Raw genomic sequence first — 72,089 nt, 5'->3', positions numbered from 1 at the left:
TCTGAACGCCTTTGCCGGCCAATAGGGGATAATTGCTGGGGGAAAAAAGGAAAAAAAAAAAATCAAAGGAGGTGTTTAAGGAGACTATATTTCTCAGTCTTCGTGTTTCCCCACCAGATAGGAAGACCAGTGAAAGAAGGAGGTATCAAGAAGATATTAGCTATGAAATGGAGCCATCCATAGAATCCCCACAGGTTGCTAAATTTCAGAAAGACAGAATGCGGGCGCCTGGGTGGCTCAGTTGGTTAAGCGACTGCCTTCGGCTCAGGTCATGATCCTGGAGTCCCTGGATCGAGTCCCGCATCGGGCTCCTTGCTCGGCAGGGAGTCTGCTTCTCCCTCTGACCCTCCCCCTCTCATGTGCTCTCTCTCATTCTCTCTCAAATAAATAAATAAAATCTTTAAAAAAAAAAAAAAAGAAAGACAGAATGCTATCCCTTCTCTTCTTCAATCTCCCTGAGTTTTATTTTATTTCATTTTTTAAAAGATTTTATTTAATTATTTGACAGGGGAAGAGAGACAGCGAGAGAGGGAACAGAAGCAGGGGGAGTGGCAGGCAGAGGGAGAAGCAGGCTCCCCGCTGAGCAGGGAGCCTGATGCGGGGCTCGATCCCAGAACCCTGGGATCATGGCCTGAGTGGAAGGCAGATGCTTAACGACTGAGCCACTCAGGCGGTGCGCTCCCTGAATTTTAAAGGCATAGTGAAAAAATGTTGATGGTATTAAACAGAGCAGTGGTCGAATTCTGGTTTTATCACTTAGCAGCCATTAGAAAGTAGAGTGCTCCTTACCCTTCCTCATTAAGAAAAGTACAGTGATGTTTCTTATTAATGCTAGGTTGTTTTTGGGCAGATTGTCTATAAAACTCCTTGCAGAGGGGCACCTGGGTGGCTCAGTCGGTTGAGCATCTGACTCTTGGTTTCACCTCAGGTCCTGATCTCTGGGTGGTGGGATTGAGCCCCATGACTGGCTCATGCTCAGTGGGGAGTCTGCTTAGGATTCTCCCTCTCCTCCTGCCCATCCCCCACCTCCCCCAGCCCTCACACTCTCTCTGAATAAATAAATCTTAAAAAAAATCTCCTTGCAGAAACACATCCTTAATAAATCGTAGTTATTGTTACTCTTAGTAGGCAGAAGAAAGTATGGAAAAGGAAAGAGAACATATACCAGTCTCAGGCAGGAACCTTGGGAAGTTATGGAAGGCTTAGAGCAGGAAATGAGATAGCACTTTGTCTAGTACCTCCAATAGCAATTTCCTCCAAAACGTCCTGACCATCAAATAAATAATCTTCAGCTTTTCCCCTCATTTAACACTCCTGCTTGAAATCATTTTATCTGCCTCAGTCAGTGTCTTAATAGGAAATTCATGTCTGTTCATAAGCTTTTATTTTATTTTTTTCAAACTTTGCAGTACAAAATCTTTACTCCTGCTGACTGGCTTATAGAAACTCTTTATTGGGGCGCCCGGCTAGCTCAGTCGGTGGAGCCTGCGACTCTTGATCTCGGGATTGTGAGTTTGAGCCCCACGTTGGGTGTAGAGTTTACTTAAAAATAAAATCTTAAAAAAAAAAAAAAAACCCCAAAAACTCTTTTTCTTATCTACTTCTAGGCTTTTGTTCCAGCTGTCCTCCCATCTTCCCCTGTGACCTTCACTCACCTTTCCCTGCCTCCATCCCCTCCAGTAAAAAGACCAAACAGCAATGCCCTCCACACATAAGAGTTGAGAACTGTTTCTTGTTTTCTTTTTTTATTAATTGATTAATTTTTTTTTATTTTGTTAGTTAACATACAGTGCAATATTGGTTTCTGGAGTAGAATTTGTCTCTTGTTTTCTGAATTTTTATTGACATCCTGCCTTTTGTTGTAATTTAACTTTGCATTAGGAGTATCACTTGTCTTTTCAATAAGTTTTCCTCAAGGCAGTGATTGTATTGTTATACTTCTTGGTGTCCAACCAAGATGCTAATATCTGTAATTTATGTTCCTTAAAGAATTCTACAAAAGGAGTCTGCAGGTCCAATTACCCCTTCACTGATAATTTTGATAAGGCATCTAAAGAATTAGGACTTTCTTATCTAAAAACCACATGAGTATATGGTTCCATCAGCTATTTCTGCCAACAGTACTGTATTCCCCAAGTGATTATTCCACTGTAAATCATTCTATTTTAGGAGCGACCCCTATTGGGTAAGCGGCTATTAGGTTGCATGTGCTTCCTGAAATTTAGGGATAGCCTAACTTCTCTATGCCAGAGTTCCAGTCTACAAGCAAATGCAGGGTGCTTAAAGCAATGATGCAGCCCCAACATAAGTTATAGGGCTTTGTTTCCCCCTCCTAACCCCACTATGCCCCCGTGGCTCTTGATGACTTTTTTTTTTAAAAGACTTTATTTATTTATTTGACAGAGATACACAGCAAGAGAGGGAACACAAGCAGGGGGAGTGGGAGAGGGAGAAGCAGGTTTCCTGCCGAGCAGGGAGCCCGATACGGGGCTCTATCCCAGGACCCTGGGATCATGACCCGAGCTGAAGGCAGACGCTTAACGACTGAGCCACCCAGGCACCCCTCTTGATGACTTTTTAAAAAGAACCCTATTCAAATGTCTTTGAAACACATGGATTCCTATCTTGTTTAATTTTCTTGGCTTCAAAAGTTGACTCAAGTAAAGCCAGAATTCCATTCTTACATTGCACTTTTAGTCCCCTAGGACTAGGTAGTCAATTAAGCTATCGTTTCAAGAATGCTAAACACTCATTAACATTATTAATCATTTTTAAAGTACCAGTGGTCTGATTTCCTCTGGGAAATACTGTGTACTGCTTTCAAGTTATTCTCTTGTCAGGTCTACTAAGAAACCTTAACTGACCGAGCCACCGAGGTGCCCCAATATGGTTCTTTTTTAAACAAAACTGGTTTAATCATAACTGAGCAAAAAAATGTTCACTAACTAGAACTAGATTAAATCGGAAAATAAGATACACCATTACTAATAACAACAATCATGTAGTCCTTCACATCCCCCCATTTTACTGATAAGGAAGAAACTGAAACTCAGAGAAGTTAAGTAATTTACCCTAGGTCACTCAACTATAAATGTCAGAGCCACAAATCAAACCCCAAGGTGGGCCCTTGGCTGGCTTAATTGGTAGAGCATGTGACTCTTAATCTTGGGGTTGTGAGTTCAAACCCCACATTGGGCATAGAGATTATTTAAAAAAAAAAGAACACAACAAAAGAAAAAAAAAAAACACTGAGGCAATGTGGATCCAGAGTTATTTCTCTTGGAAATGGTGCTGGAAAAGGGCATATCTGTGAGATAAGTGACCGAAATTTAGATACCTCTGCAATTTCGTGTGTACTAGATACAAAGGTAATATTGATGCCACCATCTTTTTTTTTTTTGCATTTTTAAAAATTTTATTATGTTATGTTAATCACCATGCATTACATCATTAGTTTTTGATGTAGTGTTCCATGATTCATTGTTTGTGAATAACACCCAGTGCTCCATGCAGTACGTACCCTCCTTAATACCCATCACCAGGCTAACCCATCCCCCCCCCAGAACCCTCAGTTTCTTAGAGTCCATAGTCTCTCATGGTTCGTCTCCCCCTCCAATTACCCCCCTTCATTTTTCCCTTCCTACTATCTTCTTCTTTTTTTTTAAATGTAATTTTGATTTTTTATTGTTATGTTAATCACCATACATTACATCATCAGTTTCTTAACCGACTGAGCCACCCAGGCACCCTCGAATTTGTTTTTTCACACATCTAATTTCTGTATTTGTTTATTTTATTAGTTTAAGAGATTAGGGTAACTATAGTAACTTTTTGTTATTTGTTGTCCCCTCTGTAAGGAGAATGTTTAAAAAATTATATTACACACTGTGAAATGCAAATACCATGCTGCCATTAAAAAAGAGTAAGGGAAACAAATATACACCGTGCTGCCACTAGTATTACCGACTACCCACCTGATTGCCATGCCACCTCCACTACTATTACTGTTACCATTAGCAAAAACTTACACGGCATTTGGTGAATTAGGCAATGTTCTGAGCACTTCACGTGTGTTAACTCATTTACTCTATAGGCTAGCTCTCAAAGAATATGTAAGAAACTGGGAATTGTGGTTCCTGTAGCAAGGGAGTTTAGCGTAACTAGAATCTGGCCTAGGGACTTAGTTTTCACTTTGTCCCTTTATATTGGCTTGAGATTACATACACATATGAATTTAATATCAAAATAATTTTAACATAATAATATTTTCATTAATATTAAATAAGATGGAAATACAGGATAGAAAATAGTTAAGTGAGGGGCTCCTGGGTGGCTCAGTCAGTTAAACGTCTGCCTTCGGCTCAGGTCATGATCCCAGGGTCCTGGGATTGAGTCCCGCATTGGGCTCCCTGCTCCACGGGGAGCCTCCGTCTCCCTCTCTCTCTGCCCCTCCCCCCCACTTGTGCACGTGTTCTCTCTCTCTGACAAATAAATAAATAAAATCCTTAAAAAAAGACAATAGTTAAGTGGGAAAATGACAGCAAGCAGTTCCTGTGTGGTGTGGCTGCAACTGTGTTTTATAAAGAAATAGATGGCCAACACTGAGAGGTCCAGCTCAAGTCTCTTTCAAGAAAGGACGCACTGTCCAGCTATAAGGAGAGAGGTTAGCTGACCGCCTCTGCTAGGTGTCCAAGCTGAAGTCGTTCCCTTTTCCAGTGCCCCCATTAATGACAAGGCGGTGGAACAGGGCCAGGCCATGTCCCCCAGTGTCGGACTCCTCTTGATCCTTGCTCCAGAGCCCCCGCACTTGGCTGAGGGGAGATTTGTCAGGTCTGTGTGGCAGGTTCCCTCTGCCCAATCCTGTGTTCTCCACTCTTTTCACAGGTTTCCTCCCGATAACCATTTGTGCTCCTAACTCAGTCTCAGTTTCTGTGTCCCAAACAACTGAACCAGCACATATATCCGTGAGGATGTGGAGGAGGAAAAATTCTCCTCTTAGGGTCTCTGGCTGGGCCTAATAATTAGGCTGACATAAGACAGATTAACAGGAGAAAAGCATATATTTTATTACATTTTTACATGTCCGTGGGGGTCTTTGTAAGGGAATGAAGACCTGAAGGAAGCTTCCATACCTTTTAGACAAAGAGAGGATACATTTGTGAGGAAATGCCAAGACAAGGGAGTTTGGGCTGGGGACAGTAAACTGGGAGAAGTGATTATGAGATATATGGGAGAGGCAAACCTAGTGGAAGATGAGGGTTATTTTAGTAAGTTTGTTTGTAAGACCCATTAGTTCCCAGGCTCTGGTGGTAAGAACCTGCCGGTACAGGGAGGACACCTTTCCTGTAGGAAATTTTATGGCCTGTTTTTAGATAGAAAAGGGTAGGTCATGAGCCCTTTCTGCATCTGTGGTTTCTCAAATGCCTTCAGCTCGAAATAATCAATATGCCAAAGTGGCATATTTTGAGGTAGCATGTCCTAAACTCCTTCAAGGAAAAGGACAGAACAGAAGTGGAAGAAAATGTAGAGGATTCCTCTCTTTCCTTAAAATGTGTTATTTCGGGGTGCCTTGGTGGTTCAGTTGGTTAAGCGTCTGCCTTCAGCTTGGGTCATGATCTCGGGGTCCTGGGATCAAGCCCTGCATCAGGTTCTCCGCTCAGACTCAAGTCTGCTTCTCCCTCTCCCGCTGTGATCTCTCTTGCTTTCTTTCTCTCTCAAATAAATAAATAAAATCTTAAATAAAATGTGGGGATGCCTGGGTGGCTCAGTTGTTGGACGTCTGCCTTCAGCTCAGGTCATGATCCCAGGGTCCTGGGATCGAGCCCCGCATCAGGCTCCCTGCTCAGCGGGGAGCCTGCTTCTCCCTCTGCCTCCCTCTCCCCCTGCTTGTGTTCTCTCTCTCTCTGACAAATAAAATATTTTTTTAAAAAATGTGTTACTTCCTGTTTTTTTCTTCTGCAATTTTAATTTTACATCTATATAGGTTTTTTTTAAGATTTAATTATTTATTTGAGGGGGGCAGAGGGAGAGGGAGAGTCTTTTTAAGCAGACTACATGCTGAGCATGGAGCCCTTCTCAGGGCTTGATCCCCCAGCCCTGATGAGATCATGACCTGAGCCGAACCCAGGAGATGGACACCCAACCGCCTGTGCCATCCTGGTGCCACCATTTATATAGTTTAAATGTACACACATAGTTTAATTTCATAGAGTAAAGAATCAATCAGTTCCAAAAAACTTGCTGAGATAAACTGATGTCTCTAGTCCTTTTACTCCATTTTCCTTTTCCTAGAGGCCAACACTTTCAAATGCTTTGACTCTTGGATTTTAGCCTCCATATTGCTAATTAATATGCTTGTATTGTTCACATTAGACTTTTCTTGGCTTTCTACTATGAAAGATAAAGTTTTAGCTCCCCTCCCTTTCTCCCTGTTTCCACTAGGCATGAGCACCTCCTAAATCTCCCAATATTTTAAATATCACTATCATAACATTGATTAGATTAATATTTAATATTCATATTATTATGACTATAAAAATGCCATTCACAGCACAATCACATAGAAAAATATAATCATTTTTCCATCCTTATGCTGTTTTCGATTTTTCCTGAAGTTGATTTTCCCTGTTTTTCTTAATTGGTGGCATTTCTGTGCCCTTAGGAAGTCAGTATGAATTAGGCTAAAGAAGTCTCTAGAATCAGATTGCCTGGGTTTCAGTCCCAGTGCTGCTTCTTACTAGCTGTGTGACCTTGAGCTAGCTAGTTAATCAGTTTTGCATCTTTCTTATCTGTGAAAGAGGGGCAATAGATACATCTGTTGCATAAAGTTCATGTACAAAGTATTAGAGGAGTGTCTGCCTACAAAGTAAACACACCATAAGTGTTACCTATTATTAATCATTAACCCCAACCACTGTCAATCTGCTGGAGTCTCTCCCTCTCTTTTTTTTTTAATTTTTATTTTTTATTTGTCAGAGAGAAAGAGCACAAGCAGGGGGAGTGGCAGGCAGAGGGAGAGGGAAAAGCAGACTCCCCACGGAGCAGGGAGCCCGATGAGGGACTCAATCCCAGGACCCTGGGATCATGACCTGAGCCAAAAGCAGACGCTTAACTGACTGAGCCACCCAGGCGTCCCTCTTTTTTCTTTTTAAGATTTTATTTATTTATTTATTTTTTGAGAGAGAGTGACTGAGAGCACAAGCCAAAGGAGAGGCAGAGGGTGAGAGAGAAGCAGGCTCCCCCTGAGCAGAGAGCCTGATGCGGGGTTTGATCCCAGGACTCTGGGATCATGACTGGAGTCAAAGGCAGATACTTAACCGACTGAGCCACCCAGGCAGCCCTCTGCTAGTGTCTTTTAATCTGATCTCTCACATCAGGATGGTTGTCAATCTGATCTTTGTGGAAGTGTCTCCCAGACTCTTTCCGCCTGCCCCGCACAAGAGTGTTCTCCCTCTCCACCTAGGATGGACAGGGAAAACTCTTATTCAGAGTTTCCTTTTATCCTCATCTTTCCTTGCTCCTAGTTTTGATCTTTGTCTTCTGGACTCCATATCTTCTTCTTTTTTTGGTTTATGCCTTTATTAATTAAGCTTACCTATAGCTTCCTGAGAAAGAGCTTTTTGGGAAGTATCTTTCTTTTCAATTTCATGTCTGAAAATGTCTGTATTTTATCCTTAGGCTAATTAATAGTTAGGTTGGATAGAGAATTCTAAAATAAAAATAATGTGTCTTCAGAATGGGGAAGTCCTTTCTTCATTGTCTTCTTGCTTCCAGTGTTGCTGTTGAGAGATCTAAAACTACTTTAATTCCCGATCCTTAAATATGTGTTTTCCCATTCTCTAAAATATTGTAGGTCCTTTTCTTTGACTTCAGTATTGGGAAATTTCATGGTGATGTGTTTAAATTGGAAAAAAAATTGTGGGTTTCTTTCTTCTATAAAATCTAACTCATGTACTCTTCTCCTTGTGTTTTTTGTGTGTGTGTTTTGTTTTGTTTTACTGAGTATATCCTCAGATCTCATCATATCAGCTGTTCTTGCTGGAGGGCCTATCTCACAAAGCATGGTATGCAGAGATGAAAATGTACTCTTAGGGCGCCTGGGTGGCTCAGTTGGTTAAGCGACTGCCTTCGGCTCAGGTCATGATCCTGGAGTCCCGGGATCGAGTCCTGCATCGGGCTCCCTGCTCAGCAGGGAGTCTGCTTCTCCCTCTCCTGCTCCCCCCTCTTGTGCTCTCTCTCTCTCAAGTAAATAAATAAAAAATCTTTAAACAAACAAAAAAAAAAGAAAATGTACTCTTAGGGAAAGCTCATCATGAGTGATAGTGGAGTTTTGGGGGAAACTTTTATTTTTTTTAATTTATTTTAAAAAAGATTTTATTTATTTATTTGACACAGAGAGAGAGCACTAGCAGGGGGAGCAGCAGACAGAGGGAGAGGGAAAAGCAGACTCCCTGCTAAGCAGGGAACCTGATGCGGGGCTCCATCCCAGAACCCTGAGATCATGACCTGAACCGAAGGCAGATGCTTAACCGACTGAGCCACCCAGGCACCCCGGGGGATCTCTAAATAATAAAAATTATTTTAAAATATATTTAGTAAAGAAGAATGGTAAATAAATTGCACATACCAAATATGTGCAGTTCTTTGTATATTAATTATACCTCAATAAAGCTGTTAAAAAGTTTAAGGATTTTGGGGTGCCTGGGTGGCTCAGTTGTTAAGCGTCTGCCTTCAGCTCAGGTCATGATCCCAGGGTCCTGGGATCGACCCCTGCATCAGGCTCCCTGCTCTGCCAGAAGCCTCCTTCTCCCTCTCCCACTCCCGCTGCTTGTGTTCCCTCTCTCGCTGTGTCTCTCTCTGTCAAATAAATAAATAAAATCTTTAAAAAAAAAAAAGTTTAAGGATTTTGAGCTGACTTCAGGTCAAACTTGATTTTATTGTCACTGTTTTTGTCTTGAGTGTGGTTGACAAAGAGCCTGCAGCACTCTACTCTGCTGTTTTCGTCATTGCTTTCCTTGTATTTGGATTATCTTCAATCTGCATTTCTCTTAAAGGAATCTTTTAAAGTTCTTTGGCCATTTAGTTACAGTCACTTAGCAAGGCACACACAAACTGCAGCTTTCAATAAGCTAACAGTACTGCTTCTATCTCATGTATTATTTGGCATGCAGACTGAGTGTAGGTACTGGTGTCAACCTGAATTTTTTTTTTTTTTTTAAGATTTTATTTATTTATTTGACAGAGACAGAGACAGCGAGAGAGGGAACACAAGCAGGGGGAGTGGGAGAGGGAGAAGCAGGCTTCCCACTGAGCAGGGAGCCCAATGCGGGACTGGATCCCAGGACTCTGGGATCATGACCTAAGCTGAAGGCAGACGCTTAATGACTGAGCCACCCAGGTGCCCTCAACCTGAATATTAAATATTAATATAGCTCCTTTAAAAAATGTGAACAGAAGTTCTAATATACTCTCCCTATATGCCATAGGACTATTTTGCAAACATCTAGGGGGCAAACACGTCATTTTGAAGACAGGTATGCTAGAATATCCCATTTTGGGGGCATTTAATTATGGTGGGTTCACAGAAAAGTACAGCATTCTTGATATGTGCACGCTATTATAGTGCCTGCCTGTCATCGTTCTCTCTGGAACTGTTAAATGTTTTGTCTCTCAGACCTACACACCTGATAGAGTTACAGTTTATCAAGTCTTTGTGTTTGAGGTTAACACAGGTATTGAATCTTATTGTGCATATGGCACTATGCTAGTGCTATAGAGCATTGTTTCTTAAACTTTAATGCACCTTGAAAGCACTTGAAAGTTTGTTTAAATGTAGATTCTGATTCAGTATGTCTAGGACGGAGCCTGTGATTCTGTATTTTTTTCTTTGAGAGAGAGCGCATGCGCATAGGCAGGGGGATGGGCAGTGGGAGAGGGAGAAACAGACTCCCCCCTGAGCGCAGAGCCTGAGGGGGTGCTCAGGTGGGTCTTGATCCTGGGACCCTGAGATAATGACCTAAGCCGAACCACCCAAGTGTTCCAAATTCTGCATTTCTAATATATTCCCAGGTGATGGCGATGGTGTTGGTTTCTGAAGCACACGTTTTGAGTTCTATGGCTGGGATGCAAAGATGTGTACAATCTGGTCTCCACCCTTAAGGGACTTATGCTATAGTCAAGAATGAATACAAACATGAATAATTAAACACCCCAGATTTTTGTAATTGCGATATAACTCTCTGTTTTTAGTCTCCTTAGAGTTCCACGCTCCTCAAGGCCACCAAATTTTCCCCACCCTCCTGGACAATAGCAGTTATGTGCCGCGTGTTTCAGAACTCATCTGCACACCCTGCCTATATGTTTCCTGAGGTTTTTGCCCTTTGAGAATGAATATATGAATCTCTTGCTTTAAAATATGTGAACGTCTATTAACGTCTAACCTCCTTTGGGTTTTATATTGAAATTTGTATCACATGAATAAAAGTTGGCTAATTGCTCATAGTGAATTTTTTAAAGGGTTATGTATTATCAGATGACACAAGCCAAAGAATGTCTCCAGTAGGAGAAATTATAAGGACCAGGCACACACTGGAAAATAGGTTGTGAGACAGTGCTGGGAGCTGGGACAAATCTCCCATGGAGTCCCCTGATTAAATACTTAGGACCCGCATGCGTAGCGTAGTCCCAGAAAATAAACATTTCCCGAATGAGCAGGGCTGTGGGCCTGATACACAAAGAACAAAGAATGCAAGAAAAGAACTCCGTTAACCTCCTGAAAGGATTAATCATCAGTGATAAATGTTCATGGTCCCCAAAGAGCTGAATGTGTTGTGCTATTCTGAGCAAATTCCATCCATCACTGTTGACCCATAATAGCTATCCATCTATTACGCGGACTAGTAAGGATCTGCACCCAGCAGAGTCAGCTTTATGACTTGTTTGCCTTCAAATTACCACAGTGGCTGTCACAGTGTCGCTACCACCAAGCATCCCTTTCTTCACCATAATTGCCAACACACAAACACACACATTCACCACTTCTTCATTCTGAAGCAGAAAAGAGACATAGAGTTGCATGGTTCTCTCTGAGTCTGCCTGTCAAACGTAACTGAGCAAGTAAAAGAAAGGCTTTCAAGTCTAATCAATTATTGAACATCGATTACTGACTTTGTAAAACGAAAAGCACTCTGTTAGGCTCCTTGGGGAATATAAAGATGCATAATACGTGGTTCACATCTTCACTGAGCTTATGTTCCAGTTGTTCTGATAATGCATTATCTTTTGAAAATTCACTGTGAGCAACTGACCAAGTTTTGTTCACCTTTGTGTTTTCTCCCTACCTGGGAAAAGTGCCTGGCAAATAGCAGGTGACCGGGGTGTGTGCTGAGGAATGGTAATTAAATGATGAAATTAAGCAACAGCTTTAGGCAATAATGAAGAGCTCTCACAGGTCATGATACAACTAATTTCAAAATGAGCAGTGCGGACAATGCTATAGGAACAATGTTTCTCAAATTGGGTACACAGGTTTGTTTCAAGAATATTTTTTATTTTTTATTTATTTATTTATTTTTATTTTCTATTTTTTAAAAATTTTTTTAATTTTTATTTATTTGACAGAGAGAGACACAGCGAGAGAGGGAACACAAGCAGGGGGAGCGGGAGAAGGAGAAGCAGGCTTCCCGCGGAGCAGGGAGCCCAGTGTGGGGCTCGATCCCAGGACCCTGGGATCATGACCTGAGCCGAAGGCAGACGCTTAACGACTGAGCCACCCAGGCGCCCCAAGAATATTTTTTATTTTATAGATAGATGAGAGTCATACACTTGAAGAATTTGTATCTGCTTTCATGTTTGTATGTATTTAACCAAGAGTATAATTAAAATGATTTAAAGTAATATTAGGGATCCTCAGAAATATTATCTTTTAATAGAAAATTATTCAGTGCAAGCTATGAATCTTATTTGAATTTTCTTTCAAACAAACAAAAAATCATGACAGAATAAGGGAAATCTAATTACTGGATACTTGATGATGTTAAGAGATTATTGCTATTTTTAGGTGTGATTGTTTTTTGAAGAATTCTCATGTTTTAAAAATATGTACTGAGGGGTGCTTGGCTGGCTCTGTCAGAAGAACGTGTGGCTCTTGATCTCCGGGTCATGAGTTCAAGCCTCACATTGGGTGTAGAGAATACTTAAATAAATAAGCTAAAAAAAATTTTAAAAATACTGAAATAGCTGTGAGTGAGATGATGTGATGATGTGTGGGATTTCTCTGAAATAATCCAGGGGTGGGTTGATAGTCTGTGGAGGTATAGATTGTGGTAGGCAGAATAATGGCTCCCCAAAGATGTCCATGTCCTAATGCTCAGGAATTAAGGTAGCAGGTAGAATTAAGGTTGCTCATCAGTTGACCTTAAATTAAGGAGATTATCCTGGATTAACCATGTGAGCCCAGTGTAATCACAGGGGTTCCTTATATGTGGAAGAGAGAGGCAGAGTCAGAGTGTTGCAAAATGAGAAAGACTTGACCAGTCATTGCTGGTTGAGGACGGAAGAGAGCCACAAACCAAGGAATGGAGGCAGCCTCTAGAATCTGGAAAAGGCAAATAAAAGGATTCCCCTCTAGAGCTTTAAGGAAGGAACTCAGTCCTTCTGACACTATGGTTTTAGTCCAGTGGGACTCGTTTTGGACTTCCGACTTCCAAAACTGTGAGATAATAAATTGGGGTTGTTGATACCAAATTTAGAGTGTTTCCTTCTATTATCACTTTGCTTAGAGGTTTTTGGTTTATTTATTTATTTATTTGACACAGAGAGAGAGACAGCGAGAGAGGGAACACAAGCAGGGGGAGTGGGAGAGGGAGAAGCAGGCTTCCCACTGAGTAGGGAGCCCGATGTGGGGCTCGATCCCAGGACCATGGGGCTCAATACCAGGACCCTGGGATCATGACCCGAGCCGAAGGCAGCCGCTTAATGACTGAACCACCCAGGCGCCCCATTGCTCATAAAATATGAGCAAGGCACTAAATAATTGTCTGATGACCTAAGAATATAAATTCTTCAAGTGTATGACTCTCATCTATCTATAAAATAAAAAATATTCTTGGGGCGCCTGGGTGGCTCAGTCGTTAAGCGTCTGCCTTCGCTTAACGCTTAACTAATCATTTGTATTTTTTTTTTTTTTTAAGATTTTATTTATTTATTTCACAGAGAGAGACACAGCGAGAGAGGGAACACAAGCAGGGGGAGCGGGAGAGGGAGAAGCAGGCCTCCCACTGAGCAGGGAGCCTGATATGGGGCTCAATCCCAGGACCCTGGGATCATGACCTGAGCCGAAGGCAGACGCTTAACGACTGAGCCACCCAGGCGCCCCGTGAGTGTTGAATTTTGTCAACTATTTTTTCTACATCTATTGAGGTAATAATTTTATCCTTTTTTTGTTGTTTTGATTTTTAAGTGTTAAATCTTCCTTGTGTTCTTGAGATAACTCCAGTTTGGTCATGATATATTATCCTTTTTATATATTGCTGATTTGAATTTGCTTATAATTTATACAGGATTTTTTGTGTCTATGTTTATGGGAGCATTATTTTGGCCTCATAAAATGATTTGGGACAGGTTCCATCTTCCTCTATTTTTCTGAGTTTGTGTAAGATTAGTATATTTCTTACTATATAGCTGTTTAAATTCATGTTTCTGGGAGGAGACAAGCACTAGAAATTCCTATATTGCCAATTTGCTAACATCACCCTCTTTTTTCTATTGACTGTCTAAATACTTATTTCTATTTTATATTTTAATAGTTGTGTAGGGTTTACATTATGTATCTATAACTTGTGATAGTCTACCTTGAATGAATACATAACTTCTACTAAGTTACGTAAAAGAACCATGTAACTATATTTCCACTTACCCCGCTAAACTTTGAGGTATTACTGTCATATATTTCAAATCTATATGTTATAATCCCCCATATATAGTAGTATAATATTTGCATTAAACAATGTGTTGTCTTTTTAAAAAGAGTATTTCCAGTGTTCTTCATTGTATCTTGTAGTACTAAGTTTCGATCTGGTGTCATTGCTGTTCAGTCTGAAAATTTTTCCTTAGCATTTCTTGTAGGATAGTTCTGTTTGTAATGAACTCTCCCAGTTTGTTTTGTTGTTTGCTATTGTCAATTCTCCAAATATATGCTGAGCACAAAATATGAGCAAGGCACTAAATAATTGTCTGATGTATTCTTCATAAGGGAAGTGATTGTTTTGATACTGTTTTGAAATTCTATTTTAAATACTGCTTTTAGTATAGACTGAAAAATAAGGACCAGCAGCAAGTCAGGATCAATTAAAACTATTTAAAAGCCATCTAAGAAACTGAAATTCAAGCAATTTCATGGAAAGGAAAGGTGATTCATCTAAAGAAATGTGAATAACAACAATAATAAAACTAGTTCATTAACATTATCACTATCTGTACACTTAAACTTTATCATTTAGAATTATAACAGTTGTTTTAACAAAGTTCTTTTCTTTCTTTTTTTTTTAAACAAAGTTATTTTCAAAAGGAAGCTACTGATTTAAGGCCACAATGGCAGATGATTTGTTCAATAATTTTACAATTATTGACATTTCCATGTAAATAAGAGATAAGCAGAAATTTCAAAGTGTGTGTGTGTGTGCAAGAGAGAGAGAGAGAGAGAGAAGGGGTGGTTAGAGGGCAAGAGAGACAGAGAGAGACTGCTCCTCAAATACGGAAAGGGCAAAAAATATACCTATAGCACCTTATTTTTAGGTTAGGAATGTGTGTTGTTGTTTTTAATGAATAGATTTTTACAAATGTTTGGGTTTGTCCCCTCCCACTCACTGTAGAAAATGGACGAGCATACAGAGTCATAGCAATCACTACCGATCTTTTTGGCCTAATCAGTTCTTTCTTAAGGCATAAAGCCAAATCTGACACTATCTGCTATTTTATCTTGTCAGGTATATTTTAGTTTGAAGTAAAACATGACAGGTTTACGATGCAGAATTTTTATGGTACATCATCCCAAGAATGCTGGCTGCTTGCCACTACAGAGAGTTTTAGGGATTAGAAGTGACTGGCCTAGACACATGTTTATTCATTCATTCATTCATTCATTCATTCATTTACAATCAATTCTGTAGTTTTAGAAGTATCTTTGTAATTTCTTTTCTCCTCGTTTTTGATCATCCAATTATCCATTACATTTTTTTTTTTTTTTTTTTGGAGCATGTGTGTTGAAATTCTGATTTTAATGTATGTATAAGGACTGATCCTTAGTATTGAAATGGATGTGCCCTCTGACATGGGGATAAATTATGCCACATAGTAACTGAAAATAGAACTAACCCAGAAAGTGATTTTGACATCTCATTTTTTCTAGAGGTTTCTTTAGTTTTGGGCTTTGGAGATGAGTCAGAACAATTCAGGGCAGATGGGGGTTGGGGTGTGTGTGGTAATTTTATATTGAGTAAGTAAATTCTGTAGTATCCAAGCCGATCAGTTGTTCGCAGGAACTTCTGAAAAACCACATCATGTTCATCTATCAACAGATACTTAATAAGCTTCTCCTTTTTTGCCTGACACTATTGCAAATACTGTGGGAAATATAAAAATCTGTAAGACAAATAGAGGACCCACATCCTGCTGGAAAAACAATGCAATTGTTAAGAACAATCAAATGCTAAATTTTGTAGTAATATACTAATCATAGGTTCAGTAAAGAGACACTCTGTGGATTGGGATAATTAATGAGGTTTCACCAAAGGAAATAGGGAATCACCTGAAAGCTTATTAACCTTGGTTCTATTCTGGATGGGATGACTGTGAAGCAAAAACAACCAACCAACCAGATTTGTTTGTAGAAATGACTTAGAAAATCTAAGGAATGATCTAAGTGGAGTCAGATGTTCAGCAGATTAAATTCTGGTCTGTGCTGAGCTATTGCATTAGTTTTCTATTGCTGCATAAACAAATTACTACAACTTCACCAGCTTAAAACAGCACATATTTGTTAGCCTATAGTTTCTCTAGGTCAGGAGTCTGGGCACGGCTTAGCTCAGGGTCTTCTGTTCAGAGTTTCAAAGGGCTGCAATCAAGATGTTGATTAGGCTGCATTCTTCCCTGGGGGCTCAAATAGGGAAGAATCTGCTTCCAAACTCATTTAGGCTGTTGGCAGAATTCTAATCCTTGTGGCTCTGTGACTGAGGACCTGGCTTGTTATTGGTTGTTAGGTCCAAGAGGACACCCCAAATTTCCTGCTATTCCACAAGCTGTCACAATAGGACTGTTTGCTTCTTTAAGGCCAGCAGGTCTTAGTCTTGGTCTGCAAAGAGATCATATGATCTTAGTGATTTATCTATATACCCACCTATCTGTATGCCATAGGTCTCCTAAGATATAGATAGATAATAGATAGATGAGGAACCTAGTCATGGGATAATATCCTAACACCTTTGGCATGTAGTTTTTGCTTAAAACCAAGTCACAGTCCTTCCTGCATTCCAAGAGAGCAGAGGAAAACTCATTAGTTGTCACTTTAGGGTGTGTCCGCCTAGCAATTAAATAGGAAATAATATATTTCTCCCATATTTTATTGCACTCATTAAGAACTCAGCACTTCAGTTGGTGATCTTAAATAATCTCTTCCTCCTCCCTAAAGTGTTGAAGGACAGTTCAACATGTGTCTCCTCATGTTTCTGCACATCTTCTGAGTAAGAGGCATCTGTTCTGTTTGCACAGATGTTTGTAGAGCTAATGTCTCCCTCCAGGGCAGATGACAGATTTGCTTCCTGATAGGGGTGATAAGATAGTTTTTCCTTCATGGAAAATACTAGGCAGGTTTGCTAGCATCCTCCCTATAAGATTGAGGGTTTCCTAAACTCAAGGTTCCTTAGCTATGACACAAATCCACTGCACGTGCAGCATCCACCAGAGTTCATCACCCTGATGGGACTTGGGAAGCAATGGGAATGAATTTGGACATGAAGCTCATATGGCCTGCTGTGCCTGGATACTGAAGTCCTTTGTCTCAGACCCAGGGGTCTTGTATCTTTTGCCAGCATCTATGAAACTGTGGGCAGGCTAATGCATTCACTTGTAAGCAGGGCAAAATCTCATACCCTTCAAAATTCTTGACACTCACTTTTCCTCTATGTAATTTAAGAGATTAGGGTGAGGTTATTTCTAAGATTCTTTTCTTTCTTTCTTTTTTTAAAATAACTTCATATTTCTTTTTTTAAGTTTATTTATTTATTTTTTAGTAATCTCTACACCCAACATGGGGCTCAAACTCTTGATCCCGAGATCAAGAGTCACATGCTCTACCGACTGAGCCCACCAGGTGCCCCTAAGATTCTTTTCCTGTTTAATCTTTGATATACAGATACTCTAATTGGCTCTGTCATTTTCATCATTGTCATAGAAGAACTCAACCATTTTTGTATTTGATGTCCTTAATGGGGTGTTTAAGTAAACACTCCACAATAGTCTGGAGATAGTCAAGATTATTTAAAATCACCTTTTGTGAATAAGGAAATTAAATTTATTTTAATTTATTGGTACTGCTGATGTGGTGCATTGACCATTTGGGAAACAAATCTGTTAGGATTCTGTTTGACTGGGACTCAGGTGCTTATCGCTTAGCTCATGTCTTTGTTTTAGTTTTTTTGTTTATGGCAATGTTCCCATATTGCCAGAACAAAATTCCATCCTTTGTGCTTTTTTTTAAGTCATGTTTAAATAGAAGTCACTGAAATATCCTACATCCTGTATTTTGTTCAAAATATTCTTCTCTCACATTTTCAAACATTAAATTGTCTGTTGTTGTTAATTAGCATTTCTTAATTGATCTTTTTTGTTTATTATGAAAAAATGAAGTGCTGTGGCAGGAGATAGAATTGCAGTAAACCATAGAACAGGGTTGGGAGCCTGAGAAAGCATCCTGAAATAAACTCATCCAGGCAGGCAAAGTACATAGATATGGCAAGTAAGCGTTCTACAAAGTCAGCAAAGGATCCACAACTGCAGGAGAGACCAGCTTGGTTTTGCTATTTTCTTCAGCTATAATTGAAAATAATAAACTCAAAAGTTAATTTTTATTGCAAATGCAAAATGTATATAGATTTCAAAAATAGCTAATAAATTTTTTTATAGAAAATTATATTTGGCTTCGCCATTTAAAATGAAAACCCCAGTGTAAACAAAAAAAAGTAACATTCTAAAAAAGAGTAACATTTTAACATCAGTTTGTGCCACACATAAGCATCCTGTGTGTGCGTGTGTATGTGCATGTATTTACATGGTAGGTCAAATTAATGTGACAATGTGACCCCACCTCCACCTAAGGGGCCAGGTTTTAGGCAAAATCGCATTTATTTGGAGCTATTCTTTCTCCTGTCCTTTCAGCCTCAAATGATGATGATGACAAAGTTGAAGATAAAGGTGATAATGAAAACAATAACCACACATTTATCGAGTCTTTAATGTGTATCAACATTATTTGTTGTGCTTTACTAGTGTTTTATTTAATCCTTAAAACGTTTTGTGGAGTGGCTATTACTATTAAACCCATTTTCATGAAGCTGTAGCAAAAAGAGCTTATGTAAGTTGCCCAAGTTCAAACAATTTTTAAGTGGCATCAAAACTTTATCCTAAAGATAAATAACTTCTCAGTGGATTGGGAATTTTTTTCCAGTTCAGAGCCACACAAGAGACAGAAAAAAACAAAAATGAAATCTTGTGTTGAATTTGAAAAATGACCTTAGATTTTGAGAAATCTATTACATGTTACACTCATCATTAATTTGGAACAATGAGAAAAATAAGAAAATAAATCATCAAAGAAAGGTAAGTTTGACCAGAGAGGGACAGAGACCATGAGCTAGAAGATTCCTTGGAGACAACCCTCTTTCCTGCATCTCAGCCTCTCCCACTCTGTCAGGTCAGTTCCAGCAGCATTCAGCATACCGTCGTTTCTTTAATGATGGAAAGCCCTCTCGACTACACATTCCCCACGACATACCGCCCCATCTCTCTGCTTCCCTTGCCAGAAAAAAGTCTCCAAAGAGCCACCTATGCCTATACTTCTTGATCTCTTCTTTCATCTCATTTCAGTCAGGTTTCCTGCCCTGTACCCACAGAAACTGCCTTTGCCCAAATCATCAGGGATGCCCGTGTTGTCTTCTTCAACACATATTTCCGGTTCTTATCTTACTCTACCTCTTCACCTCATTTCCTTCATAAAACACTTCTCTTCTCTCTCTGTAACATCATCCTCAACTGACTGGCCTACTTTGTCATTGGCCTCTGTTTCTCAGTCTCTTTCCCTGGCCTCTCCTGGATGAAGCTAGGGAGGAATGTCTTATTCCCAAAGGAGAAAATGAGCTGAGGAAGAGAAAAAGGTGAGATTCAGGAGATCCAACACAAGTGAGAGGGAAGGGAAATCCCCTGGAAGATGGGTAAGGGAGATGTTATAATGATGGCTGGGCAGCAGGCCCAGAGATAAGCAGTCCAGATTGGATCAGGAGCGCAGAGCACAGCAAGAAGATGAATGTGGTAGAATGCACTTCTGCCAAGCAGTTGAGTCTGAGAGGCACATAGAAATCCAGGTTAATTAAAAAGAGGTGGTTATTAAATATAGGTAAAATGAAAGTTACATAAAAAGAAAAAGAGCATCATAGCTAAGGTGTGGAGAGTGTTTATACTCATAGTAATGCAAATACTGAATATTTATTTGAATGAAATTGTGTTTTATGTCTGTAGGAAGGATGAAAGAAAGGGAAAAGTCTATGCTTGGTAGAAGTATAAGCATGAAAGGGAACTAAATTCTCATGTTCTACAGAGGATATTCATTAAAGTGGCTCAAGCTGAAAAATTACCAAGTAGCATTAAAAATATATTATTTAGAGATAGGAGTTAAGCGCTAAAAGAAAAAGCCAAAATAGTTGGAAGTTGTTGCCTCTGTGGAAGAAAATGGTGGGGTCAAGTGAGTACTGCTTCTTGTAATAAACCACATAGAAGTATTTGGCATTAAACATATATGTTAAAAAAGAACGAAATTAGGCAGAAAAGAAGTTAGGCAATGTCATTAAAATGAACAATCCAGTCTTCAACACTGGTCTCAGTGTTGATGCCAAAACCCTCACTTCAACGTGGGCAAGTTTTAAAAAGAATCAGTGGAAAGGTTGAGGGCTTTGTATTTAATTAATCTTTATAAAAATAATTCTGCCAATTGATACAATCGTAGAAGGTGATGATGTGACCATAGGCAGACCAAACTGGAAGCATAGGGTGCCTGGGTCATGGTAAATGATGGTGAGTATCATAGCTTTCAGGGCTATTTGCAATTGTCTCTTGGTGGTAAACTCAGGGTCCACATTCTTAGTCTAATCTGGTTTATAATAAACATGTATTGTGGGTTATAGCCAAGCTTGTAAGAAAGTGTTTTATTTTACTAAATGCCTTGGAGGAAAATCATTCTTTTTCTGAAGAACTCTGTATTCATAGTTCTTATGTTACAGAATTCATTTTTAATGAGGAAAAAGTCACCAAACAGAGGTGACCTATTAAATAAAGTTAAAACACACCTAGAAAACTGTGTCTGGTGTTATTATAGAAATGTTACAGGAGGCGCCCAGGTGGCTCAGTCAGTTAAGCGCCTGACTTCGGTTCGGGTCGTGATCTCAGGGTCCTGGGATTGAGCCCTGAGTTGCATTGGGCTCCCTGCTCAGCAAGGAGTCTGCTTCTCCTTCTCCCTCTGCCCCTCCCCCTACTCAGGCGCGTGCTCTCTCTCTCTCAAATAAATAAATAAAATCTTAAAAAAAAATGTTGTTACAGGATGATAGTAAGACAAACCCAAGGCTATAAGTCCACAGACTTAGATTGGAACAAAATTCCTCTGTTAAAATTCCAAAATTTAAAGAAAATTCCTTGTTAAAAAATGAAAGAATGGCATCAGATGGTTTGTGCTTGGGCAGAAGATTATTTTCCTATAGCCTGTACATGTCTGTGGGGTTTAGCTATGGGGGTAAAATGAATTTAGGTAGAGAAAACTATTCTATGGAAAGAATCTTGCCTGGTTGAGTTTCTGCAGGGATGAGATCTGATAGGGGCTAGGCACCCATTTCCAAAATGGTTCTATTCCTTTGTTGTATCCTAGGAACCTTCTAACTGCTCCCTTAAGAGACTTAAAACATGATTAATTGAGGAAATACCCTTGTTTTCCAGCCAGTTTTGTCAATCCTTTCTTGGGGGGAAGGAGGACAGCAACAGAACTTGGTAGTGGGTTGAATGGTGTCCCTCCAAAAGACATGTTGACTTGGACCTTGTGAATGTGATTTTATTTGGAGAAAGGGTCTTCAGATTTGTAGCTAAGTTAAGGATCTCCAGAAGAGATCATCCTGGATTCGAGTGGGCCTAAATCCAATGAAAAGTATTCTTACAGGAGGAGAGAAAAGAGGAGACACACAGGGGAGAAGGTCATGTGGAGACAGAGGCAGAGGATGGAGTAAAGCACATACAAGACAAGAACACCAAGGGTTGCCAACAGCCCTCAGAAGCTAGAAGAGAGGCATGGAACAGATGTTCCCAAAGTGCCCCCAGAAGGAACTTACCCTGCTGAGACCTTGATTTCAGACCTCTGCCCTCCAGAACTGTGAAAGAATATGTTTTCGTTGTTTAAAGGCACCCAGTCTGTGGTAATTTTTAATGGTAGCTGAGGAAACCAACGCACAGCTGCTCCAGTTTGACCATTCCCAGCAGACTAACCTCCTCCGTGCCCCAGCTAGGTCTGCTTCTCCCTGCTACCCATCCAGCTCTCTTTAGGAGAGAGTACAGTTGGCCAATATGTGGTAGTTTTCTAAATATTTATGGGCTACAAAAATGCTTTGTATTTTTTTAAGCATTTCTCCCAATTTGACAAAGGTTATTAATTTAACAAACATCTGCTGAAGAGATGGCTTCATCCACAGAAAAAAAACAGATCTCAGGGAAGCTGCTGTAAAGAGCTGGGTGTCTGAAGTCATAGGAAGATCAGTGATGCCCGTTCAGCCAATAGTTATTGTGGATCCAAGATGTACCAGGTACCAGGGGAGATTTCAAGGTTGAGTCAGATGTCGTTTCTGCCTTCAGGGTTATTAAGTCTTGGAAAGGAGCCTTCAGAACAGAAAAGGATTAATGTTATCAAGGACAAATAAGTTAATGTAGACATTGCAGGACTGCTTTATGAAAGAAGGCTTTTGTTTTTGTTGTTTTGTGTTTTTTAAACTTAAGTTGATTCTTTAAGAGCCAGGCCCATCATCATTTCTACGGGAAGACTTCTCTGACCCTCTGGTGCTGGCCGTCCAGTTTTCTGTGATCTGAGACTTTGAGGTTTCTCTCTTTCAGCAATTAGCACATGTAATCATGAAGATTTATTTGCACATCTCACTTCTCTCACTAGACTGTGACCAAACTTTGAGTGTGTGTATGTGATTATTTTTAATAGCACAGTGCTTGGCACATAATTGCTACACTAACAAATAAATGAATGCAGGACGGCCGCATTCATTGGTGGCTCAGTCGATTAAGCATCTGCCTTCGGCTCGGGTCATGATCCCAGGGTCCCGGATCAAGTCCCACATGGGGCTCCTTGCTCAGCGGGGAGCCTGCTTCTCCCTCTGCCTGCCGTTCCCCCTGCTTGTGCTCTCTCTCTGACAAATAAATAAATAAAATCTTTTAAAAAATAAATAAATGAATGCATGCTGGTAAAGAGATGGTTGCAGGACAGGGCAACCCAGATGGAAGAAATGGCACGAAGAGAGGCACAGAGAGTGAAAGATGAAAAGGTGTCTATATTGAATAATGCCTTCTTTACAGTTTTGCCAGAGGCTGATTTCACTTACAGATATATCATCAAGGATGCCCTTCAGCTGCAGGTAACAGAATTCTAACCACATTGATTTATAAAACAGAGGGATTTTTTTCCCCTTACCTGAGAATCTAGATATAGGTAGCTGAGAGTTGAGTCATCAGTGCCCCAGTCTTCCTCCCTCTTCTTATTCCACCATCTTCAGTAAGAAGCTTTCCCCCAGGATTACTTTATGGTCATGGTTCAACCAACTTCATACCTGTGTTCTAGGCAGGACAAAGAAGCAAAAGGAGCAAAAGGAAGGAGGAGTCATGCCCGTGTCAGGAAAATAAAACTTTCCCAGAAATCTCTAATAGATATCTGCCTGTGTGTCATTGATCAAAACTGTACACGGCTAGCTGTAAGGGAGGCTGAGAATGTCCGTTTTTTTAGTGCGACACTTTGTTTTCGTGAATATTATCGTAATATTTCATGTGGAAAATGAACATTGGATAGGACTAGCACAGTCTGCTATGATACGGATGGGAAGCAGTGAAGTAATCTCATCATGGCCTAGGGTCTACCATAAGAGGCAACACTTAACTATCCTGCCCCACCCCAGTTCAGAAGACCATTTACCCATGGCGCTCACATCCACTGGCCTCACGTCCACAGAACCAAAGTTCTTTAGCCCATTGGAGCTGCCTTTTTCTCAGTATCATGCATAATGGAATAGAGTCTTTGTGTTCCTTTTAAGGAGCTTTCTTCTAAACTCCCATAGTCCTGAACAGGAAAACAGCATACAGACCAAAGCCGGAGGAAAGGACATAATTCCATGCACACTAAGTTTCTGCAGTCTGTCATATCGGTCACCCTGCAACCACTGACATTTCTGACCATCGCTAGGCTTCTGGTATTATTAAACAAGCTGAGTAGCTGTCCTAACTCTTCAGAATGGATCAGAAGACAACTGATTTTCCAAATGTGATATTATTAGTCTAGGGTAAAGCTGATTCCTCTGGCTTTTTGGTGTATGTTTAGTATTTTCTTTTTCTTTTTTTTTTTTTAAAGATTTTATTTATTTATTTGAGAGAGAGAGAGAGAGAGAGAATGAGAGAGAGAGAGAGCATGAGGGGGGGAGGGTCAGAGGGAGAAGCAGACTCCCCGCCGAGCAGAGAGCCCGATGCGGGACTCGATCCCGGGACTCCAGGATCATGACCTGAGCCGAAGGCAGTCGCTTAACCAACTGAGCCACCCAGGCGCCCTGTTTAGTATTTTCTAAAGTCAGAGAATTTGAGACTCCTGGCACAAAAACTTTTGTTTATGACCCTGAAAATTATTTTATTAATGGACTATGGATAAATCCTTAAATAATCATAGAATCCTGAAAAATGTCACAGATAATTAGCCATATTATCCATCACACGTGGATTCTTGCCCTTGGATTCCATTATTTTTTTTTTTTTAAAGATTTTATTTATTTATTTGAGAGAGAGAGAGTGAGAGGGAGCATGAGCTAGGGAGAGGCAGATGGGGAGGGAGAGGCAGACTTCCCCGCTGAGCAGGGAGCCCGATATGAGGCTCAATCCCAGGGCCCTGGGATTATGACCTGAGCCAAAGGCAGATGCTTAACCGATTGAGCCACCCAGGTGCCCCAGATTCCATTATTCTTTAATAATTGCATTTTCTGTGTCTCTAGACAATATTTATGGCCCTCTGAACCCTCGTAAGCCAGAAATTTATTCACAACAAGAATAGTGTAAAAACAGGGTTCATTCTCTTACAAGTGGTGCACTTCCCAGGATGATGCTATAGCATCATGAAAGCTTATAATTGTAAAATGTGATATTAAATTATGTTTTGCACATTAACCACCATATGTAACAATAATGTCATGCATAATTGCTCCCTAATTCTGTTTTTTTTTTTTAATGTGTGCTATGGATTTTCTTGTAAGACACTATTCAGTATGCATTTTGGGGTCTCCCTGTGAGGATATAGCAGGAAAGAAGCCATCTGGAAGCCCGCATCAGAATTGGCCAACACCTTGAGCTGAGACCTCCAGCCTCTAGAACTGTGAGAAGATAAATTTCTGTTTTTTAAGTCATCCAGTCTATGCATTTTGTTATGGCATCCTGAACTGACTAATACAGGGGGGAAGTCTTCCTTGAAACATCCTAGTAAGTTTTGCTTTAAATTTAATTGCAAGAGGGGCGCCTGGGTGGCATCCAACTCTTGGTTTCTGCTTGGGTCCTGACCTCAGGGTTGTGAGATTGAGCCCTGAGTCGGGCTCCACACTTAGTGTGGAGTCTGCTTGGGATTCTTTCTCCCTCTCTCTCTGCCCCTCCCCCTGTGCACACACACACTCTCTCTCTCTCTCTCTCAAATAAATAAATAAATCTTTAAAAAAAATTAATTGCAGGAAGAAAAAATCACATGGCCATGGCTAGCTTCATGGAAAGCTGGGAGACTATGGTAAAATGCGGTGAGAAGTACAACTGGCTTATCAGTCATGATTGATCACATGTGGCTGGATGCATCATCATTCCTAACAAAACTGGTATTCTGTTAACAGGGAAGGTGGGTAGTACCTGTCAGATAGTTGAATGACCTTTCTGCCACAGAACCTGGAAAAATTAAAGAAATTTACACAGAAATTATATCCAAGTAAATACATTGATAGGAATGACCTTTATATATCTTTGGAATTAGAGAGGCAAACAGATCACTGTGGAATTACAGAGAAGACAATATGGAGCAGATAAGACGTATGTGCTAGAGGATCTTGCCAAGCCTCCAACCTGTGAATTCCAACCATATGCGTATAGTTTATCGTGCATTTTCAGTGAACTCTGCAGCCATCCAGTTAGTGGAGTGAGCCAGAATCCTGAGATTATCCTTGTCCTCTCCCTTACCCCCACCATATTCAGTCAGTCACCAAATTAGGATGATTCTATTCTAATATCCTTTGTATATATCTCTTCATTCCCCAGACTACTCATTATTACCTTACATACGGGCCTTCCTTCTATCTCACCTTGATTGCAGCCTTCTCAGGTCCAGTTTTCCTCTGTGGTACGACCTCCGTGCTGTGGCCAGTGCACAACGTGAGGCTGATTGTCCCCATTGACCATTTTCCCACCATCCCTCGGGACCTTCTGGATAAGGCCCAATGCTCCTTCCGATCTGACCCCAGTCTGTTTTCCCCGTCTCATCTCCTACTCCACCACCGTTTGTCCAGCCATGCAAATCTACTGGCAGTTGCCTCAGTGTGTCCAGCCTTGGTGTATGCTGTTCTCTCTCCATACTGAATGCAGTCACCCAGCTTCTTTACTTGGTAAACTCCTACTATTTATTCTTCAAGGTTTATCACCTGTGTCATCTGAGCCTTTAGATCGAGTTAGGTCTCTTTATTCTTTTTCTGTTTGTTTTGTTTTGTTTTTGTTTTTGTTTTTGTTTTTGTTTTGCTATAACTCTGTGGCAAAATCCTTTTTTATAGGGAAAGGAGAGTTTTGTTGAGAACCACTCTGTGCCACACATTCATTTGGGTATGTTTACAGACCATCTCATTTAATCCACAAAACAACACACTGGTAGAATTGTTACAAATTCCATTTAGCACAGGATGATTCCATTAGATATGGAAGGGATAACTGAATCTGGACTATATGGGATCTGTACAGCAAAAGGCTATAACAATATTTTTCCCAATATCATATATTAGTAATCATCCTTTGCTTCTTTTAAAATCAGAAGTTGTGACATATCTCCAGGCATAATTTCTGCAGGTTACTGTTACAATTGTTGGTTACTTCCTTCAAGCCTATTTTAAAAAATTTTTAAAAAGATTTATTTATTTATTTATTTATTTGAGAGAAAGAGAGAGAGCTGGGGGAGGGGCAGAGGGAGCGGGGATAGAGAATCTCGAGCCTACTCACTGCAGAGCATGGAGCCCCACGCAGGGCCCACTACCCTGATATCACAACCCGAGCTGAAACAAAGAGCTAGTTGCTCAACTGACTGAACCATCCAGGTGCCCCCTCCAAGGCTGTTTAAATTGATCTTCATATGTCAAAGGAGCTCCACCAACCCCTGATTGACTGCTGAACTTTATCATTAGTTATCTCCATCAGGTTTTTGAAGTTGCTCATTTACCATAAAATGTACATTTAAACATCCGTTGTAAAAGTTGGCTGTAGCATCTTGCAGCATCTCCAACACTCAATTTGTTTGCCATTCATCAGCCATTAAGAGTTCACACTGCTCAACAAATCATGAAATAATGGCAGAAACAAAGATCATGTCAGAGTAAGCAAATCAGTTGGCTGGGAGTGTATGATATTGCTCACTCTGTGTGTTGTTTTATGGGTCATGAGAAAAATACATATTAATTTTACTGCTCAGTGGAGTAATAAATACATTCTTCTCTTAAAAAAATATAAAACTTTTTCTGAGACAAACAGCCTATAACAAACCAGCACTATACAGGACAGAACTAGACTAGGAATGTTGTGCTTAGAGGATGTATGACTGACTCAGAGAGACTGAGAACTGGCCCAAGTCTACTTTCCTAAGATCAGAGTCAGAATTTGAACCCAAGTCTGCCTTGTTTGTGGTAGATGTTCTTTTCACTATACCATGCACCCTCTCTTAGCACTTGCCACATGCTATTATAATCATTACTTTTAAAATTATTGATTTATTGATTTATTATTTATTTATTTATTTGAGGGGGGAGGGAGCAGAGGGCGAGGGAAAAGCAGACTCCCTGATGAGCACAGAGCCCAATGCAGGGCTCAGTCCCATGACCCTGAGATCATGACCTGAGCTGAAATCAAGAGTCAATGCTTAACTACCTGAGCTACCCAGGTGCTCCTCATTACTTTTTTTTTGTTTAACTGTCTCCTTTTTGGAGTTGAGGAAATCTTGAATGTCAACATTTTCATGGTAACCAAAAGGTACATTTTTAAACATCTAACCACTCTATTTGTTAAAATATATGTTACTACACATCATGATCATACTGTGTATGTTTTCTTTTTTTTATTTTTTAAAGATTTTTTATTTTATTTATTTACCAGAGAGAGAGAGAGAGAAAGAGAGTACAGGCAGGGAAAGTGGCAGGCAGAGGGAGAAGCAGGCTCCCTGCTCAGCGGGGAGCTTGATCCCAGGACCCTGGGATCATGACCTGAGCCAAAGGCAGATGCTTAACTGACTGAGCCACCCAGGTGCTCCTGTATATGTTTTCTTATTACAGAATTAGAGAGACTGTCTCCAGCTAGTCCAGGAAGTAGGATCATGGCTGAGAGGAGCAGAAGAGAGTTTCTGAACAAGTCCAGGAAAAGACTATTGTATTTTGGGCTACATGACTGCTGAATTGTCAGTTACACTTTCAGTTGCACTGGTACATTCAGCCAGCACAACCTAGAGGATGTAATCACAATTGATCTTCAATTAATTTATCTTCAATTACTCCATTTAATTTATTCTTTGGAGTGACTTCCTTTCTTTTTTTTTTTTAAAGATTTTATTTATTTATGTGACAGAGAGAGACAGCGAGAGAGGGAACACAAGCAGTGGGAGTGGGAGAGGGAGAAGCAGGCTTCCCGCCGAGCAGGGAGCCTGATGTGGGGCTCGATCCCAGGACCCTGGGATCATGACCTGAGCTGAAGGTAAACGCTTAACAACTGAGCCACCCAGGTGCCCCAAGGAGCGACTTCTTTTCTTTTCCCTGAATGAAATTATGGTTGCACTAAAATATTTCTGGCTATTCATAGATAATACAGTCCAGAAATCAAAATGTCCACTTCCATTCAATAGTACAAATTCCAAACTTGACTTAAAATTGAGGGTTCTCTTCTCTCTTGCTAGGGTTTATTTCAGGCAGGAAGCCTAAAGTCAAGAAGAAGAAGAGGTACAGGGTTGGCTTACTTTATCTTTTCTCATATCCTGCCTCCACCTTTCTATTACTTAGCTATCGCAGAGGGTTTTGGACCCCTGAGGACTGATTCAGGGTGAATGAAGAGAGGTAAAGGAGAAAAGTATCTGTGTGACCAACACTCTCAAGGAGGGGCTTCTAAATCTCTGGGACAGCAGTTATTTCTCTTCCTCAAAGCTTTTTTAAAAAATAGATTTATTGATATATAATTCGTATACCAACTGCTAGTCAACAAAAAGAAACAAACTGCCAGTACATGGAACAACATAGATGGATCTCCAAAATACTATGATGAGAAAAAAACATTATGCTGAATGAAAGAAGTCAGATATGAAAGGGTACATATGTGTAATTCTATTTATATGATATTTGAGAGCAGACAGAACTAATCTTTAGTGATGGAAATCAGGTCTCCGTGATGCAGAGCTGGGGGTGGGTTGACTGCAAAGCAATGGAGGGGGCCACAGATTTTTTGGGGGGCATGGAAAACTATTCTGCATCTTGATCTGGTCAAGGTTACATGACTATACCCATGTCAAAACTCACAGGATTGTACACTAAAATGTTTGAATTTTACTGTATGTCAATTATACTGTAATAAAAATTATTTTTTAAATTAAGAAAAAATATAATTCATATAACCTAAAATTCATCCCTTAGGAGTGATTTTTAGTATATTCATAGCATTGTGCAAACATCATGGCTAAACAGCTCCAGAACATTTTCATCAGCCCAAAAAGAAAGCCCATGGACGGAATGGAGAGCCCAGAAGTAAACCCACACATACATGGTCAACTAATTTTCTACAAAGGTGCCAACAATATAGAGTGAAGAAAGGAGAGTCTCTTCAATAATGGCATTCGGAAACCTAGATATCCACATGCAAAAGAATGAAACTGGACTCTTATCTTATGCCATACTCAAAAAACAACCCCAAATGGATTAAAGACTTAAACATGACACCTGAAGCTGTAAAACTCCTAGAAGAAAGCATAGAGGAAAAGCTCCTTGACATTGGTTTTGGCAATGCTTTTTTGGACCTGACACCAAAAACACAAGGAACAAATGCAAAAATAAACAAGTGAGAGCTACATCAAGCTAAAATGTTTCGGCACGGGAAATTAAATAACCAGCAAAATGAAAAGGCAATTTATGGAATGGGAGAAAATACTTGCAAACTATATATCCAATAACTCTGTATCCAAAATATACAAGCAAATCTTACAACTCAATAGCAACACACACACAGACACACACAATTAAAAAATGGGCAAAGGACCTGAATAGATATTTTCCAAAGAAGACATACAAATGTCCAAAAGGTATATGAAACGATGCTCACCATCACTGATCATCAGAGAAATGCAAATCAAAAGCACAATGAGATATCATCTTACACCTGTTAGAATAGTTATTATCTAAATGACAAAAGATAACAAATGTTGGAAAGGATGTGGAGAAAAGGGAACTCATGTGCACTGTTGGTGGGAATGCAATTTGGTATGGCCATTATGGAAAACAGTATGGAGATTTCTCAGAAAATTAAAAATAGAACTACTGTACTGTTCAGCACTCCCTTTTTGGGGTATATATCCAAAGGAAATGACATCACCATCTTGAAGAGATAGCTGCACTCCCACATTCATTGCAGCATTATTCACAGTAGCCAAGATACGGAAACAACCTAAATGTTAATGGATGAATGGATAAAGAAATAATACATATAATATAATAAAATGGAATATTATTCAGCCAAAAATAAGGGAAGGAAATTCTGCCATTTGCAACAACATGTATGAATCTGGAGGGCATTATGCTAAGTGTAATAAGCCAGGCAGAGAAAGGCAAATACTATATGGTATCACTTAATATGTGGAATCTAAAAAATAAATTAAAAAAAAAGGTGAACTCCTAGAAACAGAGAGTAGAATAGTGGTTACTAGGGGCTAAGGGTGGGGGATATGGTGAGATATTGATCAAAGGGTATAAAATTTCAGTAAAATAAAGTTCTGAAGATCTAATGCACAGGATGGTGACTATAGTTAATAGTACTATATTGTACACCTGAAATTTGCTCAGAGAATACAACCTAAGTGTACTCATCCAAAAAAAAAAAAAAAAAAGTAACAATGGTAGGTAATGGGTGTGTTAGCTTGATTGTGGCAATCATTTAACAGTATATACAAATATATATAAAATTATAATGTGGTACACTTTAAATATATTACAATTTTGTCAGTTATGCTTCAAGAATGGTGGAGAACATAGAAATAAAATGTATATGAAAGGAAAAGAAAGGGGTTAAATAGGAATGGCTGCTAAGGATTAGGGGGTTTCATTTTCTTTTCCTTTTTTGTCTTTTCCTGACTTTAAAAATATATTCTTTTTTCTTTTTCTTTCATATATATTTTATTTCTTAAAGGCTCCATTTGATTTTGGATAAACATTCTGGGCAAGAATAGTTTATAGGTGATGCTGAGCACTTTATATTTCAATTCTTCAGGTTGAAGGAGAGGAGGCTAGATGATACTAAGTTTAATCACTTGATTAAGGTGGTGATGGTAAGCTCTTTCCATTACAAAGGGGAATTTTTTCATTAGCAATGAGCAAGTAATCTGCAGGGTGCTATGTGGGTATCCTGTTACCCAAAATGATTTTACCTAAAGATTTTAACATCTATTAATATCTATTAATGAGCATTTCCTGTATCAATTATTTTATGGTATGTTATAGATTGAGGATTTTCTGTTTTTACCATTTTTCTATATTTATTATTTGGTATTCATCTATGAGGTTTTTTTTTTTTTTGCTTCTGAAAAGTCAGGATAGATGTTTAACTTTTTCCCTTTAACTACCAATTTTCAGAATAAGGAATTGGTTTGGTAATCAGCTGCAGTGGTGATAAATGAGGTTTTCCTGTCTTTCTCTCTCATTTTTCTTTCTACAATTAGTTTCACCTATTATTATTTATAATAATTATAGGTTCACTATGGACTCTGAGAAACAAACAGGGTTTTAGAGGGGAGGGGGGTGGGAGGATGCGTTAGCCCGGTGATGGGTATTAAGGAGGGCACGTACTGCATGGAGCACTGGGTGTTATAGGAAAACAATGGATCGTGGATCACCACATCAAAAACCAATGATGTATTGTATGGTGACTAACATAACATAATAAAATTAAATAAATAAATAAATAAATAATTATAAGTTCAAAAATTCTCAGATTAATGTATAAGCACTTCTCAAGTTATATACTTTTGACATGACCCCATTGATATTTGAATTCTCCTTTACCTCTGGTGTAAGATATCCCAGGCTGACCTTATATGCTTCCTGCCCCAAACCTGAAATCTGTAAATCTTCAAGGAGACCAGGTTCCTCTTATGAGGAATAATATGTAGAAACCAATATTGGGGCATAAGTTGCATTAGTTGTTCCAAGGATGTCATTGCTTTTTGATATGTGTGTGAGTGTGCATGTGTATCCATATATTATATATATATATATATGCATATACATATGCATATATATTTATATGTATAATTTTTTTCCAGTCCAAGATTCAGCCTTGTTATTTTTTCTTTAAGATTTTATTTATTTACTTAAGAGAGAGAGCATAGAGGGAGAGGGAGAAGCAGACTACCCACAGAGGAGGGGAGCCCAATGTGGGGTTCGATCCCAGGACCCCAGGATCATGACCTGAGCTGAAGGCAGATGCTTAACCAACTTGAGTCACTCAGGCGCCCCCCCCCCCCACAGTCTTGTTAGTTAATACATGCCCAATCTTTGGAACACTAATATCAACCATTCCATACTTTAATTAAAAATACAGTTTAAAAATAGTTAATGTTGCTTGTGTTTTCTAGTGAAATCCAATTACATGTCATTACATCTCTAGTTAACAAAATCAGTCTTTTTATAAAAGTTGCTTCAAAATCTTCTGTGAAATATTCAAAATTGTTGTCATTAATGGAGAAAGGAATAGAAATCCCCATTACTTTTTTTTTTAATATTTTATTTACTTATTTGACAGAGAGAGACACAGCGAGAGAGGGAACACAAGCAGGGGGAGTGGGAGAGGGAGAAGGAGGCTTCCCGCCAAGCAGGGAGCCCGATGCGGGGCTCGATCCCAGGATCCTGGAATCATGACCAGAGCTGAAGGCAGACGCTTAACAGCTGAGCCACCCAGGCACCCCAACTTTTTAAACTCCATATGGGCTTACAACATCCCCTAGAGTGGCTGTGCAACTCTTCAAGATTACTGCTTACTTGTCCAGCAAGATGAATCTCTGTCATAGCGTTCTTGGATGGTGTGCAGAGGAGGCCCGGTGCTCAGATGCTTTGGGTCTCCTGGAGCTCCTTGACCAGTTTAGTGGTTTATCAAGTTTCCTTTGGAACACCACAGTATCTTCAGTCAAAACTATCACCTGGAGTTCTGTACCTCACTGCACTCAGTGCTGTGAGCCTGTCCTGACTATTTGAGTCAGAACAACCTAGATCCATTTCTGTAACCTCTGTATTTTTTGCTATGTCAATTGTCCTATTCTGGCCTTCATCTTTAGGGGATGGTGTCCCCAACTCCTGGAAGGTACTAATATGCCTCTTGTGAGATGCACTAAATTATTTGTACAGCACATGGATAATCTTGGCGTGTGGCCAAAACTCATGGCTACTGAGATCCCTTGGAAGACGAGTCTCCTCCATAAATCAAGTAGATTACAACAAAATGATCCTTGCCCATATTTACAAATATTATGTCAGAGTGTGCTCCAAAAAACTGAACGTATCACTAGTGTATCACTTCATTCCTTTTATCTTCTTGCATATTCTTCATTCAGTCTGACACCTTTTGGTTGTTATTCCCAGTCTTTTTTTTTTTTTTTTTTAAGTTTATTTATTTATTTATTTTTAGTAATCTCTACACCCAGTGTGGTGCTCAAACTCACAACTCCGAGATCAATAGTCCCATGCTCTTCCGACTGAGCCAGCCGGGCACCTCCCGTTACTCCTGGTCTTACAGAGCAGTAGCCTGGTTCTCCTATCACAGCATTCATGGAACAGAAAAGTCCTGTTGTCTTTGCCCTTTTGACTGTTAGGTTTTCCTCTAGATTCTTTAACAGTGTGTCACAATCTGCTCCTGTTCTCTTTCTAAGTTATTGTTTCTATATTTATGTTCAAGCACATCTTTGTCCATTTTAACTTAATTTGATTTAATTTCATTTAACTTAGTTTGGTTTCCTGACTGCAACTTTTGAAAACTTTGGCATCGGTCTCTTCATTATCTCTTGTCCTCCCTAGGCTGCTGGGTATTGCTTTATGTTTCTGCTTTTGGATTCTTTGCACATTTGCCATGCATCCATACTCTGCTTCGGGCTCTGTATTCTTTGACTAAGGACTTCTATTTCTGCCTGGAATAGCATTTTGCAGCTTCATAAGAAATAGTGTCTGGTGTGTTGTCAAGTAAGCATTAATACACTCTAACTAGAGGTTACCCTCCAGTTCTCGGAGTCATCTTTTTTGATCTTCTCTTATTTGATACTAAAATCCAGTGGGTATTTAATGATCATGGAGTAATTGGGAGCGACAAAATCAGTCATAGGAAGTGAGCAGAAAGCAGTTTCCTTTCTTTGTAGTGCACTTGTCAGTTGATTCCAAGCTTCTAGAAGGGGTTCTCTTCTCATTGCTCTGCTGAGGTGCTCTTGAGAGGTTTCTAAGGAGCATCCGTTCTCATTGGAGCCTGACATAGAGGGTCTCTCCCTGCCTTGTCGTCCTGCCTTGTTCTCCCTTCTTTTTATGCTTCTGTACTTTTCTCTACCTCATCTCCCACCTGCAACCCCTCTTCTTCCCCTGGAACCTGTTTTCTTTTTTCCGTCCAAGTGTGTGTCATGATCATTTTTTTGTTTCCAAAGAGGCTTGAATTATGTCTTGAGATGCCAAATGTCTTTTTCTCAAGGTTTCAGAAACTCTCCCACCCCCATGATCCAAGACAGAGGAGCATATATTTTAATCATGAACTCATGGCAGTATTTCCTACTCAAATTTAGTAATACAGTTTTTTTCCTGAACTCCTTTGATTTTATAATTGTATCTCTTTTCTGTTACATTGTAAATCTTATCTTTTAATTATATGAACAAAGTTTATCATTTGCTGTCTGTATCTTATATAGAAAATGGTTTCAAAATTGTAATACCAAGGGGCACCTGGGTGGCTCAGTAGGTTAAGTGTCTGCCTTCAGCTCAGGTCATGATCCCAGGGTCCTGGGATCAAGCCTCATGTCGGGTTCTCTGTTCAGCGGGAAGCCTGCTTCTCCCTCTCGCCCCTGCTTGTGCTCTCTCTCGCTATCTCTGTCTTTCTCTCTCTCAAATAAATAAATAAAATTTATTTATTTGAGAGAGAGAAAGACACAGCGAGAGAGGGAACATAAGCAGGGGGAGTGGGAGAGGGAGAAGCAGGCTTCCCGCGGAGCAGGGAGCCTGACGCAGGGCTCTATCCCAGGACTCTGGGATCATGACCTCAGCCGAAGGCAGACGTTTAACGACTGAGCCACCCAGGTGCCCCTAAATAAATAAACTCTTAAAAAATTATGATACCAATATTCCTACTAATAACAAGTCCACTGAGTGAAGTTTAAGGTTTACTTACAGTTCTTTTTGTCCTTAGGCCATATCCCACTTGGGGTGAAAAGACAGATTACTTTTTTTCCAAAATGACTTGGAATAATTATTTTCTATATGGTTATTTGACTAACTCAATGTGCAGTTCAGTTCATTCATATTACTTTGTTTTCAGTGTAGGGTTTGCTTTTTAACTGTAATTGATTCTGTGAACATAAAAAATCTTTACATAATTTAAAAGTTAGAACTGTGTTAAAAGGTATCCTCAGTAAAGTCTTGCTTCCAGCCTTATCTCCAACACCTCATTCTCTCTGTCTTCATGGGGAGAAAACATAAAAATAAGTATTTTTATTTTTGCTTGTTCCTCTAATAGTTGCTTTCTTTCCCTTCAAAATTAGGCAAATAATATATATTCTTATTTCCCCTCTTTTCTTATATCAAAGGTATGGTAACTCTACACACTGATTAATACTTTAGCAAAATTTTAAGCTTACTCTTTTTTTCTTCTTTGAAATTCCATTTTGAAAAATTTTCAAGGATATACAGAAGTAGGATAGTTTCATCAACCGCAATGTACTTTTTCACTCAGCTTCAAGAATTATCAATGAATTGCCAATTTTGTTTTCCTTATTTCTCTATCCCCCCGTATTCTTTTGAAGGAAATCCCACGTGTATCGTTTCATGATATTTAGAAATATATCAGCATCTTTCTCTAAAAGCAAAGAATTCCTTTTAAAAACATAAATAACCATAATACCATTATCATACCTAAAAATTATTGATTTTTAAATATGATCAAGTATCCAGTCAGTATTCAAATTTCTAATTGGAGAACTGACCCTATTTTGAATACTTTGGAGTCCCCATCTCAAGGGATCTCTTATCTGTAGTCCTTAAGATAGGCAAATGCATCTCCACTTCACATGTGGATTAATCCTTCCTCCAGCCACATGGAATCTGGTGATGCCTCCAGTTTCTCTTTGCTGAGGCCTGTTAGACCTCATAGACAGGTTCTAAGATAACCCCACACTGGCTGTCTTGCACATGGCTTACATCACATCCATGGGAAACACCCCTGCATGTTTTGCCCTGAAAATTCTGGGATTTTAGGCTATTTAATGCTGTATTCTCTCTCCCTTTCCTACCAGCTTTTAGACAGTGTTCCCCTTCCCACTTAGATTTCTCAGATGAGAGTCTGGCACTAGTCCCCAGTGTTCCTCAGACTGCAGGGACATTTAATAGTTCCTCCAAGTGGTTCCTGGGAGTCCTCTTGCCACACTTGATGTGAGAGTACCAGTTTGTATATTTCATGTAAGTAAGAAGGTTTAGGAATAAGCAAAAATAAAAAGTTACACAGATTTTACTCCAAATTCTAGTGGCTGGCGTGTGTCACGGCTTTCTTTGTTATCTGATGTCTGTCTTTAGTCTCAGCAGAAATTTTTATCTTAATATCCTTTTACATACTCAACCACCCAACTGGGCAATTCAAATTTGAATAAAGTGGTAGCTTCACTTTCACCTCTGTGCATTGAAGTGGCCAAATCTGAAGACTGATAAATTTTACATTACCTTAAATTTTATATCCTTCAATTTATGGTATGCGAATTCCATCAATTTGTAAAGAGAACACTCTGCAAACATTAAATCCTCTGTTATGTGGTTTTACACTTGATTTTGCTATTCAAGCAAACTTCTCTGCTTCAGGTGAGCCCAGAGCCTGCCTGCAGATGCATGGGAACTTTAGTTGTCCAATTGTGCACCTCGTTCTTACATGATGAGTTTCTTTCTGTTTGTTGTTGTTAAGATTTTATTTATTTATTTGAGAGAGAGAGAGAACCGCACGCACACACACACGAGTAGGGGAGAGGGGCACATGGAGAAGCAGACCCCTGCTGAGCTGGAGCCCAACCTGGGGCTCAACTGTAGGACCCTGGGATCATGACCTGAGCCGAAGAAACATGCTTAACCCACTGAGCCACCCAGGTGCCCCACACATTGAGTTTCTGATCTCAGTTTGTTGGAGTTTTCTGTTTGGGTAAGAGGGGACCCTCACACTACATCTTCTTCCAGCTAAGTGTAAATATTTATTTGTATAAGATTACATTTTTGTCCAAAAATCCCTCCCAAATGCATTGGTAACTATGAGTTCTAGATAACTGTGAGGCCTGCATACTGACAGGCTAAGCCACTGTTTGTTTCAACTTTACTTTCTGGTGGTGTAAAGCTTACTTTATAAGTAAGTGTATCAGTGTATCATTACAAGTGCTTAGTAGCAATATTAGCAACTTTCTTTTCCATTCATAGAAACACTCCAATATTTGCATTTTCTGTAATGAGAATCTGTGTTGCTTAGACAAGTTTTTGACTTTGAGCAAAAGCTTTTAACAGATTACCCATAAGGCAAGAGAGGAGTGCATAGAAAGAGAACTAGACTAGGACTCCAGAAACCCAGATTAAAGTTCAGGAATGCTTGCAATTATTATTCTAATTCCTAATGTTATTTTTAGTGACTTCCAAATCTTTTTTTCTGCATAAGCATATTCTCTTTCAGAGTACCTCAAGATAATGTGGAATATTATTTATCACTAATACAAATAGATAATCCCATAATTTATTTATGGCTTTACAGTTTTCAAAGAATTTTTATAACTATACAAACCTAAAAATGTCAAATCTTTTTTTGAAAGACACAGTGTTTATAAATCATATCAACTTAGTTGAACATACTTTTTATTTGGAAAAAAATCCAATCCAACATTGCAGAGATATTAACATAAAAGATAAAAAATATTTGTATTCCTTGTATTAGCCACTGTTTATAGTTTGGTGTACATTTCTCTGAGCTTTATTTTTCTAAACATGTACTTGTTGGGTGATATTTTTCCTTTTTAAACAAAGATAGAATAATATTACCCATGCTGTTTTACCACGTTTTTCATGTATCTTGAATATCTTCCCATGTTTACATTATGTCAGATCTACTCCATTTTTATATTATTTATTTATTTATTTTAAAGATTTTATTTATTTATTTGACACAGAGAGAGAGAGAGCGAGCACAAGTGGGGGGAGTGGCAGAGGCAGAAGGAGAAGCAGGCTCCCTGCAGAGCAGGGAGCCTGATGTGGGACTCCATCCCAGGACCCCCGGATCATGACCTGAGCCGAAGGCAGTCGCTTAACCAACTGAGCCACCCAGGTGCCCAAATCTACTCCATTTTTAAATTGCTGCACAGTATTCTATAGTTCATTCAATCACTTATTGTTCCCAATGTTTCTCTAATATGAACAATACTGCAAGAATATTCTCATGTCTTTGGAATTTCTGCAAGTACAGCTGAAGGATAAATTCCTGTTTGGGATAGTTGCATCAAGACATCCCAAATTGTCTTCCAGAAAATGTTATACCAACTGCCACTTCCATCAACAATGCATAATAAGATTTGACAAACTACTTGTTTTCTTATCTTCTTTTCTACGTATGTAAAATGAGGGAGCTGGTGCCTATGCATTTATATTCTAATTACTTAATTGTCTCCCACCATTGATGGCAATTTCCTAAGTTCAGGTACTATATGGTTTACTCAACATTAATTCCTTAGTGGGTAGCACATTGAGTGGCACGTAGTATGGCATCAATAAATATCTGTTAAATATTGAAGGCATCTGTGGATCTCTCCAGATCCCTTATTTTATGGCTTAATGATGATATGATATTGATGACATGTCATATTGATGACATGGCTTAATGATTATGTGATATTGATGACATTGTGTGCTTTCATGGATAGCTAAATTTGAAGTTTGAACTGCTGGAAATAAGTGATGAGGATGTGTGAGATAATGGAAATATATATATATATACACACACACACAGGATATATAGTATAGTATTTATATTATATATTATTTATATTATATATACTGTGTGTATATATACTATATATTATATATAATACTGTGTGTGTGTGTGTGTGTGTGTGTATTTCTCTGCCTTTTGCTCTAATGAGGTGATTCTTGGTGGGCTCCTGAAGGGGTTAGTCACCAAAAAGACCAAGCCTTGATTAGAAGCCTGGAAGTTTTAGCTCTATCGCCCATTCTCCAGAGAGGAGAGGGGGTGGAAGTAGAGTTAATGATCAATCATGCCTACATGATAAAGCTTAATAAACATATTTAAGTACAAATTAGAAGAGCTTCTGGGTTGGTGAGCAAGTGGAGGTGCTGGGAGAGTGGTCTTCTGGTAGAAAGCATGGAAGCTCTGTGCCCCTTCCCACATACCTTGCCCTATGCATCTCTTCCATCTGGATGTTCTTCTATATCTTTTATTATATCCTTTTATTATAAATTGGTAAACAGTAAATTTTTCCTGAGTTCTATGAGCTACTCTAGAAAATTAATTGAACCTGAGGTGGAGGTCGTGGGAACCTCTGATTTATAGTCAATAAGTCAAGCACAAGTGACAGACTGGACTTGCAATTGGCATCTGAAGTAGGGGGTGAGGGGCTGACGGGAGACAGTCTTGTCAAACTGAGGCCTTAGCCTATCTGATGCTATCTCCGGGTAGTGTCAGAATTGAGTTAAATTGTAGGACACCCACTGGTGTCACAAAATTTCTTGGTATGGGGAAAAAAGCCACACATTTGGTGACTGGAAGTGTCAGAAGTGACATGTTTGTAAAGGAGAGACACACAGGAGCAGTGAGTGTTTCCTACTCAGGATGGTTCCGAAATTCCTAAAGCTCTTTCATAGTCTCTTTCAATTGGAGAATATAGTAGGTTGAAACAAAACTGGCAGGGCGCCTGGGTGACTCAGTTGGTTAAGCATCTGCCTTCGGCTCAGGTCATGATCTCAGGGTCCTGGAACGGAACTCTGCGTTGGGCTCCCTGCTCAGAGGGGAGTCTCCCTCTCCCTCTCCCTCTGCCTGCCCCTCCCCCATGCTTGTACCCTCTCTCTTGCTCTCTTTCTCTCTATCTCAAATAAATAAAATTTAAAAAACTGTCCACTAATTCTTTTATGAATATAGGCTAAAGATCAAGAAATTACTATTGTGTCTCATCATGAGAGGAAGTAAATCAACTCTTATTCCAGAGGATCTTTAGACTGCTTCCTCTTCCTCTGATTAAATCTGAGATTATTTGGTCAATTAAACGAAATATTTCCAGACACTTATTATAAAGGCCTTAATAGAGCATCTTCTCCTCTCAGTGACAGTTTTTATTCTATGATAACTGTAATATATTGAGCTTTCATGAGAATTTCTAAGAGTATATGGCAGAAATACATGCCAGCAATTGTATTCTTTTAGCTGAGTATGGTGACAACTGTAAGAAGGGAATGATGTGTTATATTGTTAGATGAGATAAGTAATGGTGAAAACATTTTGTGACTTGGAGATACATACAGAGTATTTTACTCAACCTTCAGAGAAAATAGAAGATAGATGACACTGGAATCAGGTATCCTTGGTCCTGTCAGTTATCATCTCTGAATCAGAGTACACCCATTTCCTCATCTATAAGATGGGAATGCTTATGTTACCTGCTATTGAGGATTATTAGAGATTATAAGGAAAATCAACCCTTTTTCATCCTTAAGGTTGCAATGTGGTCATCACCTCCTCTGAGCAGCTATTCTTGATTCTCTTCTCTCACAACATCATGTAAAATGCCTTGCCCTACACCAGGACCCCACGCTACCACTGTATTTCTCATTGTATTGAAATTGCATCTGTATATGCCTGTCACTTCCACCAGACTGTAATATCCTTATAATCCCTTTATCTTCAACACTGAATAGGGTACCTGCTTATTCAGAGTATGAGCTCAGTAAATATTTGTTCGGTAAATGAATGATGTATTTCAAGTTCTTGCCTAGTACATAAAACATTGGAAATTCAATAATTTGTTCTTGACTTCTTTTATAAATTTGTGTCCCCAAAGTTTTATGAAGGAAAAGATGTATCTCTTACCCATGATACTTCAACTACTAAAATGCAGGGTTGGGACTATTTTTGGATTCATTCTAGGTTAATTAGATACCGTGTGAGAAGCATAGTTCATGGAAGGTTAAGATTTACCAAACTTGATGAATAACAGGATGAAAGTCACTTCAGACCTTTAGCCATAGCCTATGCACATACATCCAGAAAAAAATTAATTGACCCTTTTTCCATATTTTTTATAAATATATAACTTGGCAATGTGATTTAGATCATCAAAACAATGTGCTGGAGACATTTTTGCATCTGTCTCAGCTGTCTTATTTCATTGCATTACAGATGATGTTAATTCTGCTCTTAATTATGCTTAACATCATATATATGCAGCCCAGTGTTTGTCAGTTGGACATAACAAAAATGCTGTTGTTTACTCCCATCTTCCTTCTGCTTATCATTTGTTGACTTTTGAAAGCAGCTGGAGTTGTTCCATGTGAATGGAAACAATTACAAGGCTGTACAATAAATGCTTTCTCTCTAGAAATCATCTTATATCAACTGTGGTCTTTGCCTTTTAAAGCGTTTGTGTATGTTCTCATGCAAACTTTTAATCGATCTTTGCCATCCTCTCAGGATCAAAGAAATCTCCCCTTAGATTTAAAAAAAAAAAAAAGATTCACCTTAACTAGGATTTTCCAAAAACATGCATATTTCTTTTTTTTTTAAAAGATTTTATTTATTCATTTGAGACAGAGAGAGAAGGGGAGAGAGAGAGAGAGAAAGAGAGAATGAGCACAGGGCGGGGGGGGGGGGGGGGGGGAAGAGGCAGAGGGAGAGGGAAAGGGAGAGGCAGACTCCCCGCTGAGCCGGGAGCCCGAATGTGGGCCTCAATCCCAGGACCCGGAGATCACAACCTGAGCCGAAGGCAGACACTTTAACCATCTGAGCCACCCAGGCGCCCCAAAACATGCATATTTCATCCACTGAAGTAAGAACATCCATCTCCAAATTAGCTTTTATAGTCTGCTGAGTATGTGTTGATTCAGGTTTACATAAAAGATCATGCTAATATAATGACTGGGTATTTGTGGCTTAGGTTCTTGTACTTTCAACTATTACATGTGACTTAGGAGTTGGAAAGGGAGTAGCTTTTGGTTAGTATTTATTTTAAAAAGAACATTTCAGCTAGTTTGGCCAGAAAAGATGAATTTATTTTAAAAATGTTCTTTTAAATTTTTTTTCATTGGAAGATGAAAACTACAATTAGAGCATAAGTGTAATTATTGAGTTTTTTGGTAGCATGTGTGTTTTTTTCTAAGACTTGTAAGATTAAAATTCATGAAAAATATTTTTGGTGGCTATCAATACTTATTAAAAATAAACATAATTTCTGATAGCATTTTTATGTTTTTCTTAAGATTTTATTTTTAAGTAATCTCTACACCCAACATGGGGCTTGAACTTACAACCTTGAGATCAAGAATTGCATGCTCTATGGACTAAACCAGCCAGGTGCCCCTCTGATAGTAGTTTTATAAGTAAAATTTGAGTCATTGTAAAACATGAGTTATGCTTTAATAGTATTAATTAATAGCTATGCTTATTATGCAACTATTCTGTGTCAAGTACATTACATACATTATAATTATCTCATTTATTCCCTAGAACAATCCCATTTGAAGGATAAAAACTGGAAAGTTAAGGATTCTGTTCAAATTTAGTAAGTGGAAGAAGCAGGATTGGAAGCCATGTTTGCCTGTGCAAAGTTCTTGCTCTGTCTTTATCTGTTGATTCCATATACATTTCCTTCACCCATTTTGCCACCAGGGGAACTTAGGAGACAGAGCCAAATGAAAGCTCTAGCTAAGTATCCATAATATTCTGAACATTGCTGTCATCCTAAATCCTTGCTATCTTTTCCTTCTCAATAAATTTAACACACCAGGAAGAAATTTTTTTGGTTCACTTGGTTTCTTCCTCATTCGTCTCTCCTTTTGTTCTAGCAAATTCTTTTTTTTTTTTTTAAAGATTTTATTTATTTATTTGAGAGAGAGAACACATGAGAGGGGATAGGGTCAGAGGACGAAGCAGACCCCCCGCTGAGCAGGGAGCCCGATGTGGGACTCGATCCCGGGACTCCAGGATCATGACCTGAGCCGAAGGCAGTCACTTAACCAACTGAGCCACCCAGGCGCCCTTGTTCTAGCAAATTCTAAATGCTAGAAAGTCTCTTCCTTTAAAGGTGGTAAGAACAATGAAGTGCCACAATTCCTCCCTTTTTCCTCCTCTCTTACCTTCTGATCTTGCCTTCTTTGCCCACACAGACTGTTTGGAATGTAGTAAGTGCTCAATAAATGGCAGCTGATACTACTTTCTAGGCTCTGGGGCTCCTCCTGAAGGGATTTTTAATAATAATACTAGTAATCACAGCTAAATATTTATTGCACACTATGTGCCAGAATCTCTTTCTAGTACTTTAAATGCATGTGGCCTATTATTTGTCTATCTTTATCAAGCAAGGAAAAAGGTGAGGCTCAGAGAGTAAATTACTTGTCTAAGATAACATGGATAGCTGTTTGGCAATCATAGTTCCGGAGCTCAAATTTTCTGACTTCTAGTCCTTTATTGACTCATGTGGTTGTAGAAATGTGCTTCTCAAATCTCTTTCAAGAGAATCTAGTGTGAGGAACATAGTTGATGACAGATTCCAGCTGCCAACGTCTTCAGACCCGCTGTGGTGTTCATACTGAGACCATACTTCCTTCCCCTGGGTTGCCCCCAGACAATGACTGATCACAGTAGGAAAAATAGCACTGGCTTATTCCAAGAAGGGGAAAATGATTCAACATTAGCAACTCTGTTAATACAATTCACCTAGAGGAGAACAAATAAGAAAAATCATATAATTATACCAATGAAGTATTAGAAAAAAACTCAATAAACTAAGCACTGTATGGTCATGTTTTAAACTAATAGTTACCATCTAAGAGCCAGAATCATGTTTAATGAAATCACACTGGAAAAATTCCCATTAATTCAAGAGCAAAACCAGAGTGTCCATTGTCACTATTACTTTTCTTAAAATGGTTCTGAAGGTACTTGCTTAATGCAATGAGAAAGGAGAAGAAACGAGGCATATATATTTGAAAAGAAGATAAAATCATCATTATTTGCAAATCTTGTACTTGCTTACATGAATATGCAAAAGAATCAACTAAAAAATTATAACAAACAATACAAGGATTTATAAGTGGTGGAGTACAATAATAAACAGTAATCAACAGCTTTCATGAGTACAGACAATAATCAACTGGAAGATTTGATGGAAGAAAAGATGACATTTATAATAACAAAAAAAACCAATTTATAGAAATAAATTTAACTAGAAATATGCGAAATCTGTACAAACAAGGAACGTATACATTTTCTTTTCTTTTTTTTTTTTGAGAGTATACATTTTCTTAAATAGGAAGATTGAATATAAAGATGTCAGGTCTTTGTCATATAAGCGATAAACTTAATTCTATACCAATAAATACAATAAGGTCATTACTTATTCATTCATTTTTTTTTTTAACTGAAAGATCGATTCACATGGAAAATAGAAAAAATATTCAAAAAAATTCTGGGAAAAGAAGCCCTCTCATATCTTAAAACGTAGAATTATAGTAGTTATACTAATGTAATAATGCATGAATTGATATGCAGATAAATGAAATAGGCAAGAAAATCTGTAAGTAGACCCAAATATATATTAGATATTAGTATATGGCAAGAAGAGTGTAGCAAATGGTATCAGAAAAACTGGATAGTCATCTGGAAAATGAAATTATTTTTGGATACTTACCTCATTACTTACATCAAAGTTCCAAATGTTTCAAAGATTTAAATAGAAAAATTAAAATACAAGTATACTAGGGAAATATTATGTATATGTATACACACAGATGTGTATGTTACATGTATATCTGTGTGTGTAAATAGCTTTGAAGTTGGGAAAAATTTCTTGGGTTAATCCAAAACTAAGAAATCATAAATGAAAAGATAGATTTATTTGAACATACAAGGTTAAAATAAATTTTTTTTATTTATTTGACAGAGAGAGAGACAGCGAGAGAGGGAACACAAGTAGGGGGAGTGGGAGAGGGAGAAGCAGGCTTCCGGCTGAGCAGGGAGCCCGATGTGGAGCTCGATCCCAGGACCCCAGGATCATGACCTGAGCCGAAGGCAGATGCTTAACAACTGAGCCACCCAGGCACCCCTAAAATAAAATTTTCATGGCATTAAAATGCCATAAACAAAGGACAAACCACAAACGACATACCAGGGAAAATTATTTGTCTGCAATTCATGACATAGACCAAAGGATATGTTCCCTAGCATATACCAATAAGTATGGAAGAAAAATACCAATAATCCTAGAAAGAAATGAACAGTTTGTGTCATAGGGAATATAAATGGGTCTTATATGAAAATACATTCACTTTATACATAGTAAGAAAAATACTAATTTAAAAATTAAAAGTATAATGAAGTGCCATTTTCTCCTGTCAGTTTGGCAAAAATAAAAGAATTTTGATAGCATACTATATTGAAAGTGGTATGAGAAAATAGGCATTTAATATACTGTTCTTAGTTTGATGTAAACTTTACAAAAAGCTATTGAGCAATATTTTATCAAAATTACAAATGCACATATTCTTTGATCCTGCAATTCTACTGTAAGAATTTATCCACAGATATCCTAACCATGACTTAAATAACAAACATACAAGGATATTCATCATAACATTCTTTGAAACAGTAAAAAAAAAAAAAAAAGATTGAAAATAGCATAAATATCTCTATTAAGGGACTGGTTAAAAAATTATGTACATGTATGGTATGGGATACCATACAAACTTCATAATGAAGGAAGCTGTTCTGTAAGCATTGATTTCAGACAATTTCCAATATATAATGTTAAACAAGTAAGTGAAGAATGTTGTGTACACTAGGTAATTTTTCATCTTACACACGTATGCTTTTATAAGCCCTGAATATCTGTAAATTGATAAAGTTACTTCTAAGGAATGAAACTAGGAAACTAAAGGAAAGGAGGGGTGAAATAGACTAAATTTTTAATCCATAAATTTTTATTTGCATTTTTCACTGTGTGGTATATTGTATGTATGTTATATTAAACTACAGCACTAGCATACTCTTCAATTCAGTTAATCTTTTCTTGGTACCAAGACTTTCTCAATGGAGGTTGGAATGTTCATTTATATATGGCACAAGCTTTTGTCTTGTCCAAGTTTTTATCTTGGTAAGTTTGCTGACAGGCTTCTGGTGTAGACTGTTTCTGAAATAGGGAATGTGTGTGTATACTTACTGGGACATTGGTGACTTGACTTGCATTGGTGATGCTGGGGAATAAACCTAGAGAGTAACGGGAGGGTGAAACTACGAACTGCAGGGGGTGTGGTGGACATAGCTGCCAGACGTTGGGGTAAGAAGGTAAAACCTGCTAGCAACTTTCATCCCTTTTGTTAAAGTATTATTTTTTATTTTTTTAAATTTAAATTCAACTAATTAACATATAATGTATGATGATGATGATTAAAGTATTTATTTATTTGACAGAGAGAGAGAGAGAGAGCACAAGTGGAGGGGAGGGGCAGAGGGAGAGGGAGAAGAAGACTCCCCGCTGAGCAGGGAGCCCACCCATGGGGCTTTGGGGCTCGATCCCAGGATCCTGGGACCCAGCCCCAGCCAAAGGCAGACGCCCAACCGACTGAGCCACCCAGGCGCCCCCCTTTTATTAAAGTATTTATCTTGGGTGGAAAAAGTCCTTCTGGATATCTACTTTGTAACCTGCAGAAGTAGAAAATCATGCCAGAAAGTTAACCAGAGCCCAGAGTTCTCTCTAGGGAAGGAAAGTGGCTAAGAAAGCACCGCAGTAATTTAATGTTTATAAAGAATGGACTGAAATAGCTACAGTATATCAAAAGCAAATAACTGCTGAGGAAATTGGCATATTTTAATTTGGTTCAGACTATATTTTACATGTTCGGGGTGTACTGTAATGTACGAGTTTGTATGTAGAGCTTAAATGTATAATTAATATAGCTCTGAAGCTAGTTCTATCCACATAATTAAAATTTATCATGGAATTAGCTTTCAAATAGAGACTTTTTAACAAGTTATAGTCAATGCTATAAATTAGATTTTCTCTGATGAGCTCTGAATAAAGGACTATCGTTTATCTCAATGGTATTTTATTAGAGACATTTTAATTGCTGTGGCAGGTGAAAAGTACCATCCAGTATCTTGGCTAAACACTTTTGTTAATGAAATCATTTTTCCGACTAGCACTACTGGTTTAAGAATATTGTTTTACTGAAAACGAATTATTTTTTTTTTTTAGATTTTATTTATTTGAGAGAGAGAGAGAAGGGAATAAGAGAGAGAGAGAGCATGAGAGGGGGGAGGGTCAGAGGGAGAAGCAGACTCCCTACCAAGCAGAGAGCCCAATGTGGGACTCGATCCCGGGACTCCAGGATCATGACCTGAGCTGAAGGCAGTCGCTTAACCAACTGAGCCACCCAGGTGCCCTAAAAGTATTTTATAAACATAGTTCAGCTTCATGTTGAATACCAGGCAAATCCACTTTGTGGGGAGTTTATTCCATAAAGGAAAAGGGAATCTTTTAACATTTGCGAGGGAGATGATATACTATTTCTTGTAAGTGGAAGTCAAAAGGGGGAAATTCCAAATTTCCCTTTCAGTCATCTAAGAGTAAAGATCTGGGGGTTGATTGTTGATGATTAGATTATGGGTGTGGTGTTTTTGCTGCTTTGTAATTATTTGTATTTTTTCTTACAATACGTTTTTTTTTTAAATACAAAATTACAGAAATAAATAATTTAAAAATCTCCAATAATAATCCTTTCTTTAAGAGATGACTACTATGAACAATTTGGCATACTTTCTTCCAGAAATTTTCCACACAAATTATTTCTTTCTCCTTAAGACTGTGGGTCTATTGCCAACCATGTTTGAATTCTTCCTGCTCTGCCTGCTTCATTTTATCAAATTTGCCCACCCCTGCAGTTTCAATCACTGTGTTGGAATGACATATTATGTAAATGAAGCCAAAACTCCACGTTTCTGGGTCTAAGGACAGATTTCGTGCCAATGCATCTGTGCCTAAGAGCAGATTTTAGATTGTGTGCCTGTGCCCAAGTAGGGACTGGATGCCAGCTTCTTCCAAGTGTAGTGGAATACCCATCCCCACCTGGAGTGAGGCTGCTTCTGGTGGCTTCATTTCCTCTTCCCCAGACACAAGTATCTGGTGGAAGACAGCACTGAAGGGTGCTGTCTGTATCACCCTTCCTCACGTTTGGTTCAATGGATTAAGCAAGGTCTCTTCCTTCAATTTCGCCCTTGTCAAAATGATTACCGAATTTATTCCATCTTGGGTTGTATATTTCCCAGCTTTTAATGGATGATTTTTATGGTTTAGTATTTGACCACTAATTCAGTAGACACCAATGAGAACCTCTAGAAAGTGTTTTAGAAAGTGATCTTTATTCAATGTGATAGGTCATTTGGAGTAAATATCCACCCTTTAAAGAGGGGCTGAATTTAACAGTCTAAAAGCCATGCTCCATTTAGTGTGGGATTGAATTTTAACATATCAAATAGATTTACTAAAGCCTAATAAAATATTCCATGGAAATTAGAATATTAATTCCGAAAAACCTTGGGTCCAAATGCATCAGAAACTGTTAAATGTCTTACTGAATTTTGTCAACTTGCCCACCCCCCTTCATATGTCATCTTCAGAGTAGCAAAACAGAAAGTATACCTAGTTAGGGAGGCCAAATCTGTGCTTCTAAATTATTTTTCAAAGCTGTCTGTGAGGTTTCTTCTGCAGACAGAATTGGGGTAAAGAATTTTAAACACCAGCTTTTTAAATTTTCATGTTGGATATAGCTCCTATATTTTAAGCCATGTGAATTTGGTGTATATGTCAATATATGTAGACAATTTTTATATATTAACATTAATTGTGAAGACTTACTTTGCAATAGATACTTTATTAAGCATTTATATGGATCATATGATAAACTATAAGCACTGCTCAGTCTCATCAGTGTTTCATGAAAATGGGGGTGCTTGATCTCATACTGAGATCATACTGAGATCAAGCACCCCCATTTTCATGTAAGAATAGACAATGAAATATCAGCAAAGGATGATGGAGATGGCAAGACATTTGCTATGATGAATTCCTAATAATCCCCTTATAACACTTCAAGGACTAAACTTGCTGAGAACCTTCCATAAGCAGGGTCCAGACTTGTGGTTAAACCTCTTGTCTGATGAGACTTGCAGGGGTCTTGAAATATTATTGTCCTCATTTTATTGAGGAGGAAACGGAAGACCAGAGTAACTTGCTCATTCATGTGTGCATCCATTCCATCGTCATTCACTAAACACGGTCTATAGGCTTGACTCTCTATTGGATCCTGCGATCAAAAGCAAGTAAGTCATGGCTTACTCTAGTGTCCAAAATTTTAGACTTGTTTCTTTTAGTGGGAGAGGGAGTGGAAGAAGCACTGCTGTCATGGGATTGGGTTGAGACTTGAATCTACTTATGGTAGAATCCATAATTCACCGGAGCCCCCACTATGTATCAGGCATAGAACACAGAGTTCAGTTTACAGCCTAATTGAAGAGATAGTCAAGAAGGAAGCAAGCAAACAAATGAAGAAAAGATTATGAATTGTGATAATAAACAGGGTGAAGTGATAGAAGACTCGAGAACAGATTCAAATTAGACGGTTTCTCTGAGAAGATGTCATTGAAGAATGCTGAGGCCAAATGATAAGAAGGATCAAGCCAAGACTCAGGTGTGATCTGGTGTTGTGTTTAGGTTGTGATTGTGAAAAGTATAGTGGCCAGAACAAGAGGGGCCCCAAAACCATAGTGTGGAGTTGCAATTACATTTGAAGAGCAGTGAGAAATCATTAAGGGCTGTTTAGCAATGGGGAGTGGCAGTGTGTATTTTTAAAAGGCCATTCTGCCTGGTGAGTGGAGAATGTATCAGAAGGGAGCCAGCACGGGCATGGCACATGCAGGAGGAGGTTCTTTGCAAAGGTGAGAGATGTCAGTGACCATGCTGCAGAACAGTGCATGAGTTGAGATATTTTGGAAATCCATATACCAGGACTTGGTCCTGGAATGAAGGTGGAAAATGAGGAAAGTTATCAAGGATGGTACCCAGGTTTCTGACTTTGACACTGAATGGATGACAACGTTGGTGCATTTACTGATATGAGGAGAACTGGGGAGGTTGGAAGCAGGTTAGGATCTTCAGAGATCTAATACAATAAAAATCTCGTGTTGCCTCCTTCCTTTAAACATAATAAAAAATAAAAACAACAGTAAGTTATAACAAATGAAAAGCTGTCTTATTGATTCCTAACCCTGATGGCCACCTATATAGTTTTATTTAAAAAATATTACATATTCAGCGCTTTCTTTAAAAAATGTTTTGGAGGAGTTCCCCAGTTTTTTTGATGTTTTATCCACAAGCTTGTTCTTTTCGTTCAAGTACCAAGCCCTGGGAAAGATCAAGTTTTATTTTGGTATGGTGAGATGCATGTAAAAGTGCTAAGAGATGTCGACTAGGTTGTTGGATATACAACAGCAGAAGCTCAGGGGGTGGAATAGAGACATAAATTTGTGAGTTGTCAGCATATAGATGGTTTCAAAAGCTATGTAAACAGATGAGATCACACAAAGAAAATGTGTAAAGAGAAGAGAAGAGATCCAGTTGAATTTCTAACTTTTAGATGAGGAGCAGATGAAGGAGACTGAAATGAAGTGGCCAGACTGAGAGAAGATGATGTCAGGGAAGCTAAGAGGAGAGTGATTCAAGAATGAGACAGTATCTAGTGCTCTAAGTGCTTCTGAGTGGTCAAGTAAGATGATGTCAGAGAAGTGGATGTTATTGGTGACCTTAGCATGAAGGCATCTCGGGTTATTGTTGAGAATAAAGTAGATTGAGAAGGTAATGAAAGGTGAAGTAGTAGAAATGATGTATGTAGAAAATGTCTGTAATCTGTTTTACTGTGAAGGAGGAAAGAAAGTTGGTGTAGTAATTGGAGAGGATCATTGGATCAGGGGATGTTTTATTTGGTTTAGTTTTTAAGGATGAATGAGAGTAACACATCTTTGCATGAGAGGAATGATCCAGCAGGAGGATGGGTTAGTTGACGTAGAAGAGAGAAGGGATAACTGAAGGACCGAAGTTCTTGAGAGGATGAGAAAGGCTGGGATTCAGAGCAGGAAAGTTAAAGAATATGGGGACTTCCTGTTTAAGAATAGGCAGAAAATATCTTAAAATCTTCATCTTTTTGCTTTCTTAGCCACCATCCTTGTCTGAAATCTTTCCTTTGATCAGATCATACATGAGAAATAAGAATTTTATAGCATGACTAAAATACTGACAAATTGTAAAGAGTCAAAAGGGAAGACCTGAAGAAGAAAGGTCCAGAATTTAGGTCAGAAAGATGCCCCTGTAGAGCAATAATGAGCCTGAGCTGCTCCTCCTTCCTGAGACTGAAGGCTGAGAGGAGGTCCATGGGGAAGAGACTGGATGGGAGACCTCAGAGAATCATGTAGAAGAGGAACAGGTTAGAATTAGGAGACTGCTGAATATTCTCTGATAGCCAGCATCCAAGAGTTTTATGGAAGCCTAGAAGAGTAATAGCAGTGACTCACATTTATTAAGTACTTGCTATGTGGCAGGCATTGTTATAAGCGATTTTTACAATAACCAATCTAATCATGTTGTATAATCCCAATAACATATGAGGTAGGAAGAATTATTTCTCCATTTTATAAATGAAGAAACTGAGGTTTGGCACTTAGATAACTTTCCCAAAGCCACACAGCTTTAAGTGGGGGTCAGAGCTGGGCAGTCTGGTTTTAGAACCTCATTAATCACTATTAATCATTATTGCAAATGTGTGTAGACCATTTATTAACAGCAGAGGAAATCTCTACATGATGGCTAAGGGTTAACCACATTAGCCATTCCTCTTTTTACTGTAGGGTGAGGACTTTCCACCAAAAGTCACATATATATCTGGATGCTGAGGGACAGAAGGCACTAGGCAGATGATGTTCAGATTCTGGAAACGTAGGTTGATATTGCTTGGACCACTGGTAGGCTGAAAATACTCTAAACAAAACCTCTGCGTTAAGTTTCATTATATAGGATCTGAGCAATATCCTTTACTTCTCTAACTTTTTCTGGTTAATAATGCTGGCCCCAAAGGAGAAAGATAAGAAAGCTAAGGCTTTAGAGGAACCAGGCAAGGACATCTTGGAAGAGGGTATCAGCCAGCACTAGTCAAAGTCTAGATACTGAAGATGTGAGAGCAAAATGAACACAGTTCTTAATTGCAGCCTTGCTGGGTTTCAGAAAAAGAACTCTGCCATTGGCCTCTCAAGAGCTAGGCTGCTAGGATGTAGTGGACTTGGTACTTCCCCAGAGTAGATTGGGGACATTGTATTTTGTGGGGGTCAATAGGTAGATAAGGAGGGATAGGGATGAGAAAAGTGTATAGAATCTGTATTTTGAGGGTTGGGATCCTAGAATTAAATCAGGAAAGGGCAAATGGGTCCATGATCAAGACTTCCAGCCTCTTCCTGAGTAGTCCACACCTGGTTACAGCACTAGTGCTCTTACCTCCTGGGCTGGTAGAGCCCTATGTGGAGGTTACTGCAAATGCAGAAGGAGAACAGGCATTGGAGCTCTTTGGTCCTAACTAGCAGGTTATATGAAGATGGGAACAAATCTTCCAATGAGAAACAGAGACAGATTTATATAAAGTCAATGAAGTTAAAATTTCATGGTTTTTCATTCACATGCATTCCCGTCCCCGGATTGGTAGATTCTTCTCTGGAGATGCACAGAGCCCAGCCTGGGACCACTTCCCTAGCCTGATGGTGGTCCTGGGCTCTGGGTGCTGCCAGAGGGCTGTCAACACCGCCTCCACCTCTAGCAGGCCTCTAGCAACAACTCGTTCCCATGGACTGCATCCCAAGGAGAAGCCCTTAGAGTAAGATTTGTTCCTGGCTGGGGGCCACTATGACCAAGAACCCATCTAGAGGTAGGGAGGGTAAAAATGGGGGGTGGGATCAGGACCAAAGCCTTGACTTCTGGTGGAGCCGGACCAGCAGCTATGCAACAGCTGAAGTCTGAGGCCAGGTCACATGAGATCAAAAGGCTAGAGTTCCCTCAAGGGTTTGCCCACGGGTAAGAAGCATCATCTGACAAACTGTGGATGAAGGTAGACATGAAGCATTAACTCAAACAAGCTGTGAAGCTGAAAGGATATTTACAAAATTATAAAATTTAAAAACCAAATTTTTATCAATCCTGTCATAGAAAGATCTACACTTTTTGTTCCTGCTATAGAAATCGATATTATAAAATTGCCATAGGAAGAGGTGATCAAATAGAACAAACCCCAGAAAGGTAGAAAAAAATATTATAGGGGTGTGTTGGATAGTTAATAATAGTAGAGATACATTATGATTTTCTGGATTTTATGATACTCTCAGTGTTTTAGTTATCTGTTGCTATAAAACAGATCACCTCACAATGTGCTGACTTAGAACAACAAAAAACCATAGACTACTAATTTCCTCCTAAATCTTCCATTTGGGCAGGGCTCAGGAGAAAATAGCTTTTCTGTGTTTCAGGTGGGGTGGTTCAGATGGGCTTGGAGAGTCCATTTCTATGAAGGTTCAACTCAGTGGCCCAGCAAGTTGGTTCTGGCTGTTGGTTGACTGCTCTTCTGGAACTGTTCAACCAGCAGCCTGTTTCTGTCCTCATGGGCCTCTTGGGCCTACTTGTGAGATATCCCCTCTTGGGGATACAACATGGTGGGTGGGTAGGTTCTAAGAATAAGTTTTCTAAGAGGCCCGAGTGAAAGTGCAGGGCATCTGATGAGATCTAATTGTGCAAGTCCTCAAATGTCACCTCCACTACAGTGAATTGGGCATCAAGACATTAAAACCAGTGCACATTTAAGGGAATGGAACTAGATTTCACCTCTCAATGGGAAGAGTAGCAAAGAAATTGGACCATCTTTGTTTTACCATAGTCAGCTTTTTGAACTTTTTAATTCACTGTGATTTTTTTCTCATTCTAAATAAGTACTCCCTTTCATATTTGATTTTGCATATGAATTTTTAAATATTCCTCTTAGGGGCTCCTGGGTGGCTCAGTCCGTTAAGCGTCTGCCTTCAGCTAAAGTCATGATTTTAGGGTCCTGGGATCAAGCCCCAAGTCAAGCTCCCTGCTCAGTGGGGAGCCTGTTTCTCCTTCTCTCTCTGCCCCCACCTTCCTCCCCCCACCCCTGTTCATGTGCTTTCTCTCTCACTCTCTCTCTCAAATAAATAAAATCTTTAAAAAAATTCCTCTTAAAGAGAGCCCCCAAATTGAATAAGGTTGAACCCCCTAAAAACCTGAATCCAAGCCTAAGGGGAATTATTGATGCCATCCCACAAAGCAGAGGTAGACGATTTTGAGCCTGTGTGACTTAAGTTAGAGAATTACTATCTTGGTTTTTTGTCTGTTTTTAAGTTTTTAAAGATTTATTTATTTATTTTAGAGAAAGAGAGAGAGCTTGAGCAGGGATAAGGGCAGAGGGAGGGACAGAGGAAGAGGGAGATAAGCAGAGCCCCCCCCCCCCACCACCACCAATGAGCAGGGAGCCTGGAGCTCAATCCCATGACCCTGAGATCATGACCTGAGCCGAAATCAAGAGTCGGACACTTAACTGAGCCACCAGGTGCCCCTTTGTTTTTAATTTTAGACTAGATTTTTTTCTCAGTGGCCTGGGTTCATTTAGAAGGTAGATAATCTAGAATTATAGGCACCAATCTAGGAGGCCTGCTGCGTGTGTCATTACTTATGAGAATGAATTCCAATTTTTTTAAAAGATGTTATGTATTTATTTGACAGAGAGAGACACGGCAAGAGAGGGAACACAAGCAGGGGGAGTGGGAGAGGGAGACGCAGGCTTTCCGCTGAGCAGGGAGCCCGATGCGGGACTCAATCCCAGGACCCTGGGATCATGACCCGAGCCGAAGGCAGACGCTTAACGACTGAGCCACGCAGGCGCCCCTGAATTCCTATTTTTTATGGAGGCAAGTCAGTACTGTCAGCAGCAGACACACCTTGTATATTTAGATATACTTTTCTATTCATATTTATTTGTTGCTATTTAAAAAAAAAAAAAAAGATAGTGGGCATGTTGGCCAAACAGAAATATATGCCATAACTCTTGCTCTTCTAATTAGAGTTGCATCCATAGTATTTCCTAAATTAAAGCCCAGAATTTGGATTTTGCAGATGTCCTAGTACCTAATGAGGGGAAAGAGAAAATAGACAGGAGCAATTTTTGTCCTTTGAGTAAGAAATATGTTGTGTTCAGAGTTACAATAAAGAATAGAATAAAAATGATCCACACACTTTTCAGAAGCCTTCTAGATAGGTTGTAAGGTGTGAAATTAAGCACATATGTGAATGTATTAAAGTTCTTCACCGACAACATTGGGTATGGGTCCTCCATGGGTTTGAAAGCAATCTGGCAGAGTATAATTCCATGGATTACAGCATTCCGTGTAAGTGCATTAAAATAAACCAGTAACCTGCTCCTGAACTGTGTGCAGGAAGACATTGGAGGACACACCTAGACTTGAGAAGTAAGAATGATCAGAATCTATGGCTGAGGTGGGCCAAGAAAAAAATTGACTTCATCTGCCCTGTGTTTGAAAAGGGGGCGGAGTATTAATTTGAAAATATGCCCAAAAGTGTTTCCAGGGCTTCTGCCAGTTTTCAGTGTTTAATGGAGAAGGTAATTGGGGAATATAAATTACCTAGAGACATTTATCTATTTAGGTGACATAATCAATTTTGGCAGGCTTCTGGAAAAGCCAGAGCAAAGACTTCTTAAAGTTAAGGAAGGGCAGGTTTGATGATGTTCCCTGATGAATATTAGTGCTGACAAAACTTCATGAATTATGATGGGCAAGAAGTGACACAGCATGGCGTGCACGAATGTTCCTGGAGAATCACCCCAGTGACGTCAAATTAACATTGTTCTTTGACGTTAGGGATGACCACAAGACACTGTGAAGAGTATTCCCTGATTGCTAAGCCATTAACAACTGACGGTTTACCCCATCAAGAAAGGTTCAAGGCAGGGAAAGCCTTGGGTCGCCCAGCATGTGGCCCTGTGGCCTCTACAGTTTTTCAGGGATTACCAGTTGAAAGCCTGTGACCAGGCAGTCACAGAAACCGAACTTGGCTTTCGCTCCCCCTGCTATGCCTTTATTACCTGTACAGATGTCAAGTCTAGGTTTAGGAGCTGTTCTGCCCAAAGAGAGGAAACAAGCCTGCAGTGTTCACCAGCCATTGTCTGTTGGGTTGCAACCGGATATATACACTCACACATTACTGTTTTTCTGGCCCTAAAATGGACCATTACTGACAGATTTCAGGGATATGTAAATGGGGTGGCTTTTAAGGTATGGACCATTAGCAATATGCTCATTCAGGCCAAACTAGACTCCCTGGTGGGTGGTTGATCTAGCTGACATATTCCAATGTTTATTATAAATCAGGCCTCACCATCAAGATATGTGGATGCTCATTTCCAAAGACACTTTATATAGGATGACAAAAGCATTGCTTAGAAAGAGCCAAAGCAATTTACAACTCAGAAGGGGCTGGAAGTCCTCTTAAAGGTGTTATGGCCAAAATTTGGGTGGCTCTTCCCTTTCTCCAATAATTCAATGTCTAAGGCAAAGCTTCATTACCTTGTTTAAGGCAGGCAGGGTGGAGAAAAGCACCAAGTGCTTCTACTTCATCTCTGAGGGTCTTAACGTTTTTTGCGAGCCTGGGGCAGAGAAGAACTGTATATGGGGAGCTGTACTGAGCACTGACAGCAGTGCTCTATCCAAGGGTCACCAAGACAAGTGGGGGTTTTGTTTGTTCTTTAAACAATGTTTCTTATTCCAGAGGTAGTATGTTTGTGTTGCAGAAATTTAATATAGGCAGGCAAAAATGAAAACTTCACATTCCATCCTCCAGAGATCCCTTTGTAATACTGTAGTGCCTGTTCGTTTGGAAATTTCTCTGTGTATAAAATGTATATATAGGGCGCCTGGGTGGCTCAGATGGTTAAGTGTCTGCCTTCGGCTCAGGTCATGATCCCAGGGTCTTGGGATCGAGCCCCACATCGGGCTCCTGGCTTGGCGGGGAGCCTGCTTCTCCCTCTCCCTCTGCCTCTCCCCTGCTCATGCTCTCTCTCTCTCTCTCTCTGTGTGTCTCAAATGAATAAATAAAATCTTTAAAAAAATAAAAATAAAATGTATATATAGGGGCACCTGAGTGGCTCAGTTGGTTGAGCATCTGCCTTTGGCTCAGGTCATGATCCCGGGGTCCTGGGATTGAGTCCTACATCAGAGTCCTCGCCCAGCGGGGACTTCTCCCTCTCCTGCCCCACTCCCTCCTTGTGCTCTCTGACAAATAAATAAATAAAATCTTTAAAAAAAAAAAAAATATATATATATATATACACTCATATACATATACATAGAATATATACATACATAAAATATACTCATACTGTAAACCTGCTTTTTACAATATTTTATTTAGAAATAATTTCAACCTTACAGGAAAGTTGCAAAAATAAAGATATTACAAATAACACTGATACACCCTTTACCCAGATTCACCTACTGTTAATTTTTTATCCCGTTTGCTTTATAATTTGTACTATCTATCCATCTATCTAGACCCTCTTTCCCCACTCCCTGAACCACTTGAGGGTAAGCTTCGCACAGCATGGTCCTTTGTCTTTAAATACTTCCGAGTGTATTTTCTAAGATTGTTCCTTGGTTTGAAGAGGTCTAGATGGTAGGTGACTTGGATTATTGGGAAAGGAAAGTACTTTAGAACTAATGTAGACTCGAGATAAAATGCCAGAAAATATTAAATCCAAAAGCAAGACTTGCACTCGTTGTATCCAGCAAAGAACCAGCCCATTCCGGCTGCTTAACTGGAGGCAATTCAAAGCAGAAGCCACTGAAATCGGTGTGCATGGATTTTTCTGACCTTGGACCCTGGTACTTGTAATTTGATCTGGTTACCTGTTTTTTACAGGCTACCTTAAGTGGGAACAGATATATCATAAACATGAGTGTTTAAAGTCCAGGAAGTTTTAACTTCCTCCTAAAAACAAACCTGTTTGTTTTCCAGCTTCTAGACAAGGTGAGATATCTAGAAAGCTTGTTTGGAAAGAAAGAGGAAGGGCAAATTTACTTTGAGTGGTGAAAGGAGGGAGGGAGGGGGGAGGGAGGAAGGAAAGGATGGGTGAGTGATGAGATAACAAAAGATATATATACAAATTTTCTAATTTTTCTTAAACCAGTTTTATTTTATTCATTATTACTTTGAAAGATTTTATTTATTTATTTGACAGAGAGAGACACAGAGAGAGAGGGAACACAAGCAGGGGGAGTGGAAGAGGGAGAAGCAGGCTTCCCGCAGAGCAGGGAACCTGATGTGGGGCTCGATCCCAGGACTCTGGGATCATGACCTGAGCTGAAGGTAGACGCTTAACGACTGAGCCACCCCAGCACCCCTAAATCAGTTTTGTTTTAAAGATTTTATTTGTTTATTTGAGAGAGAGAGAGCACAAGAGGGGGTAGGGTCAGAGGGAGAAGCAGACTTCCTGCTGAGCAGGGAGCCCGATCCTGGGACTCCGGGATCATGACCTGAGCCGAAGGCAGTTGCTTAACCAACTGAGCCACCCAGGTGCCCATTAAATCAGTTTTTATAGTGTGGCTTTATTTTCTAATTTCAAACACTGTGACTTCCCAAAAAGTCAGTTTCACAAAAGTAAATTAATAATTCTTAAGCCGAATGGAAATGACTTTTGATTATCTACACTCCTGTTCATCTCTGATAGTGCCAATAATCAGAAACTACAGAATGAAAGCAGGCTTAGATTCTCCAGCTACAGAAAATAAGACCAAGGAAAATGCAGCATATCAATTAAGGTCTCGTGCTAAATCAGTAGTAAAGCTAGGAATAAAATGTTCATGTTCTAACTTCTGTCAGGGTCACTAATTTTCACTGTTTTTCTAATGAGCACTGATTATTATAAAAATATAGAAGTTCCACTTTTTCCCAATGCTGAGCATGCTGCTGGCGACATTGTATTCGATGTATCACTGGTGCTAGAAATGAAAAAGTCCCATTAGGTCATCTTGTCCACTTCCTGGGGACATGACTGTGTCTATTCAACTGCAATGGCTCTGCTGATGAAAATTTCATTGTGGGTTGAGAACTGATTGCAGTGGGGATTAGGCTGAATGAGAAGATGGAATGGGCTTATTGAAAAAAAGGAAAAAAAGAGCAGAAGCAGATTGGGAAAACACCAGAGTAGAGCACTTGTTGGATCACAGCACTGTAACTGTCAGAGGTCGTAATTCATCCATGAACAAGACTGTTGAGTTTATGCTAAATAAAAATGAAAAATATTGCATATCTTCCTTAGGAAGACCCTTGAACAGAGCCAAGTTCCTGGCAGTCCCTGAAATCAGTTCTCTTTGGTTTTATTCTCAGAGCTGAATTTCCAATCAGGATGGAAAGAAAAAGGTCTAGTGGAAAATGGATTTTCCCCTAACACATAAGGGAATTTGGCTCCCTGATGTTTGTGCGGCTTTCCATGACCTCAACCTGATACTTGTCTTCTGCATTTGTAACCCACTGGACCATTAGAAAAGACACATTATGAGTGTCCCTAACAATCTGAGGGAAACCCCTCCGGCTTGACTTCTTAGCCTCACCGGATCGCAGTCCCTGTTTTGTTACCTCATTGGCTTTAACTCCTATGCGCCCCACCCCAACTCTACTCCAACTCTGTTGGCCTCCTTACTGTTTCTCAAGCATGACAGGGACTCTCCCACCTCTAGGACGTTGTACCTGCCATTCCCTCTGCCTGAATTGCTTTTTCTCCAGTACAGGCATGACATCCTTCGGGTCATCTCAGTAAGGCCATTCTGGGAAATCCTGTCTAACATTTTAGTTCCTCTGTAATACCTATACTCCCTGCTTCCTGTGTTATTTTTTTCTCTTTAGTACTTATCTAACACGGAATATGTAACTTATTTATATTATTATCCACTACCCACTTCCACACCAGAATATAAACCTCATGAAAATAGGAGTTTTTATCTTTTAATTTTGGTTCCATTTCCCAGAACCTGGAAGAGTGACTGACACATGGAAGGTATTCAATACATACTTTATTGGATGGATGGATGGTTGGATGGATGGAGTGGGTTTCTGAGGCAAGGACTTTATTGGGACTTCCATAGCTGAAAGGACTTTCTAACATTAACTCAGGGAATTTCCATATCTCACCTCCACCACTCACAGCCTAGACTTAACAAGATCAGAAAAACCTTTGCAGAAAAATTCAATTAGAAATCTGAAGGAAAACATGCACCTAAAGAAACAAGTACTGATTGAGAATGTTAGAGTTTAGATTTAGGGGTCTGACAAGACAGAGAGACCTCAAGTCTCAAAATTTGGTCAAAAAAAAAGTAATCTACAAAATTTGAGTTTTTATAAGTAGAGACCCCATGTTAGATTTTTATTTCAAAGATTTACTTATTTATTTGAGAGAAAGAGAGAGAGAGAACATGAGCAGGGGGAGAGGGAGAGAATCTCAAGCAGATTCTCCACTGAGCACAGAGCCCGTCATGGGGCTCCATCCCACAACCCTGAGATTATGACCTGAGCCGAAATCAAGAGTGGGCCCTTAACTGACTGAGCCACTCAGGCACTCCTAGATTTTTATTTCAGATCCTTTCTAATAATGAGCAGAATGAGAAGTGTGAGGACAATCTATTAACTTCCCTAACATTTATTTGTTTAATGTATTTTTACATCCAGACATAAATAAGGTATTATTACATCCAGCCATATTGAGTGAGCTAAACCACGTTTGTTTCTTAGGAGTTTCAAGCTCTAGAAAATTATCTATTCATCTGTTTTCTTTATGATTTGTATGAATCCATTGATTATTAGCTAAAACAAAAGGGTAACTTGTGCAATTTTTTTAAAAGATTTATTTATTTATTTATCTTTGAGAGAGAGAGAATGCAGCTTGAGGGGAAGGTAGAGCGGGAAGGAGAGGGAGAAAAATCCCAAGCAGGCTCCCTGCTGAGCACAGAGCCCAACTCAGGGCTTTATCCCATGACCCTGAGATCATGACCTGAGCCAAAACCAAGAGTCAGATGCTCAACCCACTGAGCCACCCAGGCACCCCTAACTTATGCAATTTTAGTAAAAGGAAAGGATCAACTAAGTTTGTTGGATACTTCCTCAGATGTCTTCTGTGAGAACTTGTATCTTGGTACATTGAGATGAATCAATAGCTTCTGTCCCTTGAGATATTGCCTAACACAGCAGCATGGGAATCTGACTATTTTGTGAAATAGTGAACTAATTTTTTTTTAGAGAGGGTGGGGGAAGGGTAGAGGGAGAAGGAGAGAATCTCAAGCAGACTCCACACCAAGTGCAGAGCCCGACTTGGGGCTCGATCTCATGACTCTGAAATCATGACCTGAGCTGAAATCGAGTTGGACACTTAACTGAGCCACCCAGGTGCCCCTGTGAACTAATTTTCTTATAGAGGTATGGACATCTGAAGTCACCGAGTCTAATCTACTCCTTTTACAGGTGAGACCCATGGAGGTTAAGTGATTTGTCTAACATCACAGGACAGATAGTTACTAGTGGAACTTAACTAGAACCTGCCTCTGGATCCATTTCTCCTACTGCATCCCTCTTTTAGATAATGCCATGACCATCCACCAAGATGGACTCATGAACTCCATCCTCCTTAGCCATTGGGAGGTCAAGTCTATTAATTCTACCTCGGAGCTGTCTTCTGAACTGGTCACATCCTTTTCATCCTTATTGCTTCCACTGTCTCCTAACCTTTTGTCATTTCTCACCTGGATTCTAGCTATAGTTTTCTAAATGATTTCCTTGCCACATTCTCCTCTCTCTAATCCACCCTTCCATCATACAGCTTCCAAAGAAGCAATTATGATCATGTCTCTTTTATAAGTAAAGACATCCAAATCCCTTCATATAGCACCCCAAACCTAATCAATCTGCTTCCAGAATACCTATCTATCTTTATTATTTATTTATTTATTTTTAAAGATTTTATTTATTTGTCAGAGAGAGAGAGAGAGAGCACAAGCAGGGGGAGTGGAAGGCAGAGGGAGAAGCAGGCTTCCCGCTGAGCAAGAAACCGGATGTGGGACTCGATCCCAGGACCCTGGGGTCATGACCTGAGCCAAAGGCAGATGCTTAACCAACTGAGCCACCCAGGCGTCCCTCTATCTTTATTTTTACCATGTTCCTTATTCACCCCATTATAACATTTTAAAATATTTAAAACATATCATTTAAAAAATCTGTATGTCTTTAGGATTAAATTTGGATTTATGGGAAAGGAAAAATGTCATAAGTGACCCACATGAAATAGAAATTTAATGTCTTTCACATAAAAGAAGTCAAGAGATGGGCAGTGCAAGGATGGTGTGGCAGCCCTGCAGTTACCTCAGCCCCACACTCCTCTATCTTCTGTTTTACTACCAATACATGGCCTCCATCCTTCTTAGGTACACCTCATGACCTAAGGTGGCTTCTAGAGCTTCTAGAGCTCTCACCATCGCATTAGAGTTCCAGGCTGACATGGAGAGGAAGAAGAAAAATACTTATTGCTTTTCTCTTAAGGAAACTTTTCGGAAGTCTCACATCATCTACACACATCTCATTGTATAGAACTTGGTCCCATTGCCATGCAGAACTGCTGGGGAAGCTGCAAAATGTAGATTTTGAGCTGGCTTTATTGCCAATTCCCCATAAATACAAAGTTTCTGATAGAAAAGAAGAGTCCAACTCACAGCTTTAAAAGCCAGCTAAAATGCTTTTCTTTTTCCATTAACTTTCCCACTCAGAGGAAGCTTTTCCTCCCATGCTTACCAAACATTTGGTATGTACCTCATACATGTGAGAAATGTATGTATTTAAACTTCTGTTTCCCTTACCATAGGAAGCCTTTATAAGTAGTCTTATAGAAGTTGACATCTACTTTATAAGTGGTCTTTATAAAAATTGGCACTTTTTATCTTGGCACCTAACACATAGTAAGCCTTTGATAAATGTTTGTTGAATAATTGCATGTTTGAGCGTATAAATAAACCATGCTTCTGAGCTCCTGGAGTGAATGGCAGTTCAGGCCCATGATAAATCTAGGCCTTGTTTTTGGGTCGGTGCTGAAGACCTGAGGCTGGCGAAACCCCACACTCAGGGTCTCTCTGTATGGTTGTGCTGGTTGTTCACTGCATTAACAACCAAAGGGATGACCGAGGTCTGAAATCCAGCCCTTGGTCTCTATCCCAGATTAGGTACCCTGGAGAAGGGCTGCATCCTCCTAGAGGGGACACTTTATTTGGACAGAGTCACCCTGTGGTCACTCACTGGGCTGCCCATGGTGCTATATCTAAGAGGCTTTGGAGGCCCTTCACTGGGGTGCGGTGCTTCACCTGGCCCTTCTGTGGGCTGCAGAGCTGCGGGAAAGCACAGGGCAAAGGACAGCCTGCTGAGCTTCCGAAGCCGGAGACTGAGAACCTCATTTCATCTCCTCTTCTCTCAATCTTGCCCTCATTGAAGCACAACCTTATTTACATTTCAACTTCCAGAACACAAGTACTTCCACCACTAAAGGGCAGGATTATAACCGCTATTTGGGGAGCCAGAAATTTAATTCAAAAGGGAAAAAAGCATCTGAAGATACACAGAGTAATTGGACTGAGGCTGTACACGGTTCCATTCGGAACTCTTAACTCAGAGGCATGAAGGGCAGCCGGAGAACCTGGAGACTGAGAGGCAAATGTGGAGGGCCTCAGGATCCCACACGGTGCGCACATTGACCAGCCTGTGGTCCAGGGAGAAGACAGGGCCTTCTGCATTTTCTGCATCTGCTTCTCTGGTGTTCCCAACACCACTGTGAGTCACAGATTGTGCCAGTGGGGTGGTGGAGTTCTGTGGGCTCCTGGCCTCCAGAAAGCTGTCCCCTCCTGTAAGGTTACCGCAGGGATCCTCTGAGCTGTGATGCTTGGGACTGTTTTTCCCATCAACACCTGAAGGAGATCTTCCTGGGTTCCTCTCTGGACACTGCACATTGTAAAATGTGATGAGGATCAGAGTTCTTTATTCCCGGCACCTTCCTGTCTAGGCGGCGGACCAATTTCCTTTCCTCCAGATGGTTCTCACAAGCCAGCCAAAGGAGGCACTGCCGGCCATCTGCTTCCTGTTGCCTCTTCAAGCTGGCTGGCCAGCAACGCTAGCTGTGGGTCTAGGCTGCCCCCTCTGGCCTTGCAGCTTGCCACGTGAGGCATGAGAGGGCAGGGGCCACGCTGAACTCTGCGTTTGACACTCACGAGGCAGGAAAGCTTGCTTCCAAACCAACGCCAGCCAGCTTCCCTGATGGCAGACGTAAAAGGATGCCTGCCCTGGGACTTCCTGTGACAGTGGTACCCCCGCTGACTTAATGTGGGACTGAGGAGGGTGGCTTTGGGGAGGGCAAAGGCAGTGTTTGTGGTCAACAGACAGGGCAGCATGGAACCTAATTCTGAACCCCAGATAAGTAAAATAATTCAATCATAATTTCCACTTTCCCCTCCCAGTTTTGTTTTGATTTCTGTTCTTTCTAATGAGATATTTATTTATTTATAATGACAAAATAAATATCTACTCATTATAGAAAATCTGTAAAGTACAGCTGGAGATTTTAAAAAATCGTCTATAATCCCATGAACCATAGCAATAACTACTATCTATTTTGTTGAATAGCTGTTGTTGTTTTTTCTTCTTAGCAAAGTGGAGTTCACATTCTATATACGATTTTCCTATTTTAGTTTTGTGGCTTAGTGTTTCAGTGTAAAAATTTTAAAGTTTAACAAATAAAAATTAAAATTTTTTTGTTGTCTAACATTACAGTGCATGGTAATAGCTTACTTAACCATGCTGTAATTGCTGAACAGTAAGATTTCTCCAATGTTTGCTAGTTTAAATAATTCTATAATGAACATCTTTGTGCACAAAACTTATTTCTTATTTTTGTATCTTAGATTTTTGTCTTTAGGATCATTTCCTTGAGATAGAATGACTGTGCCAATTTTAAGGAAAATTTACTGTGTTGCCCAATTGCTTAAAAAAATATGAGCGCCAGTTTCAGAGTTTCTTCAACAATAGATATTTTCTTTCTTTTTGAAATTTCAGCTGATCTGGTGCATTTTCCCATCTCAAAACCATAAGTATTAAAAGCTAGCAATGGATAGAAGCACCAAACCTGCTTTGCTGCACCAGAACTTCATTTTACCATGTTCCAAAGCAATGGATCTAGGAGTACCATCTAAGCGCTGACTCAGAAGTAGGGATGTGTTGTGAGTCACGGTGCTTGAAGGGGCTCTGCGATGCTCAAAGCCCCAGTGAGGTGCTCCTCATTGAACAGTACTTTCTCATTGGCTCACCTCCATTAGCTGGCTCTGTGGCAGTCATTGACAGCCCTAGGTCTTTAATGGCTCCTTCCCGACGCCAGGTGGCCCCACCTATAGGGAACAGCATGAGTGCTCTGCAGAGTGGTGAGTTGGCGCCAAGTTGGGCATGGTGGTTGGCTCTCTGAATAGAAGTTCAGCAGGAGAGCTGGAGCCCTCCTAGGAAGCCAGGCTGCTTCAGAGGCACTGGGGTGAGAGGCTGGTACACCTGGCTTCTCTGGACTTAAGTCGATGGGCTGAAGTGCTCAATGGGTGATGATGTATAATCGTGTTATCCTATTGTTATCTATCCATTGATACCTTCAATTCCATTTCTTTAATTCTATCTTTGCTGAGCCTCTAAAATCTCCCACTAATTAGTACAGCTTTTCCATCACTACCTCTGTTCAAATTTGTGCCCCTTCTCCTCCTCTCTGACAAACCAAATCTTTCTTATCTTCCCAGGGCAACTCCAATCCCATCTTAGGTAATGTAGCCCAGTAATTCAGGACTGCCTTTGTCTCCCCATTTTCTATGTCTCCACAGCTTTACAAATTATTATTGAGGCCAAACGTTTTGGCATTTGATCACCTACCATCTTGTATTTTCTTCTGATTTGTCTATATAGGCAAGTCTTATGGCCTCGAAAATATGGCAGTTTTTTAGAAGAGAAATCTGAATCTTTGTTTTATATTTCTAGTTTATCTTGGCATACTCAAGCTAGGATTTGTTGGACTGACATCCTTATTACCTCCCTACCTCTTACCCCAATTACCAAGTCAAAATTTACATACCTGAAATCTGTCCCGCTTTGTCGACCCCCACTGCAAATCTAACTGGTCTACTCATATATCCTGGACCTCAACCGATCTTCTTCTACAACCAGTGATCTTTGCAAACTCTCATTTTGATCATGTCATACCCTACACTTCTATACAACCTATTTAAACCTGTTAATAATGGCTCCTCTTCCTTTTTCTTTTGAAATTTATTATTATGGTAAAAATATATATAACATAAAATTTGTCATTTTAACCATTTTTAAGTGTAAAATTCAGGGAAATTAAGTACATTAATGCCATATAGCCACTTTTTCCAATTTTTTTTCATCATCCCAAATAGAAATTCTATAACTATTAAGCAGTAATTCCTCATTTTCCCTCTCCAGTACCTGGTAATGTCTAATCTATTTTCTTTCTCTATGAATGTGCCTATTTTAGGTATTTGATATAGGTGGAATCATACAATATTTGTCCCTTTGTGTCTGGCTTTTTTTACTTAGCATAATGTTTCTGAGGTTCATCCATGTTGTAGTATGTATCAGAATTTCATTATTTTTTAGGGCTGAATAATATGCCACTGTACGGATATACCACATATTGTTGATTCATTCACCTGTTGATGGACACTTGGTTTGTTTCCACCTTTGGACTATTGTGAATAATGCTGTCATGAAAATTGGCATACAACTATCTGTTGGAGTCCCTGTTTTCAATTCTTTTGCCTTCCTTTTAATTTACTTTTTAAAAACCAATGTCGTAACCTGGCCTGTAAGAGTGGCCCCTCCTATGTCCCATGGCCAGCATCCTCTGCTCTCACTTTTATTTGGAGTCCACATACCTGCATGGTTTCTTCTTGCATCAATGCCTTGGTCCATTGCCTGCAACCCTCTCCCCTCCTGCATTTTACCAGTTATCTCATTCTTGCCCTTCAGACCTTCACTCACTTTTTTTTTTTTAAATCTCAAGGAAGGCTTTGCTGATTCACCTGAGTCCAATGCTCCTATAATAGGGTCTCAGAACACTCCTATTTTTCTTTAGTAGACCTTGTAACATTTCACATTTTTTCGTATTTTTCTTTTCCAGAAGTTCAAAAAATTTTCATGGACAGAGTTCATCAGGGTTTTAACTCATCCTTGAATTCCTGATGCCTACCACTGGTGAATGGCACTTGCTAGATACTAAGTAAATATTTATTAAAGGATGGAATAAATATATATATTTTTCTAAATCTCTCATAGATCTTATAATAGTCCTTGGCACATATCATAGATTCAATAATATTTGGCTTTCTCAAAATTCAAATTAGCCAACATCCATTTTATTTTGAAAGAATAGGATGTTGACCATCAAAAGAAGAAAAACACAAAGTTTCTGGAATGCAAGAGGCAATAGTAACCCAAATATCCTTCTTTAGAGACAGTTTGACTTCATACCTGTTGTATGAGATACCCTGTATCAGATGCCACAAGGGTAGTGGCTAAGAAAGAGCATGGATTCCAAAAGGGGTTTAACACTGAGTTACCACATGAGCCAGCAGCTCCACTCCAACATATAGACTCAAAAGAAATGAAAATGCATGTCCCCACAAAAACTTCTACACGAATGTGTATAGCAGCATTATTCATAATAGCCAAAAAGTAGAAACAACCCAGTGTTCTTTAACTGTGAATGGATAAATAAAATGTGCTATATCTATACAATGAAATATCCAACAATAAAAAGAAATGGAGTACTGATACACGCTATAACACGGATGAACCTTGAAAACACTGTGTGTTATAAGTGAAAGAAGCCAGACACAAAAGACCACATATTCAATGATTTCAATTTATTTGAAAATCCAGAGACAGAAAATGCATTAGTGCTTGCCTTTCTGGGGGGTTAGGGGGAAAAGGGGAGTGATCTCCAAGGAGTATGGCATTTCTTTTGGAGTGATGAAATATTCTACAATTGACAGTGGTGATAGTGGTGCAACTCCACGATACGAAAAATCATTGAATTGTATGCTTGCAAAGGGTGAATTTTATGATACAAAAATTATGTCTCTAAAAAGCTTAATGTCTTTTTTTAAAGTTTAAAAAAGTTAAAATCTTAAAAAAACTAAGAACATGGGCTCTGGAGCCACATTGTCCGGGTTCAGCTCCTGGCCCCCTAACTTCCTAATTGTGGGGCCTTGGGCAGGTTACTTAATCTCTCTGCTTCTCAGAGACAGTGATATCTTCTTGATAAGGCTGTGGTGAGAATGAAATGAATTAACATCCATGAAAGGCTCAGGTAAGGACCTGGAACATAGCCAGGGTTCAATAAAGGTAAATTTTATTAATATTGTTTGCTCATTGCTCTAGAAGGATTCCTCTGTAGGTGCCTAGATCTTCAAATGTCAATTTTGACTTACTCTGGAAAAGGTTCACACACTAGTGATTACTTTTCTATAGTTTATCTTATTGGCGGCCAGTTTCCCTTTCCCTGCCTCTCTTATCAGAAAATTCTCCTTTCTTCTGATTTTAATCTTGGAAATAGGTTTTGTTGTTACAACCCTCAAGTCTCTAGACCATCTTTAAATCAGGTCATTAATTTTTTCTTTCTATTGAGTTATAGGCGTACCTTATATATCTTGGCAATTAATCCCATATCCAACACATGGTTTGCAAATATTTTCTCCCATTCTTTAAGTTGTCTTTTCATTCTGTTGATTGTTTCCTTTGCTGTGCAGAAGCTTTGTAATTTGACGTAGCCCCATTTTTCTATTTTGGCTTTTGTTGCCCGTGCTTTTCATTATCATATCCATAAAATCATTGCCAAGACCAATGTCATGAAGTGTTTTCCCTGTTTTCTTCTGGGAGTTTTACAGTTTTGGGTCTTACATTTAAGTCTTTAATCCATTTTGAGTTGGATTTTTGTATGGTGTAAGATAAGGGCCTAATTTCCTTCTCTTGCCTGTGGATATCCAGTTTTTCCAACACCATTTGTTGAAGAGACTGTCTTTTCTCCACCATGTATTCTTGGTAAACTTCTTGACAATCAGTTGACCATTTATGCATAGGTTGATTTCTGGTCTCTCTATTCTATTGTACTGGTCTATCTGTCTGTCTTTATGCCAGTACCATACTGTTTTAATTACTGTAGCTTTGTAGAATATTTTGAAATCAGGAAGTGTGATGCCTCCAATTTTGTTCTTTCTCAAGGTTGATTCTAGAAATTGATAAATTCCTAGAAATATACAACCTACCAAGATTGAATCATGAAGAAATGGAAAACCTGTATAGACCAGTAATGATTAAGGTGATTGAGTCAGTAATAAAAAATCTCACAAGGAAGAAAAGCAGGGGACCAAATGTCTTCACTAGCGAATTCTACCAAATATTTAAAGAAGAATTAATACCAAGCTTTATCAAATTCTTCCAAAAAAAAATGAAGAGCAGGGAACACCCAAATACATTTTATGAGTGTAGCATTACCTTGATATAAAACCCAGACAAATACAGCACAAGGAGAGAAAATGCATACCACATTTCTCAGCTTTCCTTGTGGTTGGTAGATACGGTTATCTGCAAGCTTTGGTCAGTAAGATATAATTAGAGGTGTACATGTCCTTAAAGGAAAGGGGAATGCTTTTCCCTTTCCTTTTCCTCTTCCTCTCACACTTTCATAACAGTGTAGGTGTTGGTGAATGTTTAGATTCTGGATATATTTTGAGTGTAAATTTAACAGAATTTGCTGACAGATTGGCTGTGTAGTGTGTGAGAAATAGGAGTCAAGAACAAAACCAAAAACTATCAAACCCTTTTCAAAAGTGGCTGTATCATTTTGCATGTGCACCAGTGGTTTATGAGTGATCCACTTTTTCTGCAGCCCTGCCAGCACTTGGTGTTATTACTGTTTTTTATTTTAGCCCTTCTGATAGGTGTGTAGTGATATTTCATCATGGTTTCAATTTGCACTTCCCTTTTAAAAAACCCTAAAAAACAGACAAACAACAACAGAAAAGAATGAGTGAAATGGAATTAGACAGATGATGGCTTCACAGCCTTGTGAATATACTAATAACCACTGAATTATATACTTAATAAGAGTGAATTTTTTTTTAAAGATTTTATTTATTTATTTGACAGAGAGAGACACAGCGAAAGAGGGAACACAAGCAGAGGGAGTGGGAGAGGGAGAAGCAGGCTTTCCCGCAGAGCAGGGAGCCGGATGTGGGGCTCGATCCCAGGACCCTGGGATCATGACCTGAGCCAAAGGCAGACGCTTAACAACTGAGCCACTCAGACACCCCAATAAGAGTGAATTTTATGGCACATGAATTATATCTCAACTGACAAGTAGTGATTAAAAAACTCTTTTAGTCTTAAGCAACTGGAAGAGTCTATTTGCAATCACCAAGACAGGAAAGAGGGCACAAGAGCAGATTTTTGTGGAGTGGAAGAAAACGAGTTGTAGATATATAGTTTGAGATGCCTCTTAGACATCCACATTGAAATCTTTAGCATGTAGTTGGATATATGAATCTGAAATGCCAGGGATAGTTTCAGGTTGGAGATAGGAATTGGACATTGTCAGAATGTGGAAAGTGTTTAAAGCCACAAGACAGGATGAAGTCGCCTAGGGAGAGAATGTAAATAGAGAAGAGAAGGACTTAGCCTAAGGGCACTCCAACATATCGAGGTCAGAGGTCAGAGAGATGTGAAAAGTCAGCAAAAAGAGACTGAAAAAGAGGAGTTTGTGATGTAAGAAGAGAACCTGATGCCCCAAATACCATGTGAAGAATGTGCTTTATGAAGCAGAAGTGATCCATTCTGTCAAATGCTGCTGATGGGTTAAATAAAATAACCACTGAGAACTGACCATCAGATTTACAAATTGGTGATCATGACAAGAACTATTTTGATGGTATTGGGAGGCAAAAGCCCACTGAGAGTTTCATGGGTGAATGAGAGGAGAGGAATGGGGATTAATGAGACCAGAGAAATGGAGAAAGGAGAGGGAGGGAAATATGAGATCAAGAGAGGCTCCCCCCCCTTTCTTTTGAAATGGGAGAAATATAGCAGGTTTATAGGCTGATGGGAAGAACCACAGAGAGAGCAAAAATGGATGATGCAGGAGAGAGAAAAGAGAATGTCTGTAGTGATATCCTTGAATATAGATGAAGAGGATGGGGTCCAGTGGCAAATGAAGGGTTGTCCTTAGGTAGGAGCCCAGACAGTTTATACCTTGCATAACAGGAAGAATGAGAATGTACAGGCGCATGAATATAAGTAGGCT

Source organism: Phoca vitulina, unplaced genomic scaffold (genome assembly GCF_004348235.1).
Source record: "Phoca vitulina isolate PV1807 unplaced genomic scaffold, GSC_HSeal_1.0 scaffold8, whole genome shotgun sequence".
Lineage (NCBI taxonomy): Eukaryota > Metazoa > Chordata > Mammalia > Carnivora > Phocidae > Phoca > Phoca vitulina.
Note: the sequence above shows the minus strand (reverse complement) of the source record.